The sequence below is a fragment of the Nyctereutes procyonoides genome, unplaced genomic scaffold (genome assembly GCF_905146905.1).
Source record: "Nyctereutes procyonoides isolate TBG_1078 unplaced genomic scaffold, NYPRO_anot_genome, whole genome shotgun sequence".
Classification (NCBI taxonomy): Eukaryota; Metazoa; Chordata; class Mammalia; order Carnivora; family Canidae; genus Nyctereutes; species Nyctereutes procyonoides.
In genome coordinates, this window is record NW_026575121.1 from 810,549 (window position 1) to 871,496 (window position 60,948).

Sequence of the window (60,948 nt, forward strand, 5' to 3'; positions counted from 1 at the left end):
TATGGACTTTTTATTTACGTGAACCTGACTATCGGAATCTAAGTGTTTACGAACTCCAACCAGGAGGGAAAAAAAATGCTGATAATTACGTGGCATTCTTCAAAATTCTGTATCCACACATTTGAGACGAAAATACACTAGAAACGTTCTGATGCTTGTCTTTATTATTATTATTATTATTATTATTATTATTATTATTATTTTGTCTGTGAGTGCCAATGTCAGTGTTTGGGAGGTTTCTTTCATTTTGCGGCTTATCCTAAACCCACGGCAGCCGGAAGCTCCACGGAAAAACAAACGTTTGGGGGATCCGCTGTATCACCTGCGATAGGGCACGGCCAGCCAACACGGCCGCGAACCTTCCTTTTCCCCAAATGTGGCCTCGCGTGGAAGCCCCGGAACGGAGGTTCTCCGCCGAGGGTCAGCTCAGGACACGGGCCTCCTCGCCTGCCTCTTCCCGGCCCTGACGTCATGTGGCGAAGACTCTGCGCGTGATCCGCTTGCACAGACAAGAAGAAGATAAACAGGACACAGAGGATGTTTGGAGTCTACGTTTTTTCTTTTCTTTTTTTTTTTTTTTTAAGCATTTATTGCTCATGAGACCTGAAACTGTGCTTGTCTCTCTGGCTTCACGTTTTGTGTATTTTTACCTTTAATGAGACTATACGCAGACCGGCCCCCAGAGCTCCACGACTGAGAAACGGGAGGCTGGCGCGTCTTGGGGATGCTCTTAGGGATTTGAAGCTGGTGATAAACCCCGGGGTCCAGGCTTTGTCTGGGGAATCCTGAGGTGGTGTCTACCGAGGTCTTGAGATCAATGAAGTTCGAGACAATAAAGTTCAGTTCAGCACAACGAGCTGTTGGACGGCTCCTTTTCCCCGGGAGTGACCCTTTAGGCGATGGTCCCGGAGGCCCCAGGGTAGCAGCTCCAGCTGCCCAGGATTGTCCTGGTTTTCGATTCAGGGACGTCTACCTGTTGCCACACAGGACGTCCAGATGCCCCTGCTTTCTGGCTCGGCCGCAGACGGCCATGGGCCCGGGGAGGGTGGGTGGGGGTGTGCACGCGGCAAAGGCCGAGGCCCTGCTGCCAGGCCAGGCCCCACGGCCTCCGGGTCCAGCGTCGGGACCGCCGTCGGGGGGCTGGAGGTGCGGGCAGGTGGGCTCCGCTGGAGGGAGGGGCGCCCCGGCCTCCCCAGCTCCCGGCACCTGGCGTCTGCCGCCCGTGTCCAGGGCCCCGTCCCCGCTGGGCGGCCCCGAGCATGTGCTCGCCCCAGCCCCCCGTCTGCAGGGCCCCCCCTGCCCCACGAGCCGCTCGCCGCCGGCGCCTCCAAGCAGGGCTGCACCTGCCTGCTGCCCACGTGGGCCCGACCATGCGGGCGTCTCCCAGCGTCTTCGGGCCCCACTGTGCCGCTGCCGAGGTCGCGAAGGTGCAGGGCTGTCGCGTCCGGCAGCCCCTCGACTCGGAGAGGCGACCCGATGACTCGGATCGCCGGGTAGGGGACCAGAGCTCTTCAGCCCCGTGGGATGCGGGAGGAGAGCGAGCCCGCGCGCACGTCCCTGCCGGCCCGGGGGATGTTCTGGTCAACCCACCTAGCGAGTCCTTAGTAAGCAACTGCTGTATACCGAGCCAATAACCCAAGGCACACTTTGCGCCCTTTGGTGGCTGGCGGCCCAACGAGGGGACACAGAACAAACGGGTGGGCTGGTGCTTCCTTGAGCACCTCGGGCTCGGCCACGGCAGGGAGCCCACCCGGGTCAGGGGTGCAGGGAGCGGGTGGCAGAGGTGCTCCCCGAGACGGCTTCCCACGCTGCTAGGGGGGCGCCGACAGCCGGAAGCTACTGAGAGGCCGTGGCGGGTCAGACGGACAGAAGGCAGGGCGCTCGGTCAGACAGGTCAAGGGCCAAGTGTCCTCCCCCTCGACGGAGAGTGAGCGGAGCCTCAGAAGACGTCCTCCGGCTGCGGGGCGGGGTGGGGGGGTGCCCCAGGGTCCCAGCAGCCCGAGCTCCCCGGACCTCAGCAAGGGAGTCTCTCAGGCCCCAGCGCTGCCCTCGGCCTCCCCGTGGGCCCGTGGCTCGCACGCGTCCTCGGGTGGCCTCCGCTTCCCCCGCGCAGCCGCCATCACTCCTGGGCTGCCCGCACGTCCAGGGCCTTGTCAGCGCGTGGTTGGGGCAGGTCTCCTGGGGGGCAGGAGGGCTGCGGGGCGAGGGGCAGGGGTGGGCAGACACACTCCGTAGGGAAACTGAGGTAGCCATCCCGGTCAGCCTCCCAGGCCCCAGGGTGTGCCGAGGCCCGCTGGCCAGGCTCCTGGGGACGCTGCCCGTGCTTGCGTGTGCACGCACTGGCCGTTTGACAGGTACTGAGCTCCGACTCCGTCCCAGTCTGTGTCTGGGGACGTCGCATGAACACGGGCTCTCACGGAGCTGTCAGTGGCAGGAGGCACGGGATGGAATCAAGGGGCCACAGCAGTAGACACGAGTCAGACTGTGGTCGAGGTCCGTGAGGGAGGCCCAGGGCAGCCCAGGGCCTGTAGTGGCATCAGAGCCGGCTGGGGCAGGGTGGCTGGGCCAGGGCGGCTGGGGCAGGGTGGCTGGGGCAGGGCGGCTGGGGCAGGGTGGCTGGGGCAGGGTGGCTGGGCCGGGGTGGCTGGGAAGGGGCAGCTGGGGCAGTGTGGCTGGGGCGGGTATCTGGGCTGGGGTGGCTGGGGTGGGGTAGCTGGGGCAGGGGGGCTGGACTGGGGTGGCTGGGCCAGGGCGGCTGGGGCAGGGTGGCTGGGGCAGGGTGGCTGGGGCAGGGTGGCTGGGGCGGGTATCTGGGCTGGGGTAGCTGGGGTGGGGTGGCTGGGGCAGGGTGGCTGGGCCGGGGTGGCTGGGCTGGGGTAGCTGGGCTGGGGTGGCTGGGGCAGGGTGGCTGGGCCGGGGTGGCTGGGGAGGGGTGGCTGGGGCGGCCCTCCGAGCTCCCACTTAGCTTCAGCGGCCACACTCAGAGGCTACCTCTGGGGAGAGGGCTTCTGGAGCACCCACCCCGTCTCAACCGTCACTGCCCCAGCTCTCCCGTGCATCGGCTGGTGCCCCACACCTACTGCGACCTAACGCACGACTGTACACGCACATATACACTCGCCCACACTCGCTCAGCCACATTCACTTGTGCACACTCGCCCCGTTAGCTGCTGAGCCCCACAGGGCCCAAGGTTGGTCTGTTCTGCTCACACCCTGCACCCTGGGTCAGGAGCGGTGCCTACGCCGACAACCGCCTGTTGACCGAATGCCAGGCTGCCAGGTTGCAGAAAGGAGTGCAGGGCCCGTGAGCTGAGATGTCCGGGGGAATCTGAGGCATCATGCGGAGGGCTGGGGGCTGCAGAGAGATCCAGGCTGAGGATCTGCGCCGGAGGGACCGCGGCCTTGGAAGGACTTGAAAGACATCACCGATGTATTCGGGAGGTACCACGGAGCAGCCGGGTGTGCTCAGAACTCTTCCAGGCCCTGAGAGAAGAACCGCGAGACCAGGTCCCTGACGTCGGAGCCCCCACCCTCGGTGGGGAGGGCTGTGCGGGCACTAGCGACCATTGACCACCCGCACATATATTCAAATGTAATAACGTGTCCGGTTGTGATAAAATCCGTGAAGTAAAACAGAGAGTGGGAAGGGCGGGAGGTGGGGTGTTTAGTCCGAGAAAGCCCTGCAGAGGTGGTGATCCTTGAACAGAGCCCTGAGTGGAAACGGGGTTAGGTGAGCCCGGGGGAAGGACTGGTCGGACCAAGGGTAGGGTGAAGGCCCCAGGCAGGAAGGCCCCAGGGGACCTTGAGGACGCAGAAGGGAAGGTACTGGGGGGTCCGTGCAGGGGTCTGAGCAGGAGAGTCGCACAATCTGATTTAATTTTTAAAAGATGATTGTGGCTGCAGGGGGTGGTTTTGCCAAAGGGCTCAAAGGCGCACCTGGGGCTCCAGCGGGGTCATTCGCTGTGGGCCAGACAAGAGGCACCACGGGCTGCCTGGCGGGGAGGAGCGGGCTGCTGCCAGACGGCGGGGCTGGGGGAGACTCTGAAGCAGGACTTGCAGGTGTTTCGGCTCCAGGAACGAGGCACAGAGACGTGGGCGTCTAGCTCGGGCGCTGGTGACCACACGTACCCTTTATTCAGCTGAGCAACAGAGGGCTGCTGAGCAGGGCCTTTGGGGGGGAGGGATTTTGGGAGGGAAGTCAAAAGTTCTATTTTATGTGTTACCCTACAGCTTTCTGTGGACTTCCAGGTGGGAACTGGAGCGTCTCCGTGCGGAGCTCAGGCGTGGCTGGATCTGGAAGTACAAGCCCAGGGGAGCTGCCACCACAGAGACAGAATCTGAAGTCGTGGAGAGATGCGGTCACTAGGACACCGCGTGGAGACCTGCAAGGGCAGGGAGGCAGAGAGGAGCAGGCCGGGGTGCCCCAGCATTGAGGGGCTCAGAAGAGGAGGAGCCCGTGTGGTGCGAGGAAGAGCATCTAATGAGCTGGAGGAAACGCTCCAGGTTTGGGGGGGACAGAGCGCAGAGAGCGGAGGGGGGCCGTGTGGGGTCAGCAGGGCACGCAGCAGAGCCACGTAAGAAAGACGGTCTTGACTTTGATTCAAGATGGTATCGTCGACGTCCAGAGAGCTCAAGGAGCCTACTCCCCAAACCCAGGCCCCGATTCCTTCTGGCTGTTTCTAAGACTGAGCGCTCCTGAGGGGCGTGGTGCGGAACAGACCCGGGCTGTAAGGGTCCCGCAGGCCGCGTGGCCAGGCTGCCCGTCCCGGGGTGGAGGTGGGGCTGGGTGGGGCAGGTGCTCACGCCTCCTCAGCCAACGAGCAACCACCTGCTCTCACCTGCCGGCCCCCTGCGGACCCTGCAGCCCCCGGGGTGTGGATGTGCCCTGGGCACTTAGGCTCCCTGGGCCTCATTTTTCTCAAACGTGAAGAGGGCCGCTCACCCTGTTCCTAACCTGCGGTGTCATGGTGAGGAATAAACGAGGGCCACCTGGTAAGGAGCCCGGCGGACAGTAGTTGTTGCCTGTGGCCATAATAAAGGGTGCTGACTTGCCATCACTCACAAGAGCCAAAAGTATCGCCACGCACCTTGAAAACAGCTGTAAACAGAGGCCCGGGAACGTTCCCGCCGTGATAAGAGGGAGCGCAGCCGCGTGGAGCAACTCTTTGGAAGAAGACGGCACCGAAGCAGCGTAAGGTAAAGGATGTGCTCGTCTCCGGTGTTGCTTGGCCTCTGCGCGTAATCAGTAGAGGCCAACTTGTCCTCACTTTGCAGTCCCTGGGCTGCCCCCCACCCCCCGCCACCGGAAATCAGAGCCCTGTATTGCGCCGAGGGGAACTGCCACACGGGGAAGATGAATGACATTTTTGCGATTAACCTAGACCTTGGGAACCAGTCCCAGAGGGAGGACTCACACCTGAGGCCAGTGCTTTGAGCTGCGCTCTTCCACGGGCCTGGACCTGCGGGCCGGCGGCTTCCCTTCCCGGAGCAGTGAACGCAGAGGCCGTTGGCATGAGGTCATTTGGCCACACGGTGGCACTTCACGTCTGATAATTCTGTTGGTCCTCTTCGTCCCCGAAGGCTCGAATTTCAAAAAGAGAGAAAGAAGCTCCCCTCTTAGAGTGACGTGGATATCATTGCCAGAAAGCACGAGGCTGCTGGGGAGGGTGGGAGTGAACTGGGTTCAACGAGGAACAGCTTCAGCTCTTGCTGACTTTTTCCCTCAGCTCTAAGGGGAAGGCTCTGCTCCGACATAGAAAAGGCCCAGAGTCCCACATTCAGAACCCAGTTTTCCAAGGTTTTTGTCACAACATTGCACCAACTCCAGGTCCAAAGTAAAATGTCGTCCACCAGTGTAGTGTGGCAGATGAAGGAAAGTGGGCCTCCATGGACCTGAGTCTGACTTTCTTGGAAAGGAGATTTTTCCAAAGATATCAGGCTTCAGCTTCTTGGAGAAAAAAGAAAGAGATAATTGCCCACCATTTTAATCTTTCTCTTCGAGGCTAGAGAGACCTGGGACTGAGTTTGAATACTAGCTCCTATACTAACTAATTTTAGAGCATAGGAACATTTAGAAAATACACCAAGACAAATGGAAATGGAAACACAGGGGATCCCTGGGTGGCGCAGCAGTTTGGCGCCTGCCTTTGGCCCAGGGCGCGATCCTGGAGACCCGGGATCGAATCCCACATCGGGCTTCCGGTGCATGGAGCCTGCTTCTCCCTCTGCCTGTGTCTCTGCCTCTCTCTCTCTCTCTGTGTGACTATCATAAATAAACTAAAAAGAAAAAAGAAAAAGAAATAGAAAAGTACTAAGAAATAGAAAATCTGAATAGACCAATTATTAGTAAGATTAAATCAGTAATAAGAGTTTAGAGTTTGACTACTAGCTCCTATACTAACTAATTTTAGAGTTAAGCTACTTCTCTGTACCTCAATATTGTCATCTTTGGAGGAAGTTAATGATAACAGGGCCTACTTTATAGGATTGTGGTAAGGATGAAATAACATTAGCTGGAACCAAATGAAATTGCTGGCATTCAAGTCTTTGGCTCAAAAGAACAGTTTCACGCAGTTCATTCTACAGTGCTTCGGGCCAGGCGCACAGTGAAACTCGGTTTCAAGTCGGTGGAAGTGAGCTATTATTATCACACCTAGCAGTAAGAGTACAACAAGCACTCACTGTGAACATTTAGAAAATACACCAAGACAAATGGAAATGGAAACACAGCATACACGTGCTTGTGGGACGCAGCAGAAGCAGTACTAAGAGGGAAGTTCATAGCAATAAACACCTACATCAGGTAGCAAGAAAGATCTCAGGTAAATAACATAATGCTATGCCATAAGGACTTAGAAAAAGAAGAACAAATTGAGCCTAAAAGTAGCAGAAAAAAGAGGAAACGACACAGATTAGGGAAGAAATAAATGAAACAGAGGATGGGAAACAAAAATAGAGAAGATTAACCAAACTATAAGTTGGTTTTTTTGAAAAGATAAACAAAATTGACAAAATCTTAGCTAGACCAACCAAGGGGAAAAAAAGAAAGGGCTCAAATCAGCAAAATCATAAATGAAAATAGAGACATTACAACTGATACTATAGAAAGCCAAAGAATCAAAAGAGGCTACATGAACAACTATATGCCAACAAGCTGGACAATGCAGAAGAAATGGAAAAATTCTTAGAAACATACAATTTAGGGTAGCCTCAGTGGCACAGTGGTTTGGTGCTGCCTGCAGCCCAGGGCATGATCCTGGAGTCCCGGGATCTAGTCCCACGTCGAGCTCCCTGCAGGGAACCTGCTTCTCCCTCTGCCTGTGCCTGTGCCTCTCTCTCTCTCTCTCTCTCTCTCTCTCTCTCTCTCTCTGTGTCTCTATGAATAAATAAATAAAATCTTTAAAAAAAAGAAATATGCAATTTATTAAGACCGAAGAAAGAACAGACTAGAATTAAAATAAAGGAAGAAATAGAAAATCTGAATAGACCAATTACTAGTAAGATTAAATCAGTAATAAAAATTCTCCTAATGGAGGAAAACCAGGCTTCACTGGTTGATGCTACCAAATATTTACAGAATTAACAACAATCATTTTCAAACTCCTCTAAAATATCAAAGAGGAAGGAACCCACTCAAACTCATTTTATGAGGCCAGCATCATTCTGATACCAGAACCCCAAGAGGACACCACTGGCAAACTGAATTCAGCGGCACATTAAGAGGATAATTCACCATGACCAAGTGGGATTGATCCCTGGACTGCAAGGATGGTTCAACACATGCAAATCAAGGAGTGTGATACATCACATCCACAGAAAGAGAAGAATCATATAATCATCTCAATGGACCTAGGAAAAGCATTGGACAGAATTCAACATCCATTCATGATAAACACTCTGAACAAATTAGGTGCAGAAGAAACATATCTCAGCACAATAAAGGCCACGTAGGAAAGCCAGCAACTCACGACATGCTCAATGGTAAAAAGCTGAACTCCTCCTTTAAAATCAGGAACAAGGGCAGCCCTGGTGGCCTAGCGGTTTAGCACCTGCCTTCAGCCCAGGGTGTGATCCTAGAGTCCCAGGATCGAGTCCCACATCGGGCTCCCTGCATGGAGCCTGCTTCTCCCTCTGCCTGTGTCTCTGCCTCTCTCTCTCTCTCTCTCTCTCTCTCTCTCTCTCTGCGTCTCTCATGAATAAATCAATAAAATCTTTAAAAAAAATAAAATAAAATCAGGAACAAGACAGGGATGCCCACTCTCACCACTCCTATTCAACATAGTACTGGAAGTCATAGCTAGAGCAATCAGGCAAGAACAAGAAATAACAGGTAAAAATAAGTAAATAAAGTAAGTGTTGGAAAAGCATTAAAAAGAAGAAATAAAAGATATTAGAACTGGAAAGGAAGAAGTAAAATCGTGTCTATTTGCAGATGATAGTTTATATGTAGAAAATTCTAAAGACTCAACCAAAAAAACCCACTAGATTTGATCAATGAATTCAGCAAAGTTGTAGGATACAAAACTAACGCACAAAAATCAGTAGCATTTCTATACGCTAACAATGAATTCTCTGAAAGGAAATGAATCGATTCCACTTAAAATAGCACCAAAAAATAATAGAATATATAGCAGTACATTTAAGGACTTGAAAGATCTCTACTCTGAAAAGTATAAGACACACACACATAAAAAAAAGAAAAGTATAAGACATTGATGAAAGAAATCTCAGAAGACATAAATAAATGGAAAGGTTTCCTGCGTTCAGGGACTGGAAGAATTAATATTGCTGAACTGTCAATACTACTGAAAGCCATCTACAGATTCAATGAACTCCTTCTCAAGATTCCAATGGCATTTTTGTGCAGAAAAGAAAAAAGACTCCTAAAATTTATATGGAGCCACCAAAGATGCCAAATAACCAAAGAAATCCTGAGAAAGAAGAACAAAACAGGAGGCATCACATTTCCTGACCCCGAGCTCTAAGGCTATAATCATCAAAACAGCATGGCATTGGCCTAAAAACAAACAGACCAATGAGAAAGAATCAAGAGCCCAGAAATTAACCCAAACATACGTAGTCAACTAGTATTTGACAAGAGAGCCAAGAGTATTTAATAGAGAAAACACAGTCTCTTCCATAAATGGTGCTGAGATAATTGGAGGTAAAGGAAGAAAACCAGACCCACATCTTTTACTACATATAAAGTTTACTCAAATGGATTAAACACTTAAGGGTAAGACCTGAAAACATGAAATTCCTAGAAGAAAACATAGGGATAAAGCTCCTTGACGTGGGTCTTGGTAACAACTTTTTTTTAGATATGACGCGTAAAGCACAAGCGACAAAATAAAAAATGAACAATAGAACTACATCAAGCTAAAGAGCTTCTACATAGCAGAAGAAGCCATCAGCCAAGGGAAAAAAGACAATTTATGGAATGGGGAAAAATATTCGCAAGTCATACATCTGATAAAGGGTTAAAATCCAAAATATATAGGGAATTCATACAACTCAATAGCGTAAATAATAACCGTCTTACACCCAAAAAACAATCCATAAATAAATAATAACCCCCCAAACCCAATTTGAAAATTGGTAAAGGATATGAATAGAGACATTTTGCCAAAGAAAGTATACAAGAGCCCAAGAGGTACACGAAGGGATGCAGAGCATCGCTAAGTGGCAGGAAATGCAAATTTAAAAAAAATTTTTAATTTGTATTTATTTATGATAGTCACAGAGAGAGAGAGAGAGAGAGAGGCAGAGACACAGGAGGAGGGAGAAGCAGGCTCCATGCACCGGAAGCCCGACGTGGGATTCGATCCCGCGTCTCCAGGATCGCGCCCTGGGCCGAAGGCAGGTGCTAAACCGCTGCGCCACCCAGGGATCCCTGGAAATGCAAATTAAAACCACAGTGAAGTTTCCCATCACTTCTGTTGGGACGGCCCCTACCGAAAAGACAAGAAGCGACGCCTGCGGGCGTGGACGGGGAGAGCGGGGCCCTTGCGATCGGGGAGGTCGTGAGTGGGAGCGGCCCCCGTGGAAGAGCAGCGAGGCTGGAGGAGCCACAGAGAATTAAGAGTAGAGCGTCCGAGCCGGCTGGCGGTTCTCCGTCTGGGAACATAACCGTCGGCCCTGGAAACCCGGACTGGAAACCGTAGCTGCCGCGCCGAGCTCACTCGGCATCCGACGCCCAGGCTGGAGACAACCTAAGTGTGCGCCGGTGGAGGACAGGAAGTTGTGGTGCACACACACGCGCACACGCACACGCACAGGGGGTAGTATCGAGGCCATCAGGGCGAGGAAAGCCTCCCCCCTGCAGGAGCCTGGAGGGCCCGGTGGGCATCCGCCTCGGGCGTTCCCTCAGTGAGGCGCGGCCCCGGGGGAAGTCGAGGCATGGGGAGAGCGGAGGGGGGCCTCTGGGTGCGCGCCCTGTGGGTTCCTCTCGGCTGCGTCCAGCCCCTCGTGCAGCCAGGTGACCACCAGCCGGCCTCGGTTTCCCCTGGCGCGCCGCCCAGGTAGACCCGCCGTCCTGGGAACACGTTCCCTGACACGCCGCCGTAAGCTTCGGGGGGTGTCGGGGTGGCCCTGAGCTTCCAGGATGTGCAGGACCATGGGCGGCCTCTGTCCTGTCCCGTGCCAGGCACTGAGCACCAGGCCCATGACACCCCTGACACAGGGCAGGGACCACAGGACACGGCGGCGTCCTCCCGGGCCCTCCCGGGCCGCCCATGGTGCATGCGAGCAGGCGTTCACGGGCCCACGGCCGCCTGATGCACGGAGCACAGCTTAAAAGTGAGGCCAGAAAAGGACGCAACGCGTGACCCTCTGTGACCTCGTGAAGGCCAAGGGCCTGTGGAGACGGGACCACAGTCGTTGGGGCAGCGGCGCCGGCCGGGGAGGCACACGCGAGCTTCCTGTGACCACGGGGAGGGTCGCTCTGCTTACCAGGGGGCGGGAGGGGGTCGGCTCTGAGCCCCGTGGGTGTGGACACTTGTGAAGCTCACACACCCGCGTGCGGAGCCCCAGGAGTGGCCCCGAGGACAGCGGTCACCGTCATGGGCGGGGGGGGGGGTGCCCCGGGTCCCTTGGTCCCGGGATAGGGAAGGGAGTCTCCACATGTGGAAAGTTCTTCGCTCCGCTGCCCATGCGCCTCGGAAACATGCAATTGTCGTCTGGTTTTCCAGACCACGTCCAGGTGGGGGACGGCCGGTGTCCTGCGGGGGTGGAGGGCAGGGGCCTGGAGGGCCTGTGGGTCCGGTTACCCAGGGAGCCTTGCCCGTGGGGTGGGGGGACCTTCTGCGCCGTTGGCAGCTCGGCCCCGTGTGTTAGGGGCGGGTGGCAGGGCCGAGGGTGCCGGTGCCTCGGGAGGGCAGGCGGTGCCGGCTCTCGGTCAGGGGAGGCCCCACCCCAGGCCCGCAGGTGGCCCAGGCCACGCGATCGGGGCGCCTCGGGGTCCCCGGCCCCGTGAGCCTCACTGCACTGACTTGTTTTGACAGCGGAGCCGGCCCGGCCCTGGGAGTTGCTGTGGGCGACGTGGCTCGGACGTGCCTGGTGACCGGTTGTCACCCCCGAGCCCCCCGTGGAGGGCGCAGAGCCTGGAGAGCGGAGCCTGAAGGCGGGGCGGGTGAGGCCGAGGCCCCGGGGCGCCCTGGGAGCGCAGGGTCGGGTTCCAGGCCCTCCTGGGGCACCTCCGAGGACGCTTAATTAGAAAAGAGCCCAAAGGATCTCTCTAGGGCAGCCTCAAAGCCAGGCAGCGCCGCAGCAGGTCCCCAGGGGCACCCGAGGGTGCGGCCCAGGCCCCCATGGCGCCGCGGGGCGCCCCCGGGTCACAGCGCAGGCCCAGCCCCCGGACTTTGCCGAGTGCTCCCCGGGGTGGGGGGCAGCGCTCAGGCGGCCACAGGGCTCCGTGAAGTCGGGGCTCAGGACTGGGTGCCACCTCCCGGGCAAAGCACGTCTCCGAAGGGCAGCAGGCCGGGAGCCAAGGCGGGCCCAGGGGTGGCGTGAGCCCATGAGCCGCCCCTGGGCTGGTGCCGGCGCCGTGTCCTGCTGGCCCTCGGGACGAGCTCAGACCCAGGCTGGGCCTCGAGCAATCATGCGAGGTGGAGGCGGTGGCGGGGTCCCCGCGGGCTGGGGGCGACTCTACTGTTTACTCCCCGGGCGACTGGGGACTCGACAGTTGGCTCCCGGCGGCAAGACCAGGCAGCTCCGGGTTCCCTGGGGACCCCCCGGTGCTACAAGGGTGGCCCTTGGGCGACGCTGGGGTGGCAGTGCTGACCGGGGGTGACTGCGCATCCGGAGCTTGGAGCCCTCCTGCCTCTGCAGCAACATGGTGAGGGCCCGGCCCCTCGGTCCTCCCCCCCGTCCCCTCCATCCCCTCCGTCCCCTCCATCCTCTCCTCCATCCCCTCTGTCCTCCCCTCCCACTGTCCCCTCTGCTGTCCCCTCTGCCATCCCTTCCATCCCCTCCTTCATCCTCCCCTCCATCCCCCCATTCCCCATTCCCCCCTCTGTCCTCCCCTCCATCCCCTCCAACCTCCCCTGCTGTCCTCTCTATCCTCCCCTCCGTCCCCTCCTGTCCTCCCCTCCGTCCAGCTTCTGCGGGGGATAGCGCCTCTTCCCAAATGCACATTATCTGAGGAAAATGCCCCCTCCCCAGCGTGGGCTACGCTCATGGTGGTTCCCACGGTGACATTCAGTCCTTAGCTCCGTGCTGCGCTGGTCTCACCACATCCTCCAGGCACAGCAGTCGAGGATGGACGGGCCTTGCTGAGGGTCCAGGTGGGGGGTGGGCGCCGAGGAACTAAGGACGATGTCGCCTGGGCCAGCCCGGGGGCTCGGGGCTCAGAGCTGAGGTCAGCGCAGGGTCAGAAGCCCAAAGGGCCAGGGACGGAGAGCGGCCGCCAGCGCATCCCCACCCCCCTGTGGCCCCCCTGTGCCTCCTGTGCCCCTCCCCTCCACATCCCCCAGCCCTCCACCCTTGCTCATCCTCCCGTACCCCCGTGCCCCCTATGCACCCCCCGCACCCCCCGCACCTCCCGTGTCCCCCCTGTGCCCCCTATGCACCCCCCGCACCCCCCGCACCTCCCGTATCCCCCCCTGTGCCCCCTATGCACCCCCCGCGGACCAGGGCTGTGCCTGGGGGAGAAGGCCCCCTGAGCCACAGTGGGGGGGCAGCATGCCAGCCCGACCCCATGGGGACCAGCCTGGGGCAGCCCTCACTGCCCTGCATGTCCGGGAAGCGCATCCACGGCCAGCCGGGCTCGGGGCCTCCCGCCGACCCTGAGCCCACACAGCTCCCGGGCTCGTGACCCCGCACCCCGCACCCCAGGGGGCCAGCAGGGCGCCGAGCAGCAGCTGCCCTCGGGTCACCTCTGGGCAGCTGCTCACAAGCCTCCAGGCTCCCTCACGTGTCCCTCCTTCCCATGAGCAGCTGCTCCGCTGCCCCGCGGGCTCACGTACAGATGAAGCTGAGCAATGGGGGGGGGCAGGTAAGCGGACAGACGGACGTGGGAGCGACGGGCTGGGAGCCGCTGGTGTCGGGGGCAGGCCGGCCAGGCCAGACCGGGGCGGGGAACAGGCCGGGGCGCAGGCTGTGCCCCCAGAAGGGGCGCTCAGGGCCCCCTCGCCTTGGCACCACCAGGCAGAGGCTGCAGGAGCCCTTGTTATTTAAAGAGAGATGAGGTGCCAAGGGGAGGCAGGAAGGGCAGGGGCGATCCTTGGGTCCCCTCCTTGACTCCCCCACTGCCACTCCTGCCTCGCCTCTCTGAGGAGGGCACCGCCGTCCTCTCCCCGCCTCTTGCCGTGACCGAGGTGCAGGGGCCCGCCTGGTCCCCTCTGCCCCCGCCGGGGCTGCAGCGCCTTGTTCTAACCCCTGGGCCCTGATGCCCGTTCGGGGACCTTGGTGAGGAGCCTCCTCCTCTAATTCTCGCCTGACCTCAAACCTCGCTCCTGGGTTTTCTCCGGGGACCGGGCTCTTCTCTAGGGCGGGAAAGAGCGGGACCAGCAAGCGGGTCAACCCACGGGGAACGGGGGAAAGTCTGATTCACTTCCCCCGGCGGCCGTCTTTGCGCTTGTCCCAGAAGGGGGGTTCGGGGTGGCATCTGGGGGTCTCACGCCTCGTCCCCCCCCCCCCGCCCCGTTCCAGTACGGCTTCATCAACACCTGCCTGCAGTCCCTGGTGACGGAGAAGTTTGGCGAAGAGACCTGGGAGAAACTGAAGTAAGTGTTGAAGGGCGCGGGGAGCTGGCTCGGGGGTCGTGGGATTGTAGTGGCCTCTCGGCTGGGCCGGCCGCGGTGAGGGACTTGGCTCTAAGATGCAGGGAAACACGAGGGCGCAGGGCTCCGTCCACGTGGACAAGCGTCCTCCCCTGGAGCTCACGGATGAACTTGTCTGCCCCCATCACGGAATCGACGGCGACCGCCCCGCTCCCATGGCACATCCGTGGGGCTGCCCAAACCTCACAGAACAGGGGGAGCCCCTCTGTGTTTCCCCGGAATCCTTTTTTGGGATTTTTTTTTCTTTGTTTTTGAGAGGCAGAGAGCGTGCAGGTGCGCGAGTGGGGGCCGGGCAGAGGGGCGGGGAGAGACTCCCAAGCAGGCCCCGCACCCAGCACGGAGGCCCGCGCGGGCTCCTCCGTCTCAGGAGCCTGAAATCATGAGCTTGACCCACGGAGCCACCCCGGCGCCCTCCGTGGGAATTCCTCGGTCACCCGCTCGGATTTTTCCTCCGCTTGCACCCAGCAACCGCGGGCGCTCTTACCTGCATCTCCGCGTGCTCAGCTGTCTGCTCCGTCGTGCTGTCCGTCCGCCTTCCCGGAGGCGCCCCAAGACGTTAGAAGGCTGCGCTGGTGGGTCCCCGAGATCGCCCCGTCCTGTGAAGAGGGGAGAGTAAAGAAAGATGTGGAGAAACGATTGGCGTCCTCGGTTGGCCAGCGGCACGCGGCCTGAAACCATTTGGCACCGTCTTGCCTGTGGAATCCACACGACGACGCTGAAGCGATGCTAACTAATGTGGCTGAGATGCGGCAAAATGGGTAACGGCCGAGGGCACCGGAAGCCACCGGACAACAGGTCCCGGGAGCTGCGAAGACGATGAAAGCGGGGATTTCGCTCTAGAGAGTTTATTCTTGAGACTCTAGTCCCTTAGAAACATGCACGTAAAAAAAAGAAGAAAAGAAAAGAAAAGAAAAAAAGCAAGAAACACGCACGCGCGAGGGGGCAGCGCGGCCTTATGTTTACACATAACGAAAGGAAAAAAGGCCTTTAGCGGTCAGAAATAGACCAGCATGCCACGGAGTGAGAAGATGCACCGGTACATGGGATGCTTACCAAGAGCATGAGGCAGCCTGCAAAAGTTCATGGCAGATTCACTCAAAAGGACAACAAGCAAAACAACAACAACGAAAAACGACACAGACTGACGTAGTGATTGGCTAAGCCGCGCAGATGAAGAGAAGAGAAAGACCAAACTTGTAATGACTCGTGATTGAACTATAAGGATCAAGTGCCGGGTGACCGGGTGACTTTTTCCCCCTAATATCAATTTCCCACATTTTCTATTTTTTTTCATGGCTTTTGGGATGTCAAAACGGCTTATAATGCTTAGTGCAAACGCGCCCTCGCTCCTTCCTATTCCCATTTTGCAGATAATTAGCCCCGAGAGAGCAGGGGACTTGCAAGCAGGGGGCTGAGGAGCAGGGGGGCAGGCCCTGGCCCCAGGCTCCGCTCCAGGCCTTGCTCACCCCTAATGGAAAGGCAGCCCCAGGCCATTTCCACAGCATCACTCCCGTAATTTTTTTTTAATTTTTATTTATTTATGATAGTCCCACAGAGAGAGAGAGAGAGGGGCAGAGACACAGGCAGAGGGAGAAGCAGGCTCCATGCACCGGGAGCCCGACGTGGGATTCGATCCCGGGTCTCCAGGATCGCGCCCTGGGCCAAAGGCAGGCGCCAAACCTCTGCGCCACCCAGGGATCCCGCTACCGTAATTTTCTTAAAGGCACCACAGCTTTGTGCGGGAACAAGTAGCTCTGGCCTCATGGAGGCAAAGAATACTCATTTCTAAATATTTCGAGGAGGAATGCTGAATAATTATGATTATTATGGGCTAGTGGCTGCTTGAGGGATCCTCTGGCCCCGATCTCCTCATTTTACAGATGGGAAAACTGCAACCCAGAACGGTTAGTGATTTGCTAAAAAGTGCAAGTAACAACAGGCCCAGGTGAGGTGTCAGTATCTTAAAGGCTTTTTTTTTTTTTTTAAGATTTTATTAATGAGAGACCCAGAGAGAGGCAGAGATCAGGCCGAGGGAGAAGCGAGGGAGAAGCAGGCTCCCTGCGGGGAGCCCGAGGCGGGACTCGATCCCGGGACCCCGGGGTCACACCCGAGGGCAGGCGCTCCACCGCTGAGCCCCCCGAGGCCCCAGATGTCAGCATCTTGGAATAGGCTCCCTTTTGCCGCCTCAGCTGCCCTGCGGGGAGGAGCCTTTGAAGCTGAGACTGTCCCTGCAGACTGCAGTCCTGTGGGAAAGGCTCAAGTCAGCCAGCGGGCAGCGAGGAGCGCGAATCTCAGGCACTGCTCTGGGGGGCCCTGCCCCAGGGACTCAGTAACCCCCGAGAACGTGGGAGCAGGTTACGGTCTCTGCAGAAGACACTGGGGGCTTCAATACCCGGGAGCCGCTTCCCCGGTGACCTAATCACCTACCGACACCCTACGGATATACCTGGGACACGGGATGAGGTGGCAAGCGCCGCCAGGTGGGCGCCTGGGATCCGAGCTGGGCCCCAACCAGAGAGCAGCAGGTGCACCTCCCGGAAAGCCGGTGGTGGGGCGGGGGTGGGCGGCCTCGGGAGGACTGGGGAACAGGGAAGGGGGGGCGGGGAGGGGGGAGCAGGGAGTGGGGAGGACGGGGGAGGAGGTGGGGGGAGGACCAGAGAGGGGGAGGAGGGGGAGGAGTGGGGAGGGGAGAGGAGCAGGTAAGAGAGGCCGCGAAGGGGAGGAGGGGGGAGGAGGGGGAGGAGTGGCCAGCAGGCTCAGGAGGTGGCAGGGATGCGCAGGCAGGGCTGGAAACCGCGGAGGAGCGGGAGTGGGACCATGGGAGGTGGCGGGGGTGGCTGCAAGGCCCCGGGAGGTGCAGGTGCTGCCCAGGGGCGCTGAGGCCCTCTGCCCCCAGGACCCGGGGTGGGGGGTGCTGACCCCGTGACCCGGGCCCAGCGTCAGTGAGGCCCAGGGCGGTGGTTGACGGCGCAGGGGTGAGGTGCGGGGCAGGAGGCTGCGGCCGAGCCGTCGGGGTGGCAGCCCGCGCGCGTGTTCTCACTGAGCGGGGTCAGCAGCCGGGACAGGCGAGTGGCGGAGGCCCCGGGACCGCTCTGGGGTCTGGCTCTGCCCAGAGCAGGTGCATCCTCTGACCCAGTGACGCCGGGCTCAGGGCTGCAGGTACCCAAGGAGCGCTGCTGCCCCTCGACCTGCCGTCGTGACCTGGGGCCACACTGACCCCCATGCACTGGGCAGCCCTGGCCGCGGCCTCACGGCCGTGCCTCCAACCTCAGGAGGCCCTGTCCCTCCCAGAGGGTCTCCCCGCCCACGGAGGACACCTGGCTTCCTGGCGTCAGCTGCACTGGCTGCCTGGCCCGCCTCTGCTCCTTGTTGTTCCCAGGGTGGGTCCCGAGTGAGGACCCCCAAAATACCAGCGTCGGCTCATTAGCCAGAATGACCGGTGCACCTTGTTAATTGGTGCTTTACCCACGATGATGTGCCGCCTGAACCCGGGTCACACCTCCCAGCTGTGGCTTTCCAGGAGGCCCAGGAGGCCCAGGGGGTCCAAGGGGGTCCAGGAGGCCCAGGGGGTCCAGGAGGCCCAGGAGGCCCAGGAGGTCCAGGAGGCCCAGGAGGCCCAGGGGGTCCAAGGGGGTCCAGGAGGCCCAGGGGTCCAGGAGGCCCAGGAGGCCCAGGGGGTCCAGGAGGCCCAGGAGGCCCAGGGGGTCCAGGAGGCCCAGGAGGCCCAGGGGGTCCAGGAGGCCCAGGGGGTCCAGGGGGTCCAAGGGTGCACTGTCCTAGCATCTGTACACCGCAGGCCGGGGCTGGAACCCTGGTGCCTTAGCACAGTTGCTGTTTCTTTGTGAGTCCAGGGGAAAAAATAGCTTTCCATGTGTAAGTGGGTGAAAGTGGTTTCTTCCTTGGGGCCGCCCAGGTGGCTCAGCGGTTGAGCATCTGCCTTCGGCCCAGGCCGTGACCCCGGAGTCCCGGGATCCAGTCCCGCGTCAGGCTCCCCGCAGGGAGCCTGCTTCTCCCTCTGCCTGTGTCTCTGCCTCTCTCTGTGTCTCTCAGGAATAAGTAAATAAAATCTTTAAAAAAACAAACAAACAAAAGAAAGGAAGTCGTTTCTTCCTTTTCGGCTCCTCGGTGAGCCCTCAAGCTCCAAGATGACGGGACAGCGGAAGGAAGGGTGCAGAAGGCGCAAGAGAATCAGGGAAATATGTCCCGGAACGGAGACCCCGGCGAGGCCACATCTGGAGTCTGTGTGGCGAGACTTTACATGTTTATATCGTGAAGCACCAGCCCTGAGCTTAATTGGGTCTCAAAGGATACGCCTGTGTATCCAGCACGGGACACCTATGTGACCACGTTGGAAGCGAGTCTGTAAACCACAAGCAGAGCCTCGCTCACCGGCTCAGCCAGCGATGGAAACTGCATCATTGTAGAACTCATTAAAAAAAAAAAAAACAAAACAAAACTGGACTGTAGTGCAGAAAATTCAGCTTATAAAATGCAAATTAAGGCGACATCATTTGCTGTGCAAAAGGATCTGCTTCAGGCTGCATTTAAATAACAAGTTCCCTGGTGCTTTTAAAATAGAATTTTAGCTGAAAAAGAAAAACCCATTAATCCCTACACAAATTTTAAGGAGGAATGATTAGGTAAAATGAAGTATGTCTCCAGACTTTATGACATAAATCTTATTTTATATGATATAATCAGCAACAGATGTTTCTCCTCCTTTGCCGGCGTTGTTTATTCCTCTCTCATAAAACCTGGATTTATAGCTTTCTAATTATGAACCGCTCTTTTACGACCTTCTGGCTAAAATCCTTATCAAGGCTTAACAGTGAGAAGCAGCTAATGGGTTGGGGAGAGCGGAGCCTCTGGAGTCGGATCAGCCTTTGCATTTTGCCGTATGGTTTACTGGCTGTTTGGGGGGAGCGAGCCCACGGACTCAACAAGCAGAACTGCTGGCCCCGGGAGCAGCCGTGAAGGGAGCAGACGCGGGCTCTGTGCCCTCGGGGCGCGTGCTCCAGCCAGGGGCAGGGGACAGGCCCTAAGCACGGGTCGGGCTACGTGCCGTAGCTGATGGTGACCAGGGTGGGGGATCACGGGGTCTCCGACGCGGTCAGGAAGGCCACGTCCACAAAGGTGATCCCTGAGCTAAAAGGCAGCAAGGAGCCACTTTGAGTCGGGAAGCATGGGTGTCCCAGGCAGAGAGGACAGCCAGCCCGGAGGTTCGGGGTGGGGAGTCCGTTTGGTCAATTCAAGACCCAAAAGAAAACCCAGTGTGAGTGGAAGATCATGACCAAGAGTCTGGAAGGAGCTGGAAGGGGAGACAGGGTTAAGGACCAGAAGACACCAGTGGATGAAGAAGGAAGGGGGTGTAAAAAAAAAAAATGTAAAAATTAAAAAATCAAAAATTTTAAAGAAATTAAAAAAAAAGAAGGAAGGGGGTGGGGATTTTATTCCGATTGCAGCGGGGACCCGAGGTCCATGAGGGTCACTCCTACACGGAGGTAATGATGGTCTCACCTCACCTACGTGTGAGGCTTGACCTGGGTGGAGAGCCTGGAACTTCCTGTAGGATCAACAATGAGTTCAGTCCCTGAGCTGAAGTTCACGGGAGTTAGGACTCTGGGGGAGTTAGGGGGGCCCGAGGGGGGTCAGTTCAACTGCAGGGAGCAGGGAGCGACCACTCAGGAGGCCGCGGAAGGCTGGGGCGCCCCTCGCCGTCCTTGTGCCTCTTTTCACGTTCACTCCATTTCCCCGGCTCTCTCTGCAAGTCTCTTAACTTCCGTTTCTCCCCAATTTTTCTCTATGCCCTTTCAGCTTACGAGGTCACGATCACCCGATAGACTGACTCAGTCAGTGTCTTGGCGTCTCAGTTCCAGACGCTTGAGCCGGAGGATCTGATGGGCTGACTGCGGTCGGGTGCCCACCCGACCATATCGAATATTCAAAGGCTGACAACATCAAAAAAACTACCTAGTATTATGACATCTGTATGCATATAAAACGGAAAGTTATTTTTCTGATAAACACCATTGAAAATAAGGCTTGAGAAATATCTTTTGTTTGGTGGGAATACATGGAAGGTAAATTTCGCAGGAATAGAAAGAGATAGTGTAAGGCCCGAAACTTCCGTAATTTGGACAGCGTCCTTCAAAAAAAACATAATAGAAAATGACAAATAAAACTTTAGCTCCAAAAGCAAGCACGTATTTAGAATGAGGGAAAGAAAAAGGAAAAGCTGACCGAAAACACTAACATCAGAGGCCCCAAAGGTAACATACATTTATTATGATCATCATCAACCATCGACCCACTTTTACGTTTTTCCCTGGCATCTTTGGCCGCTTTTGGCGCCCCTGTTCACATGACCATGATTTAATGAGATCATTTTCTATCCAGAGAATGGAATGAATGTTCCTCTAACGTGGTTGGCTGAAAATTGCTTTCATTGTGTTTTATTCTTGTTGATGGCTGAGATAGGTTTGTTGCTGTACATCTATGACTTTCGAGGCAGCCTCTTACTAGGAAGGTGTGCTTCGTCCCCGGTGGCGAGTTCTAGGAGGATGCCAGCCCCTAATCCACCTCTACGTGCCTCGCCCCCTGCCCCTACCTTTCTGCTGCTGTTTTAGGGCAGCTCCCTGCAACACGGGGTCCCCAGTCAGGGAGCTCTCTGCAGCTCTCCTTCCGATGCCTATTTTGGGGGTCACATTAAGATCTTGATGCTTTTGAGTCTACCAGGGGGAGCTCTGGGGGCTGGGGGGCCTGCAGTCCCTCCCAGGGGCACCCGGGACCATCACTGGGGCATACAGGTGGCCCTTCACCGCCCTCCCGGGCTGGGGGGAGAGGGAGAGGCAGGGAGCCCGATGCAGGACTCGATCCCAGGACCCTGAGCCGAAGGCCGACGCTCAACCGACTGCGCCACCCAGGCGCCCCTCACTCTGGGTTTCAATGAGAAGTTGTCAGTTTGGCCTTAGGGAGCCTTTTTCATCTTAAAAACGACCGCAGACCCAGAGAGCTTTTATCTATGGACGTGTGCTGCACTGGAAATCAAACCTGAGAGATTTTAATAGACGGTTATTTATTGATTGGCCGAAAATAGAAATTATAAGTCTATGATCCGTGAGCCAATGCTCATGAGAAATAACTATTAGCCAAATAAAACAACGCTGAGAAGAGAGACTTTGCTTTATATATATATATATATATACAGTTGGTTTTGGGGTTTTTTTTTGCAAATTGCTTCAACGTCTGACTTCGGAGGAGGTAGCTGGATTCTCTTTCCTGCCCGCTACCCGGTGATCTGCGGTTTTCACTGAAATTCCTGGGGGCGGTATGGAAGGAGGAGGCCGGTCCAGGCTCTTCTCGGGTCGTCGTGGCGGCTCGTCTCAAGCTCACGACAGCTCTGCCAGCGCCGCCTCTCACAGGTGCCTCACAGGTTGCGGGCACGTCCTTTGGCCCGGCTTGCACTTCGGGGCGTCTTGCCCCGCTCAGGCGCGCAGCCGGTGGCTCCCCAGGCCGCAGTGGCCACTAAGGCCGCGCTCGTCGGGCCTCTAGGGCCGGGACGCCGCGATCACGGGCCGGATATGAGTTTTCCAAAATTCCAGTGCTCGCTTGAGAGCTCGGCGCTGACCATGGGCAACAAGGTCCGGCGGTTGTTTTCCTTGCAGTGACGAGTCAACTTTGTTCTTTTCCTGCTGAACAAAATGCCTGTCGCACGTCCCTCCTGGACAGCTGCCGTCCGGCTGCCGGTGGTTCCTTCAGGTGGAAGCGGAGGTCCGGGACTAAAGCCGCTGACTCGACTCCCAGAGGCGGTGGGAAAGGTGCTCCCGGGGGCCGCCCGCCCTCCTCCTCCCGCTCCGCCACGCCGTGTCCAAGACACCTGACGCACCTGATGAGTCGCGTCGCCCCCATAGGACAGCCTGAGGCTTGGGGTGGAACCGGCTCTGCTCTTCCTCGCACGAGTGTGCGGCGGCGAGGAAAACGGTGCTGAGCGTGGCCCGGTGTCCCTGCCCCGATTCCCGCCGAGGCAGCAACACGTTTACCCATTAGAGCACATCTTAACCCGGAAAAACGGCAAATAACGTCTTGATTTTATGACAAAAGTAGTGTTGGCCCTTAAAAGGTTCCCAGGGTCCCCCCAGCCCCCACCGCCTAGGGGTTCCACGGGACACACCTTGAGCACTGCAGGTTTAGGTGCCGGAGTCATTCTCAGGGGACCACACGGGCCTTCGGCCGGGGAGCGGGGCGAGTGGGGAAGCGGAGGGCCCTGCGTCACATGCTGCGCGCAAACGTCGACCCAACCCAATCCCATCAGTGCAAACGTGAGCGGACGGGGCGCAGAGAGATTTGTTTCAAGTCGTCCAGCCTGACCGTGGTAGGGCCGGGGCTCATCCCCAGGTCCGCCGACCCATGTGCGGTGGATACGCAGCCTCTATCACCTTAGGTCTTGGGGCGCCCGGGGGGCTCCGTGGTGGAGCGTCTGCCTTGGGCTCAGGGCGTGACCCTGGGGCCCGGGATTGAGTCCCGCGTCGGGCTCCCTGCAGGGGCCCTGCGTGTCCCTCAGCCTGGTCTCTGCCTCCCTGTCTGGTGTCACGAATGAATAAATCTTAGATCTTTAGGTTAGGTCCCTCCCCTTCCTAAGCCAGGCTGACGCTGTGGGTGCAACGGCAGGGACTGAGGACAGGAGACCGAGCCATACCCGCTGCCCTTCGGGGCCTACGGTCCCGGCGGCCTGGGGCGGGAGCTCACGGGGGCAGCCGGCGCTCAGCCGGGCACGCGGTGGAGGCCCGAGCTCGCCGGAGGGCTGCCGGCTCCTCACTGCCCGGTTCACCTTCCAGAGCTTCTGCGGACGTGCAAGACGCCTTCATGACCTACACGGTCTACGACGACGTCGTCACCACCAGGCTCGTCCAGGAGGCCTGCAGACTTCTGGGTAAGCATGAGGGGCGCCTGTCCCGGCGGCTCAGCGCCGCTGCCACCAGGCCCGGTCCCCGGTCCCCGTCCCCGGTCCCCACAGTGCTTCTGTCCTCACGTCCCTGCGGACGCCGCGTTGCAGCACCGAGCCACGGCTCCGGGGGGTGTGCGCAGGCCCCGAGAGCCGCGGTCCCAACGGTTTCGTCAGCTGACCCGGGTAGAACCTCGTGCTCTTTCTGTTCAAAGACCCCTCCTGTCACACACGGTGTCACTAACGCTGGGCGCACGGCCAGTGGCCCCACGACTCAGGCCTGAGTGACGGCGTCGCGGCAGGCGCATGCTGGCGACCCTCACAGCGTGGGCCCTGTTGACAGCGGCCCCCTGGCCCATAAAGGGCCCAGTGCTCAGTGGGTGGCGACAGGGACACAACCTGCAGGACCGAGGAGCACTGCCTGCTGGGCCTCGGCCAGGAGCGGGTGGGCGTCCGCCTTGGGCCGCCCTGCGCCCTCCTCCCCAGCGACGCGGTCCGGGCTGCGAGCTCGGCCAACAGCGAGGATGCACGCGGCGCATCGGCTCCGACGGCTGACGCTCGGGCCCGGATGGCACCGGCACCGTCCGGCCTCCTCCCAGCTCACTGCCCCGGGCAGCCACCCTCGGCAGGTCCTCCTCGGCCCCCCACTCCGTCCCGCCATCCCTCCCTTCCCCATTCCCCTCCCAACCCCCCTCCTTCCCCCTCCCTCCCTCCCTCTCCCCCTTCCCCTTCCTTCCCTCTCAGTCCCCTCTCCTTCCCTCCCTCCCTCCCTCCCCCATCCTCCCTCCGCTCTGTCCCACCCTCCCTCCCCCTTCCCCTCCCTCTGCTCCTCCGTCCCCCTTCCCTTGCCCCTCCCTTCCTCCTCCCTCCCCCCTCTCTCCTCCCTTCCCCTCCCAACCCCCCTCTATCTCTGCTCCTTCCCCTCATCCCCCTCCTTCCTTTTCCCCCACCCCATTCCCTCCCTCCCTCCCCCTTCCCCTCTGTCCCTCCCTCCCCCCTGCTCCATCCCTGCCTTCCTCCCTTCCCCCTTGCCCTCCTCCCTCCCTCCCCCCTTCCCCTCCCCCACCCATCCCTCCCCCTCCTGCCTTCCTCTCTCCCATCCCCCTCCCTCTTCCCCCTCCCTCTTCCCCTCCCTCCGCCTCCCTCCCTCCTCCCCCTCTGTCCCTCCCTCTCCCACTCCATCCCTCCATCCGTCCTCCCCTTCCCCTCCCAACCCCCCTCCTTCCCCCCTCCTTCCCTCTCCCCCCTCCTCCTCTTCCCTTCCCCCTCCTCTCTAGGTCTCTATATTAATGAGGTCACACCTGGAGGTTCCGAGTGGAGAGCACTTGGGGGATCCTCCCAGCCAGTACATCGTCCCGTCCCCTTCCTTCCCAGGGCACAGAGCGCTCAGCGAGCTGGGGACAGGACGGGACGGAGAGGAAGGAGCCCCTAGGTCCCGGCTCCCGGGTGCTTGTGCAGGAAGTGCAGAGTCCAGGCCGCAGGGGCCGTGCTTCCCGGCTGTGTTTCAGGGGTCCCTGGGGGCCCAGCCTTCGGTGGCCAGGGCCTCCCCCAGGGCGGCGGGCGAGCAGCCCTGAGGGCACACGGGGCCGGGCACGAGCGCCGACCCGCGGCGACAGGCGGCCTCTCCGAGAGCCCGTGTGCGCGGGGCTGGAAGCGGCCGAGGCACCGGGTTTACTTCTCTTTCCTTGAAATATCGGACAAGTTCTCTGGTTAAAAAAAAAGAAACTGTGCCAGCCTTGGCCGCAGGCACACGGTAGCCCCTGGTCTTCGGGCGGCAATTTGACAGCTGCGTCTCCCCACGTGCCTGGGCGGCTCCTGAGGCAGAGCCCGTTCGGGGGTTCCCGTCGGGGAGGAGCCCCGGTGTCCACCGAGCTGGTGCGGGGGAGCCCCTGCGGCTCAGGGCGCTGAGCTCCGGGTCACTCACCAGCCTTGCGTCCCAGCGGAACCAGGGCGTCCCGGGCTCCCGGGCCCTTGGAGCTCGGCCTCGGGGCAGCACAGTCCCGGGCGCTCTGGGCCAGCAGGGGAGGCCGGCGGCCCGTGGCGTCTGGGGCGCTGTCTCGGCTGAGCACCCCCACCGCCGTCGAAGACGCTCCACAGAGAGTTTCTAGGGAAGGAGAGCGAGGGTGGATGCCGGGGAGCCCCCTGCAGCCTGGGAGACGCCGATAGAGTCGGGATTTCAGGAGGAGCCTGGCCCCGGGCGGACGGGGTGGCCCGCGAGCCTGGGGACCCGCCGTCCAGCTCCAGCCGCCCACAGGCCGCTCCCGGCCTCCTGGATGAGCGCACCTGCCGGGCTCCCCGCGTGCCTGATCTTCTCAAACATCGCTTTTCAGTATTTTAGAATATGTGATGATGGTACCGTGCGTGTTTCTGAGACCATGTGGTCAGACCCCCCAGACCCGCCCCCCCGCCCCTGGCCGCGCACCACGGGACAGGCCCTGACCCCGGGGAAGGGCCCAGGCAGGGGCCCGCCTCTCCAGCGGCCACCCTTCCCCCGCCGAGTAGGGGCAGGGGGTGACTCCAGACTTGGCCTGAGAAGCAGGAGGTTGACAGAGCCCTCAAAGGGCAGCAGCGCTCCAACGGGGCGCTGGGGCGACGTTCTCCCTCCGTCTTCTCACAATCTCCCTTCCGGGGTCCCAGCGGCAGGGGCCGTGCTGAGGCCGTGCTGGCGGCACCACGCCGGCTCCCCGGGGCCCCGAGCCCCCGCCGAGGGCGTCCTGTGCACCCTCCAGGAGGAGCGCCAGGGGTTGGGCACTGCTGTGTCGTGTGAGCCGTGTGACCCCGGGCAGTGCGGGGCCCGGGTGGGCGCTCAGCAAACGCACACTGGATCCGGGAGGGGCCGGGGCGTTTCTCTGTGTGTGTGTCTGGCCACTGTCCCTTGCGGTAGGGCTGCACTTTGCTGGTGGCCTCACACAGCTGTGGCACCGGGTCCCGGCTCTGAGCGGCCCGTGCGTGGATCCGGCTCCCTGCCCGTCTGTGTGAGTCGAGTCGTGTTGGAACCCAGACGAGGCCGTTCCCTTACGCGATGTCTCGGGCTGCTCCTGTGCCCTCCCGCAGGGGCGTCGTGTGTGGCCCGGAAACCTGGGCGCACCTGCTACTTCTCCTTTATGAAACCAGCTCGTCAACTACTGATACTCCGGAAAATGCACCTTCTTCGAGACTTTTTTTAAAAAATCCCTTTTTTACTTGAGAACCGTTAGGGACCAAATCATACGCGGCCCCCACGCGACCCCCAGGACGAAGGCCTGGCCCCCACGCGGTGGTATTTGGAGATGGGGCCTTTGGGAGACGGCTGGTTCGCACGAGGTCACGAAGGTGGAGCCTGGGAAGGGATGAGGGCCCCTCTGGGAAGGGGTCTCCGCTCTCTCTGCCGTGCCCAGCCCCACGGCGTGTGAGGACACGGGGAGAAGCCGGGAAGAGAGCTCTGCGGGAGCCCGACCACTGTCACCGCAGTCTCGTGCCCTGGCTTCCAGGTTCCGAATAAGTAAATTCCTGTTGCGAGGCCACCAGGTCACAGAGGTGATCACAGCAGCCCGAGGGGGGCACCAAGCCAACCACACATTCAGAAGCCGCGGCGATTTTATGGACTTTGGTAGATTTTATAGTGTGGGGGGCTTTCCACCCAGAGCGGAGGCCGTCGCTGTGGTTTCTCTCTAAGTTCGTCTGCTGATCCCAGGAGGCTCCCCTGGCGGGCGGCTGCGGGCACAGCGGGCGGCGAGTGCGTCCAATAAAGGTCGGGGGGCAAGATCGGGCGAGCGCACGCGTGCGGCCTGGGATCAGGGCGGCGCCGGGAAACGGGGCGCATGGTGTCTCGCTCTCCGTGCATACACACGCATGGACACACGCACGCACACGAACACACACAAGCATGCGCATGCACATAAACACACACGTACATAAATGCACACGAACGCACGCACATGAATACACACACGGACACATAGATACACACATGGACATAAGCGCACACACATGAACATTCACACACATGAATACACACATGCACATGAATACATGCAGGCACATAAACACACATATATGGATGCACACATGGACACACGAACACACACATGAACACACACATGCACAAAACACACGCACGTAAGCACACGCGCATGAACACACATGAACATCAACACACACACACGCACATGCAGATAAACACATGCGCACACATAATCACTCACATGAATACACACAAATACACACATTCATATAAACACACACATAAGTACACACTCGTGTAAACACACGCACATGAACATACACAAACACATGCACATAAACACACATGCATGTGAACATGTGCAAGTGCATGGACACACATGTACAGCACACACCCACATCAACACAGCACATGCATGAACACACACGCACATAGACACACATGAATACACACGCTCGTGTAAACACACATGCACACATGCACATCAACACATGCATGTGAACACATGCAAGTGCATGGACACACATGTACACCAACACACACGCACGTGAACACACGTACATAAACACACGAATACACGCACACACTCATGTAAACACACACATGAACACACACGCACACACACTCCACGAGTCCGAGGGAGCCCGGCCCCGCCGCAGGCTGGTCCATAGGAAGGACGTCAACCGTTCAACAAGCCCCCTGGCCCGTTGAGACCAGCTCTGCCCTCACACAAAGGAAACAGCGTCCCCGGTCACCGCGGGTCGAGGCTGAGCCTCCGGCTGACTCCCGAGGGCCGCCCCCCACTTAGGCGACAGTTGGGACGTTCCCAGGCCGCTCTGCCCCTTCTTAGGTCCGTGCTCTCCATCAGCAGGATTCGGGCTGGGACCAGAAGACCAGTGAGCCCGCGCGAGGGTCGTTCTGGGTGTGGACAAGCGCCTGCTTAGGGCCTACGTCGTTAGGGTCGTTAGTGATCGACGTGACGAACCGCGCAGCCAGCAGCAGCAGTCATCTGGCTCCGCTTGCTCGTGTGCTCAGCGGGTGGTGGCGGCGAGCCCTCGCCCCGTGCCAGCACACCCTTGGCACCTACCCCCCTGCGGTGACCCTCAGCCACGCAGACGTTACAAGTCCCCAAATCGGGCCGTGACCCCCGCGGCGGCCGAGCAGCCCGGGGAGGCAACCTGAGGCCGCGGCCTTGAACTGTGGCACGGACTTGCGGCTCCATCTGTGCCAGGGGCCGCCGACTGCTGGGCACCAGGTCTCTGGGGGACTCGAGGGTCACGCAGACTTGCTGAAGCCCCAGCTGCAGCGTCCCCTGCAGGGGGCTAGGGCGACCCGGGGCAAACTCCCGGTGGGGACACAGCCCGGGCGGCGCCCTCGGCCGGTCCCCCGGCCCCACGTGTGCTGGGAGGCAGGCAGCGGCTGCAAGCTGCCCCGTGCCCCTCCTGCCGCCTGGGCCCCGGGCCTCCCAGTGCAGGAGTCTAGCGGCTACCCCTGCGCCTGCAGCCCCCCCCCCCAGTCCCCCGTTTAAGGTCTGGTTCCTCCCTGCCACCTAGGATACTCACACGCGCAGCTGGGTCCTACTTTTCTTTTTTAAAGATTTTGCTTATTTGCGGGAGAGCGAGAGAGCGGGAGCGAGGGAGCACGCAAGCATGAGTGGGGAAGGGCAGAGGCAGAGGGAGAAGCAGGGAGCCCACGTGGGGCCTCGATCCGGGGACCCTGGGACCCCGGGATGTGCCCTGAGCCGGAGGCAGAAGGCCTCACTGACGGAGCCCCCAGGCGCCCCTCCTGCGTCTCTCAAGCTCCTACCTCCTACTCACAGAAGTTCTCTCCTACCTACTGCTCAGGCCTGGCTCAGGTGACATATTTGAGGAGGAGAATATTCTAGATGAATGGCTCTTTCCAGATAGCTGAAGCTTACTCCTTTGGATGCATAAGCCTGGGGGAAAAAATGACCCGTTTTCGATGGAAAACTTTCTAAAATGTCCAGCATGCACCCCCCTGCCCCGTGGAAGGAGGCACGCTCCTCTGGGCCTCTCAGGTGCGTCACTATGAGGAGTCCCTCTTGTTTCCTGTGCTCAGGTATCGGGCGGTGGGCGGTGGGCGGTGGGCGGTGGGCGGCGGGTGGGGGTCTTGGGACGTGCGCCCGGTGGCCCGAAGGCCCAGCGTGGCTGCGTGGCTCCTGTCGGCCCTCACTCAGGGCTCAGCAGGCATCCTGCCCCCCACCCCCACCCCAACCGCAGACAGACAGCCCCCCTCGGCTCCTGGCGGTCCCCTGAGCCGTCACCCAGGAAGAAGTAAGCCTTCCCTGCCGGTGCCAAAGGGCCAGAAGAGTTGAGCTTAGACTTCATTCCAATTGGAAAAGCAACTTAAAAGGCTCCGTATGTCTTCTGGGAAGCCAAGCGTCCGGAAAACGGACGCCTCCCGACAGGTAACCTCCTGCCAACAAAGCAGCCTTCTGTTCAGACAACCACCGTCTTATCAGAACGTCTCACAGAAACACGAGTGGGAAGGGTGTGTGCTCACGCCCTCGTGCCCTCACCCAGCCTCCGTGATGATGAATAGTTCACCAGTCTTGCTCCGTCTCTCTGGTCGTCCCTCCACCCTTTCTCTGGTTTTGTTTTCGCTGGAATGTCTTAAAGCAAATCTCAGGTTCCCCACAATCTCAGCCATAAATATTTCAGTACGAGTCCCTAACAAGATAAAGACATTTTAAAGCATGATCCTAATGCCTTGATTACACCTAACAAAATTCACGATATTACAGAGGCCGGAATCCAGCTGTATCTCGGCTGGCCACGGGTCGGTCAGGGTGGTCTTTGTGGTCGTTTTATACTGGATCTGCTAAGGTCTTTTCGGGACAATCAGCAAAAACTTCTACTCTGACATGATTTCAAACTCACAGGAGGTTTGCAAGAGTAGTGCAAAGAATTCCCATATACTTTTCCTCCCCGTTCCCCGAATGTCAACGTCTTACTCGATTGGCTCTGTCCTCGCCCCTGAACCGTCCTTTGAAAGCTGCAGGGAGGATGGCTCCTTAGCGCTCCGAGTGCCCTTCCGTGAGGACAGCAGGGCTGCTACGTAATCGACGGACGTTACTGGGATCTTTCCCATTGTCCCCGTGACATCCTCTAGGACAACAGAAAACCTTGCATCTTGGCAGCTGTCGCAGGTCTCCCATCCCCTGACTTCCGGGACGGTTCCGCCGTCTGTCTGTCTTTGTGTCTGAGAACGCTGGTGTCCCCGGCAAGGTCTGCTCAGCTACTTTGGAGAAAGCCCCGTCACTCGGGATGTCTCGTATTTCCTCTTGACCCCATTCAGGTTGTGCTCCCTTGGCAGGAAGACCAGAGAAGTGGGATTTAGTCCTTCCCAGCTCGTCGCAGCGGCGGGCGGAGGACGGGCCTTTGTCCCCTCGTCCCCCTATCGACGTGAAGCCCGGTGGAGGGGGAGCTCCAGGTCCCTCTACTCCGTGGTTCCTGTCTCCCCCTGAGAAGAGGCTTTACGACCATACAAGTATCTCGTTGCGTCCCAAACTCCTCCCTGCCCGGTTCTAGGACTCCGCGGTGACTTTTGCCCCGAAGCCATAATAGGGTGGTGGCCAGAGAGTACACTGCTCCTCTTAGGTTTATGAGTTGGATTTCTACGCTAAGGAGGGATTTCCCCTTTCCCGCTTATTTATGTCGATGTGAACTCTTGATTCTTACTGTTTTAAATAGGTGGTGACCCTCTGCTTCCATTATGTCTTTTGATGCTCAAATTCTCCAGGATGTAGCCAGTGGGGGTCCCCTTGGGCCGGCCCCTGCGTCCTTTAGACGCATCATTACGCTTTTCTTCTTTACTTTCTGGCATGACTAGATGTTATAGGCTCGTCTTATCCTTTCCCTGCCTGCCCAGCCCTGACATCTGCCATTTCTCCAAGGAGCCTACGTGCACACGCACACGCGCACACACATCCGTCCGTACCGTCCGGTCCATCCGTCCAACACCTCGATGGGCCTTGTGGTCTCACGATGGTAGGTTTCTACCCCCCCCCCCAGACTTCGATCTGTTCTTTCCATCACTCCAACCTCCTTCTCACACAGCAGGAACCTGTTCCCCACTATCCACAATAGATCTACTCACGTGCTTAATCCTCAGATGGTCAGAATGTGACTTCAGAACTGCTTACCAGCCCCACTGGGGGAAGGAGGCCTACTGACCACCGTCAAATATTTGTTTGAAGTTTTTGTTTGCTTGTTTCTGGGTTTAGTCTGAAGACAGAGCAGTGTAAAGACTATGCTCACATGTTGCTGGGTTATTTCTTCCCCTGGGTAATGAGATTATTCGGAACTGTTCTGTTCAAATAGTTCTCTTAACCTGTTTCTGTCTGTATTCTATCTCAGGACTTTCCCTGGCCTTGCTGACTGTATTTATTTTATTTTCAGCATATGAGTCATTAACACGATTCCCCAAACCAGACCTGTCCAAAAAGTTGTGCTCAGAGCAGTGTCAGTCCTCCTCCCTTCACAATATTTCTGACCTTTCTACCTCGTTCCCACTAATGCCCTGTAGGTGAGCAACCTCAAGCGTCCCTGGTTTAGCCTTCTGGTGTTTAATTCTGCACAAATAAGCAGATAAATGCATATTTCCTTATCCCCCTGATTTGTTGCACAAAAGATAAAATGCAAAGCTATTACAGATTCCCCTTTGCACTACCCAAAGGGATGGTAAGCCACCTGTGCTCTTTCTGTTTTCACACTTTCTTGCCATTTCCTATATATTCCCACCTCCCCGTGACTCAGAGAACTCAGGGAATCCTAAATTCACTGAGATGAAACTGTAACAACACAACACAGGCACTGGTGTTTAACAGTGACCTTTGGTCCTCTGCTGGACGAGCATTTTCAACCCAGAATCCGAGGAGCAGCCCCAAACCCAGCACGGTTGGGGGACGCCGCACCCAAGCCCGAGATCTGAGTTCAAGCAGCCGGTACTCTCTGAGCCCGCCGTCCTCTCCTACTAATGGAGCCGGGGCCCAGGAACCAAACACTGAGGGTCTGGAACAAGCATCTTCATGAATTTTTGTAGGTTTTCAGATTTAAGAGGAAGGCCCAGCAGACAGTCTCTCGGCATAAACGGCCACGGTCACCCTGCCTCACCTGCTTGGCTCGCAGGCAGCCCAGCCCTCTGGTGCGTGTTCCCGGGAGGAAGGGGCTTCCGGGATCTGGGCTTCCCTGGCCGGTAACAGGACGCGCCTGCTCGGAACTCCCGTCCGTGGGACACACGGCACAGCTGTTTTTTCTCAGCCTGAATGAGCTGGATTTAGCAGAAAAGGAGGTGGGTGGGGGGGAGGAAGCGATGATTGCACACCTGTCCGCGGAGGTTTCAGGAGCTCTCCTCCCAGGGACTCACGAGCAAGGGAGAGGACTTGAGTGGAATTTATGTCAGGTCCGTGGGGCCTGGCAGGTGGCTCTTGATGGCTCCTACAGACAAGCCTGCCTGCCTCGGGTTCGGGATGGCCCCGCAGGCAGGGACCCCAACAGAAGCAAGCAGCACAGGCCATTTCCACCCCGGCCTGCCGTCCCAAGCTTCGTCTACCTTCAAAAGACCTGGCTAATGTGTCTTTGGGACGTGTGTACGACGCACCCCTGATAAGGCCTGACTCCAACCGCTCAGGTTGCCAGACAGCGGTCTGCCCGAGGGTCTGGGCGCGGACACTGAGCCACGGGCATCCGCCGCTCAGGCGCGTGGGGAGCAGGCAGGCTGGGAGCGCTCCGACCTCCCCCGACCTCTCAGGTGGCTCAGCGGACCCGCAAGGCCCCTCGCCGTGCGCCCCGGACCCGGCCAGCGCATCGCAGGGCCCCTCACGGCCCCGGCCAAGGATGGGGACAGTGAATTCCGCGGGTCCTGGCGAGCCTGCGTGTTCCAGACCTGGTCTCGGCCCCCAAGACTGTGACCGTCAGCGCCGCACGGTAGCGAAGGGAAAGTCCGCCCAGCGGCGAGCGGGCCACCCCTGGAGCAGGGAGGGCCCTGCCTCCTGAGCCAGTGACCGCCCTCGGCAGCCCTCGCCCCGGCTGGGCCAGGCGGCTTCTTCGCTGCTGCGGGGCCCGCGGGATGTGGTACGGAAATGCCCGAATCTAGTCAGGGCCTCTGCCCCTGGCCTGGGTCAACCGACGACGACTCTCCGCCTCGGTGACAGCACGCGTCCCCTGCAGACCAGGAGGTGTGACGGAAGACTCGCGCTCACAAGGTTCTGGCAGGCGCGGAGCAAGACAACTGGTGACCTTGACTGGGGGACGTCTGAGGGTTACCGGGTACTTGAGGAGCGGGAGAGACGCCACCTCCATAGAGCGGACAGTCGCCTCCCAGCTACTGCAATGGCACAGCCCCCGCTAAGGCCACGCCTCTCCCCCCGGGTATTCAGCAAGCGCCTACTTGGTGTCTCGCACAGGAAATGTGTGCAATGAGGTCACTGCCCCCCCAGAATTACCACACGGTTGGGAAGACAATAAAAGGCGGCCCTCAGGAAGAGTACTCGGGGCGACGTGGGGTATCCAGAGGGGCCTCTGCGGAGGGTGCGAGGCGAAAGGTGCGCCCCGAAGGGAAACCGGGGTGTAGAGAGGATGAGGCAGGAAGGGGGCGTCCCCGCCAGCTCCGGCCTCCTCTCCCCGTCCGTCAGGACAAGCGTGTCGGTGTTGTTGCTGCCGTACTAGTTCTTTCTCCGACGTAGCTTATGTCACTTCCCGGCCGCCTACCTCCAGGCGTCTAAGGCGGTAGGGGGCCGGCACCCGCGGCCGGCACAGGGACACCCGGCCTCCCGTCCCCTCGGGGCCCTCCAGGGACTCACCCGGTGGCGACCGCAGGAGACTGGGGTGGGGGTTCGGGGACACTCGCGTCCAGTGAGCACCTTCCAGGTGCCCGGGCTGCCCTGGGTCCTCCCGGTGGCCCGATGACACAGGTGCCAGCGTTGCCATTTTACGTCGAGGAAGCGCAAGCTGTGGGAGCCGCCCCTTCGCGCATCACACGGGAGGGACTTGGACCCTTTGGAAATCGAAGACGGCCACCCGGGAGCCAACACCCGGCAGGGGCCTTTATTCGGGGTTTGCTTTGGGCTCGGCAGGGGTCTCCACGGAAGCCATCCTGAAACTCTTCGGGGAACACTTCTTCAAGTTCTGTAAGATGTCCGGCTACGATCGGATGTTGCGGACCCTGGGAGGAGACCTCCCCGAGTTCATCGAGAACCTGGACGCCCTCCACAGCTACCTCGCGCTCTCGTACCAGGTAAGGCCTCCGGAGTCGGGTCTCGGCGGCTCTCGGGGGCGGCCAGTGCCCCCAGTGCCCATGGCGGGGCGGCCACTCCCGCCTCCCCAGGAGCAGCGGGCGCAGGGCTCAGAATCCTGGGGTCCGGAGTTCTCTGAGGGAAGGACCGGGTGACGGGTGCGCGTTGGCCGCTTCCAGAACCCGGCTGGCGACCGTCGGGGGGGGGGGGGCAAGCTGAGGAGGTCGCTTTGTGGCGCAGGGGACAGGGAGGCGCGGTGTGGCTCTGGCATGAAACCCGGATGGCGGGCCCCTCCCGGTGGGAGCAAAGGCTGAGAGGCAAGGTCAGGGGTGTGCGAAATCCGCCCTCAGGTGTCCTGGCCTGGGTGGAGCTGAGAAACAGCCCCCGCAGCCACACTCACTCCTGCATCACGCGAAGCCCCTGGCAGGGCCACGAGCCAGCCAGAAGCCATTAGCCCGCGGCGACCGCCGGAGGGGTGGAGGAAGCCCCCTATGGGCCTGTATGCTCCCGGAGCTCACGCCGCGGTTTTCTCGCTTGTAGACATGGTTGGCAATCCAAGCACCTGGGCTGCCTTTCCTTTTTTTGGAAAAGAAAATGCTTTATTAAACAGGCAAAATGGCATTTACCCATTTTTTGATAATAGTTTTATGTAAGATTATTTATATTTATTTTTAGGACCCTGTATAGTTTACCAAGCTCTTTCTCCACTATTCTTAATTTCTGAAAATATTTTATTTATTTATTCATGGGAGACACACAGAGAGAGGCAGAGACACAGGCAGAGGGAGAAGCAGGCTCCGTGCGGGGAGCCCAGTGCGGGACTCGATCCCGGGACACTGGGTCACGGCCTGAGCCCAAGGTAGACGCTAAACCGCTGAGCCGTCGAGGTTGCCTTTCTTCACTATTTTGTATTTCATGCTCGTAGCCTCCCTTGAGGGGTTGTTGCCAGGAGCATAAAATGGGAATGCATGTGCGAAAGTGCCTCCTCAACCGTGAGGCCCCCTTACGCACGCTCGCCGGGAAGACGGTTACTTTTTCCTGTTTCTCACATAAAGAGTAAGAAACTTGCAAACCTCAACGGACTTCAAGTAGGATGAGTACGTGGGTCCGTCCTACTGTTACCCTGTGAACTGCTCGAGGACAGAGGCTAGAAAAGAGCCCTGGCTATGGGGTCGGACGGGCCGACCACGCTGTCTGAGCAGCTTACTAGCTGTGCGATGCCCTCTCTGGACCTCGAGGTCTTCACTTATTCGTTTACTAAGCATGTTTTGAGTGTCTACTCTGTGCCAAGCCCTTTTATTTTTAGGCATTGGGCGAACAGAGATGCAAAGGGATAAAGGGGAGGAAAAAAAATCCTATCTCCCATTATTGTGTGAATTAAAAGAGATCACATGTGCAAGCCCCCAGAACCATGAGCAGGCTAGAAAAGGAGTTTCATGAATAATAATAATTTCCTTCTTTTCCCTTTCCTCTCTATTCAATATGGCCAGTTTAAAAATTACAATAATTCATATGGCAACTCCCTTTAAGATTTCTTAGCTAAAGCACCACAATTAGGATACAAAGGAATACACTTGGCTCCTTCAATCATCTCCCATGAGGTTTTTTAATATAACCTCTTTCATCTGAAAATTTGGCCAATACTTCAAGTCACGGTTGTGAGGAATGTTAATGTTCTCCCATTCACTCACTAAACCAAAAAATATTATGGAGTATCCTTTATGCTCCAGATACTGCACTCACCATATAACTGCCACTCTAAGGAAAAAGGGTGAATGGTGTTGAGGGTCTGACGTTCCTGCCCACGGTCCGTACACCATTCCTACTACCTCTCCTCTGGGGTACTCACGCGTCATTCCTTCACGGGCCAAAACGAATGGTAATGAGTAGAACTTCCCAGGAGAGCCTGGGTGGTCAGACGGTTTAAGCGTCCAACTCTTGGCTTCAGCTCAGGTCATGGTCTCCGGGTCGTGAGACTGAGCCCTGCATCAGGCTCTGCGCTCAGCGGGGAGTCTGCTTGAGAGTCTCTCTCCCTCTGCCTCGCCCTCTCCCTCAAAAATAAATAAATAAAATCTTAAGAAAAAGAATAGAACTTCTTAGGGTGTGAGACTTTTTTGTGCACGATGAGATGAATAAAATATGTACCTGTTACGGTTTTCACGCTGTAATCAAATACACGCAGTGATACCTGATAGCCGCACAGGGCAAAACATCATAGGTTGTCTCTCTAGGCGAAAGTAAAATAAGATAATGCTGACTTTCCTTTAGGGCTTCTTCTAGTAATGTATCAGTGCCTTAAGGTATATGTTTCTGATTATAGCTGTGCCTTTAATCTTTTTTTTTTTTTTTACCTAATTTTCATTGGGTGCGAATTATGAGGCAGGTGTTGGACTAAGTAACATACAAACATTGAATTATCCTCCTTATGCCCCTAAGATTAGGTACTCTTATTTTTTTTTTCTCATGATATAGATGAGAGATCAGGTCCAGGAAGGTCAAATAATTGCCCCGAGTTGCCAGGTTGTGGTGGCTGAGCCAGGGGACACCACCCCACCTGTGCCTCTTTCCCAAAGACCATGCTCTGGTCTGCTTCCCATTAATTCCCCTTTGCCCTGATTCTCCACTTTCATAAAACCCTGTTTTAATCAAGAAATAAAAGTAAATCTTACTATATAGAGAGCTGGATAGGGTGACCAGAGGAATTAAAAGCACAAACCTTGAGAAGTGTCTCTGGGAGGTGGCTTAGGCTGGGGGTGAGGAGTGAGGGTGGAGGTCAGAGCAAGAGCGGGTGACTTTTCATTTTAGCCCTCTGGGTTCTGTTATTTTTTTTTTCACCATGTAGGGTTTGGATATAATTTTCTTTAAATAACTTTTCATTTCCTGTTTTATTATATGCTTTTTTACATGTGCTGCCTCAAATCCTCTTAAGATTTAACCAAGATGTAAACATGCATATATACAAACATACGCTTTCCCTGTGTATATGCTTTGGAAAGATAAAATATTTTTTTTTTTTAAAAAGAAACTCATTTTAACTAGAAATCCTCCCACCATAGAAGAAAGCAAAGATCTTGGTAGGAACCCACCTTCTTAATCTCTTCTGTCACCCAGACCACAAGCTGTAGGCCCGGGTGCTGAGGGGCCTACTAACCAAGTGGTGGGGACAGTACTTGCCCCGGGGACTCCCCCAGGCAAAGTCTTCATCCTTATTTTATTTTCTGACGCACATCTACCACGAGGTGGTGCATACTTGAATGCCAGCATTTGTTCCCAGAGAAAGACGATCTCTTCTGATGTATCTTGATTTTCCTAATGTGCAACTTTACGCTGCGGAAGACACGTACTTCCAGAATGAGAGATGGACTCTCCTCCAAGTTGCTCTGAGCTCCTGATCTTTCTGAGGGTGAAGCCGCCGCCCCTGGTCCCTTGGTCACAGGCCGGGCACAGCAGCTGGCCCCACCTTGGAGTGTGGGTAGAAGGAGCCTGCGTGGCTGGGAGGCTCACCGGGGTCCAAATATTATTCCACCCTTACTCTAGTCTTGACTCCACTGAGCCTGTTTCTTCCTCTTTAAAAGGGAAGAACACTTACCATATAGAGTAGGTTAAGGAATTAGGGACAGTATCAAATTCTTGACATATAGGGGCCAAAATCATGGTGGATTTCATGTGATTGGAGAGAGGCTGGAGCTGGAGCTGTGTGTGCTGTAATGGATACGTACTGTGGTTTCAGAAAGCCTCAAAAGCATACACACCACTGTGTTCACTGGGAGAAACACGTCCTGTCTTTTGATTAGGAGATGAACGCACCATCATTCCGCGTGGAGAGAGGAGCAGACGGGAGAATGCTTCTCCATTACTACTCGGATAGGAGTGGTCTGTGCCACATCGTACCGGGTAGGAGAACAGCTTAACCAGTACCACGGTTATGAGGCCTCTGCGGTAAGGATGGTCTCTCCATAAATCCCGCAGGATGGCTCATAGCCAGCTCAGCTCTTCTATCATCTGATTCTATTGCCATCTTAACCATCACTCGCAAAGTCTCTGGGCCATCAGGATAAGTTCCCAAACTTCCAAAAGAAGGAATACTTCCCATTTTTTACTTTCGCATTTTAAACTATGCGAGCAATTACACACTCGGGATATTTATTATTTCATACCAGGCTTTCTTTGTGTATTCAGCTTCATGGAGAAAGCATCCTGCCATGTTTTCATATGGTCTTTGAAGCCCATTTTCAACGGCTGAGTGACATTCCGCATTGTAATTAGCTAGTCCCCTGTTGTTGGATCTGTAGCTGATACCACCCTTTGCTGTTGAAAGCGGTGCTGTGGTGAACATCTTTACGCACGCTTTTCCCATGCTTATGTCATAACCCTGGGGGAGATTTCCAGCGCACTTCTTTTTAAAACATGATCCTTCCTTCATGCTTTTACAACTGGATTCTGTTCACATTATTTCTAGAGTTCGTTTCGTGAGTTAAATACCTTCCTGAAATAAAGATGATGTTCACGTGTAATTTTTCGGCCAGCCCCGTCTTGGGATGTGTGAAAATCCTTGCTGCCTTTGGCAGAGACACATCAGGATCAATTTGATAATAGATGCTGAACTAGAAATTAGAGTGGCAGGGACATATACGGTATCCAGACGTGTATAGCTTAAACCTCTACCTGGAAGGTATTTTATTTTTAATTTTATCCATCTATCCTGTGCTCCCTATCTTGACACAGGGCCTGGGCTTCGTAGTATCTGGAATATTCACCTGCAGTCGTATAACTTGATTATTTTATGACTTTTGCTGACAAAACCGCCTCTTGCCATCCCTCACCATGAGGTGTCCCTCTGCTGTAGGTATCATCGAGGCTGTGGCCAAAGACTTCTTTGACATTGAGGTGACCATGGATATCGTCCACATGAATAGGGAAGAGGAGAGGACAGGCAAGAAGGAGCATGTTGTGTTCCTTGTTGGGCAGAAGTCTCACAGACACATGAGAACGGCAAAACCAAACAGGTTACAAGACAGCCAGGACTTCCGGAGAGACCAAGAGGTACTGGGTTTGCTCTGTCTTCAGAGCGCACAGATGCTCCCAGGGGAGCTCCAAGTCTCAGAACCACCTATGCAAGGAACAGAACCAAATGGACCCTCGGTTAGTGGATTTAAGGCAGGGTTTCTCCATCTCAACACTACTGATATTTTGGGCCAGACGTTTGTCATTATGGGCGTCTTGTGCATATTTAGCAGCATTCCTAGTCTACCCACCAAGCGCAAGTAGCACCCTGCTCCCCAGCTCCTTAATTGTGGCGATCGGGAAATGTCTCCAGGGATCACCAGGTGTCTCCAGGGAAGGGGGAGGGACAAAATCATCCCTGGTTGAGAAAACTTGGATAAACATCTGGAAGTTTTCTAGGGATGAACGTTAGCTGGGAACCATTTCCACCTCTGAAAACATGAATACGAAGGCCAAAAATTTGGATTTGGTGGCTTATTCTGCAACCTTTCTAAAATAAATTGACCCCTGAAGTCCTAAGTGCCCACTTCTACAGCTGGGGCCAGTTAGGAGTCTGGAGTCAGTTCACGGTCCTGTGGTCGGCTGCCTCAAGGCTGCCTCAGTGGCAACTTGCGGAGTGAGCGGCATCATTTAGGCACTACGTGTACTAGGTACACAGCTCTCTGGGCCCACACACCTTACAAAGACATCCAGATAATTCTGATTCCTGGAGCACACGGTGTTTACATCTTAGCGCATTCAAAGCCCACCTCAGAGTCTGTTTGCTACAGAATCTTCAACCCCAGGAAGAGAAGATGTTCACGTGTAATTTTTCTGCCAGCCCCATGTTGAGATATGTAAAAATCCTTGCTGCCTTTGGCAGAGAGACATCAGGATTAATTCAATAAAAAACTAAAATCTTGGGGATAACGAAGTCTTGCTAAAATTGACCTTGCAAGGCCTTGCCATTCCTCTGGTCCCAGTTACAGCAAATTGGGCTTGTGCATGTCCGGGTGTGTGACTTGTGCCAGTCACATGACCAGACCCCCGTGCTTGTCTCTCTGCCATCTGCAGGCTCTGGAGGCAGCTTTCCTTAGGATGAAAGAGAAGTATGTGAGTGTCTCTGCCTGTCCTGTGAAGAAATCCAAGAAATCCCCCTGGGAGGTTGTGAGGAGCATAGTCATGTTTGGAAAAGGTGAGTGTGCCCTTCTCCCGACCTCGGCTCTCAGAGCGGAGTAAGTGCTTGGTGTGCACAGATGGGCAAAGGCCTCCAGGATTGTGATGTCCCCAGTTTCTGCAGAGCTCCGATCGGGCAGGCGTGGTTTTTAACTGTAGAACATCAGGCCCTAAGTCGCCTTCCTGTGGCCCTTTTATTTGTGCCGTGCCCCTTGCAGAGCTGGGGCAGAGACACAGGCTCCCCCCGCTCGCTTGTCAGGGAAGGCCACTGGAGACAGGATGGGAACTGGTCCCAGTTGGCTGCTGTGCTGGCAGGAAGGAGGACGAGGACTGACATATTCTCAAGCACAAGGCCTTCTGGACTGGGATGCACTTCTGGCCTGGAAGTCTGCAGTTAATAACCACGGTGTCCAGTAGCGCAAAGGACACTGGACCCGGAGCCAGGAAAGCAGATTTCTGGCCCTGCCTCCGAGGGGCCGTATGGCCCAGAACCAGGACCTCCTCTCCCATGTGACAAATGAAGGCGTTAGGCTCTCAAGGTGCCCTTGTTGACGCCAAGCCTGTCCCGTGATGAGCACCCCCGATGCAGCCAGAATGAGGGCCCGCGCTCCCATCAGCCCCGTGGTCGTGGTCGTGGTCGGACCGCATCTGGGAGGAGGTGTGCAGAGCTCAAAGGCTGCATTTTGAGTCCCTCGAGCAGTGGCAAGGGAGTCAAACACACAATTGACGCCCTTTGTCTGCGAGATTTTCATATCAAAAAGGCTCCATTTCGAATCTCTACCCCCTGCCAAATAGGGCCGTGGTTAAATTTTCATGTGCCACCCAAACTGTCAGTCTAGAGAGCCCCATGGCAAACGTCCCTGACGCTGGGCCGGGCGCACACGCTCTGCTCGGCTGGCCCATTGTCTGGCTGTCACCACCTCAATGCAGGCTCTGTTTTCCTGGCGAGACATACTCAATTGGCCCAGAAGCTTCGGCGGCGGGCAGACACTTGGCAGGGGCGGGGGGCTGCTCAGCCCGGCAGCAAGTGTTCTGTGCATTTGGAAGAGCGGCCGCGGCCACCTGGAGCCTGCGGCCCGGCCCTGGGCCGGCCCCTCGGGCCGCTGTGAGCCGGCCGCAGCCTCCGTCCGTGACAGGCCTCTCCTCTTCCACGTCCAGGGCAGCCCGCCAACACCGTTGTGCCAGTTTATCCCGAGCGGCTCTGGATTGAACCGAAGACATTCTGCAAGGCTTTTCCTTTCCACATTGTGTTTGACGAATCAGTAAGAGGCCCTTCCCCTCTGTACTCGGCTTAGGGATAAGGTGGGGAGGGACTAGGTTGCACGGTCTTTCCCGGCTGGTGGTGACCTTCAAGTCCCTGTGGGGCCCCCAGGGCTTGGGAGGCGAGGGTGTAGCCCGGCGGGACCGTTGACTTCTTTCTCAGTGTGGCATCCTCCAGAAACCAGAACGCGTGATCTTCTCCGTACATGCGGGTGGGGAGCAGGGCCAGGGGGTCTGGACTCATGAGCCCAGGGGCAGGTTTGAAGCGACACCGAAGTTTGCAACACTGAGATGAAAGAACAGTGATGATGGTGAAACCTTAGATGTGGCTCCTTGCCGTCCTCGTGGCCGCTGTGGATGTCCCAGTCTCGCCAGGCTTCTCTTCCTGCATCGTGAAGGCAGGGGAAAGGTCTGTGCCAACTCCTGCCACGGTTTTGTGGGACGTGTGAGGATGAGCATTAATGGAAAATGTTTGGTTATCATTTCCTTGGATGACATATATGTCACTGGAATCGATTATGAGCTCATTTTTTAAAAAGATTTATTTATTCATGAGAGAGAGAGAGAGAGAGGCAGAGACACAGGAGGAGGGAGAAGCAGGCTCCATGCAGGGAGCCTGATGCGGGACTTGATCCTGGGACTCCAGGATCGCGCCCTGGGCCAAAGGCAGGCACCAAACCGCTGAGCCACCCAGGGATCCCCTGAGCTCATTTTTTAAAGGATTTCATTTATTTGGGAGAGAAAGAATGAGGGAGAGCGCACGAGCAGGGAGAGTGGTGGGCAGAGGGAGAGGGAGAGGCAGGGTCCCCGCAGAGCAGGGAGCCCAACACAGGACTCAATCCCGGGACCCCAGGGTCATGACCTGAGCCAAGGGCAGACGCTCAACCGCTGAGCCACCCAGGTGCTCAATTATGAATTCATTTAAAGGGCAATTAGGCAAAATGAATTTGGTCAAAAATATTTAAAAAGATGGCTTCAGAAAAAAAAATGGCTTCAGGTAATTGCAATGTTCTGTGATGCTTATTTGAAAGCAGAGACGGTTTGATTCATCGCCTGCTAGTTAGTTGACCGCTACGGATGCTGATTCTATGAAATTTACTCTTTGGAGGGTCACGTCTGCTCGCAGAGAATTGATCTAGCTGAGGCAAAGACTCCTGTAAGAAATGACTGGGGAATGATGAAGCGGTGTCCCGGGCATTTCCCCAGGGCCATGAGGATGCTAGGGTGACTACTATTAATGTCTTAGATTCTGGTGCATCTTAAAACTCCTTTTTCTTTTTCACACTTTGGGCATAGAATAACAGAAAGTCTCCTGATAGTTTATAATGCGGGGTCGATGTCTGTAGCCTGACAGCCAGCCCACGGTTAGTGACGTGAAGTTCTGGGTCAGCTTCTGCAGGCAGTGGACAGCTTGTGTCCAGGATTCTCGTCTGGCCTCTTCCCTCCGTGTGTTCCCTGGACACAGGACACAGCAGTGGAGGGCTCCTCACCTCCATCCGAGCCTGGGCGTCAGGTCTAAGCTACAGAATTTGCTAGTTTCTTTATTAGCGCATCCTAAAGAGAGGAAACGGGAGAGTCCGAGAGAGAGAGAGAGAGAGACAGGAAGGGACAGAGAAATCCCACAGAGTTAGGGAAGAACTGTCAGCCCAACTGAGAGCTTTACACCCTGCTTCCTGTTGGTGGGAGCTCTGCTTCTGAGCACCCCATTCGATCCTTTCCTCTGAGAGGCTAGCTGCAGATCCACTTTATAAAATAGTAGTTATTCCTTCTTCGAGGTCTACTCCACTAGCGGCCCTTTCCCTCCGTGAGTCACAAGGTGCGTGGGATGATGATACTGTCGAGGGCCCGTGTGTGGTGTAGGTTGCTCTCTGTTCCCCGGGCTCACATCTGTCCTCTGTGGATAGCTGAGGGTCAAGCAGGCTGGAGTGAACATTCAGAAGTATGTCCCCGGACTCCAAACCCAGAAGATTCCATTAGATGAGTATTTCTCCATCGTTCACCCTCAAGTGGCCTTCAACATTTGCAGCATCTGCAAATTCATCAATAGTCAATTCGTCCTGAAGGCACGAAGAGAAAAGATGCCTGAGGCATGGAAAAGTCAGCCTGCCCTCAAACTCCGAGGTAAGGAGCTCCCCCTCCCTCCCCCACGGCTCTCTGGCCTTGGGGAGATTGCTCAGAAAGGGACCCAACAGAGTTGTCCAGTTTTCTCAAAAAAGATGGATGGAACATGGCAGGCTGCCACCGGACACTTGGCGAGAGGCTTTAGTGGTGGTGGTGGCGGCGCTGGCGGGGTGGGGGTCACGGAGGAACAGGTTCAGGAGATAACCACGGCGGAAGCTGGGGGTTGGATGTAGGGGCTGCAGAAGACAGAGAATGCTGAGGACAATGATTGGGTAACTGGGTGCTGAAGGTGTGGTTATAGCTGAGGAAGGACGAGACGGGAGGTCCTTGGGGGCAGCGGCTGGGCCAGTGAGTCACTGCTGTCTCCTCAGTGCCTGGGATGCTGTGCCCGGCCCAAAGCAGGGACTGGGTACACATGCGAGGAAATAAGCACCTGCAGACAACCACGTGCAGATATTGATGAGTAATTAAAAAAAATCACTGCTGAGGTGAAGGTAAACTGTCACAATCATTTTTGAGGACATTTTAGCAATATGCATCAAAAACATTAAAAATGAGCATATTCTTTTGTCTCAATAACTCCATTCCTAAGATTATACCTTTTTTTCTATGATTACATACATTTAGAATTTTGAGTTTTGGGAAACATGGATATTCGATCTGGGATGGGAATTTTCAAGATTTCATTTATTTATTCATGAGAGACAGAGGGAGAGAGGCAGAGACACAGGCAGAGGGAGAAGCAGGCTCCATGCAGGGAGCCCAATGGGGGACTCGATCCCGGGACCCCAGGGTCATGCCCTGAGCCAAGGGCAGACGCTCAACCCCTGGGCCACCCCGGGTGGCCCTCTAAGATTATATCGTTAACAAAATAGCCACAACTGTGCACAGTGGCCTTAAGCTTGGTCGCTGCCACGTTGTTTATGGGCTGACAGAAAGGGACATGATATCATCAATGCTAGCGAGTTGCTTAAATAAAATATGGTATAATCAATGTACCCAGCAAAAAGTATGATGCACGTCTATGATTTTGCTATCAAAAGATATATCCATTATAAATCTTAAATGAAAAATACATATTACAAAAAGAAGACGGCAGAAATTTTAGTAATTATCTGAGAGGTGTAATTATAGGTGATAGTTCTTCATCTTTCTTCATTTTCTGCAACGCATGCACACTGCTTTTATAATAAACATATTTTTAAGGAAATAGGCACCTCGAGTCCAGGAGGTAGCGTTTCTCTGGAAATTCAGATTCACTGTCAGCATGATGTGGGACGCCGTGGTGTATTCCCATGACAACACCCAGACAGGACCCTGGGGAATACCAGCAGGGAAGCCACGAGCAAAAAAAAACCTAAAAGAAACATTGAAGGAAGTCAGGGGGACCTCAGAGAGAAGGCAGGGTCAGGGAAGTCCCTGGAAGTGAGGTCTGTGGCGGGACGGGGGGGGGGGGTCTGCATAAGACCCTCCAACAGCGGGAGGGCTCAGGAAGGGGGAGACAGGCCACGCCGCAGAGGGTGGTTCGGAAGCCCCGGACGGGCGCCTCCTTAAGAGGAAGGTGCCTGGGACGGAGCTGAGCGAGGCGGGACCTAGAGACCAGCCTTCACCAAAAGTGGCCGAAAGGGAGGGAGGAGAACGTGCGGTGGGGTGATGGGGTGGCGAGCCGTGTCACCGGCCGGTGACGCGCGGTACTGTGGCGTTTCTCTCCGTGACGGAAAGGCCAGATGATCTGGATGGAGTCCGTGCGGTGCATGGCCTACGTGTGCTCCCCGAAGCTCCGCAGCCTGCAAGAGCTGGAGCAGCGCAGAATGCACCTGTCTGACATCGCGCCGCACGACACCACCAGGGATCTCATCCTCCTGAACCAGCAGCGCCTGGCTGAGATCGAGCTGTCCAACCAGCTGGAGAGGAAGAAGGAGGAGCTGCGGGTCCTGTCCAGGCACCTGGCCATTGAGAAGAAGAAAACCGAGACCCTGCTGTACGCCATGCTGCCGGAACACGTGGCCAACCAGCTGAAGGACGGCAAAAAAGTGGCTGCAGGTAGAGCATTCCCTTCCCGTCACGGGGCCCCCTGAGCAAGGGGCCGTGTCCTCAGTGGGCGCAGGCTCAGAAGGCAGGCGGATCGAGGTTCGAATGCTGGCTCCGTCCCGCGGTGGCGACGTGACCTGGGGCCGGCTCCTTGAGCTGCGCGTCCTTGGTTGTCTTCTCCCAACAATAACGACAATAAACAGAATACGCAAGCGAAATACGGAGCAGAGAAAAACGCCTGCCAACGACGCCCAGCTATGCTACCTCCCCTACGACCCGAAAGCTGCGGCCTGTCACAAACAGAGCTCCTCCTCCTAACTGGAAACAACAGGGCCACTCCTGACCCCAGTCACGGGGCTCCTCCCGGGGCCACTCTGGGAGAGCAAGCCCAGTATGGGGGGAGAAGGCCGTGCGTGATCTGAGCTCACTTTCCATCTGCCGCGGGTGTGTGTTCACCTCCAGACGTAGGCGGGGAAGCTGCTCGAGCCAGGGGGCTGGCAGGCCTCAAGGACCCAGGGGGGCTCACGGTCTTGTGGGCCTGACAGATGCAGGATATGTGCACGGGGGTTGGGGAGGCCAAAGGAAGGGACGCTCACGTCCCTTGAGGGGCGATGGTTGTGCCAGGACCCGTACGAGACGTTTTTACACATGCCATTTCATTTAATTTTCTGCACATTTCTACGAAGGAGGGGCTCTTATCCAACAGAGCTACGTAAATTTACAGTCCCTCCCATTTATGAGTAAGACAATCTGAAAAATCAATTAGAAGTCCCAACTAACTCCGCAATTCATAGGTTTTCCATCACAAAGGTGTGGAGACACAGCTGCCAGGGAAGTGAAAATAAAAGGGTTGTCGGAGAGAAAGATAGGAGGGCAGGGGCTGTGAGGCTTTGTATAAGGTGCACGGCACTGGAGTTAAGCCTCGAGACCTCATCTTAGCAAAAAAAGAAGGGAAAGGCATTTCAGGAGAACGGGATCGCAGGAGTGAAGGTGAGGCAACGCGAACATAAGCCCTGCACGGTGCGACCCCTAGAACGCGCCCGGCGAGGCTGGGCACCTAGGGTGGGGCTCAGGTGAGGACTCCCTGAGGCTTCTGTTGCTTATTAGGAAGGTTTCACGATCAGTGTGATGAATATGAACCTGCCTGCAGTGCAGTGAGTGCACGAGAGGGAGGCAGAGAAGGCCGTGAGCGATGCGTGGCGTGCGGCGAGCATGGCAAGGGCCTGGACTGAGACCCCGCCAGGAGCAATCGGCAGGACCCTCATTACCGAGAGGACGGGGCAGGGAAGAGAGGGGAGTCCGTGCTGAGTGCGGAGTTTCTGGCGCAGAAACACGTGGCCCCTTATTCTATGTGGAGCCGGAGAGAAGGGCAGGTTGGGGGGAGGACGGGAGGTCAGTTCTAGAGCCTCTGAGTGAAATGCCCACGGGACACCCCGTGGAGCAGAACCACAGGTAGCAGGGACTGCGGGCAGAGCTCAGTGGCGACGTCTCGGGTGCACCAGGGGTCTAGGAAGTAGTGCAGCGGGCATGGCGGCTAATCACAGAGCCCACGGATGACAAGTAAGGTCGAGGGGCTGGGAGGTGGGAGCGGAAGGGGGCTCGGCACGGAAGCCCAGGGGACACCTGTTACTTCAGGAGGAAGAAAAGCCAGTGCAATACGTAAAACGAGACCCGAAGGGTAGGGAGGGTAGGAAGAGAGAAGGGAAGGCCGGACGCCGAAGGGAGGAGAAGGGCACGCGAACGAGAGGCTCTTAGAGGCACCGTGACACGGAGGGCCCCGTGCTGCATTCGAGTCGTCGCACCCTCGCTCCTCCAACAGCCACTCCCTGGGCGCCTGCTGTGAGCCAGGCCCTGCTCCGGGTGCTGGGGATGCAGCAGCGGCCCAGTCCGCCTCTCCTCCCCCGGAGCCTACGGTCCAGTGGGGAAGACAGCCAGTAAGGTACACACCCCACGCCACACATGCACATACGGCTTGTGGGTTGGGGCCGCAACAAGGCTAAAAGGGTAGGGCCTGGGGGCTGCTGCACTGACAGAGGGGTACCGGGGGTCTCACTGAGGTGCTCACACTGGAGACGTGAGACGAAGCCTCTTCAATGTTTGAGAAAAGAGGGGTTGGGAGAGGACACAGCAGGTGCAAAGGCCCTGCGCAGGAGGCACTGGGAACCCCACGGAGGCTGGGGTGGGTGGGGTGGAGTAAGCCAGAGCCGTGGAGACGGGAGGTCGGGGACGTGCCGGGACAGAGGGGGCCCCTTCCCGGCCACGGTGAGGACCTTCTGCTCCAGGCTCGGCGTGATGGAGCCACGCACTTGGGGCAGACGAGTGGACACACCGACCCAGACAGGCCCCCTGGCCGCGCGGTGGAAGAAGGTAGCGGGCCTGGACGCCCAGTGCCTGAGGACGATGTGCCGGACCCGGTCCCCCAGGACACCGGACGCTGGAGTCTGCAGAACGATTATTCCATATCCTGGGCCAACACGACACCCGGTTTCTGTTGCAGGAGAATTTAAAACTTGCACGATTCTTTTCAGCGACGTGGTGACGTTCACCAACATCTGTGCGGCCTGCCAGCCCATCCAAATCGTGACGATGCTGAATTCAATGTACTCCAAGTTTGACAGGCTAACCAGCGTCCACGAGGTCTACAAGGTGGGTGTCCGCGGCCTGCGGGGTGGGCGCCCGGGCGGGCAGGAGCTCAGCTCTGCGCCTCCCTCCCGCCCCCTCTGTGCTCAGGGCTTGGTGCAGAGCAGCAGGGCGAGCCCGTAAGGCTAGAAGGCAGTTGGAGCTGTTTTAGGGATTTCTGTTTGTTTGTGGGGATCCTTTTGGAATACGCGCTGCTGAGACGCCTCCGAGGGGCACACTCTTCTCTGACAACAATTCTATCCCGGGAACTCAGCAGAAGTCTGACGTAATAACGTAGGCCCAGTACAGGGCGTCGTGCGCTAAGCCAGGGGCTCCGTCCTCTCGGGGGCCTGTTCCTGCCGGCAGCACAGAGGCCCGCGGGCGCTCTCCGGGGGTCTGCGGGCTCAGTTTTCTCCCCACCGCTTGCCGGATGCTCTTCATACTCCTGGCAAGTCACCCGTAGCTTCCATATGGTCCTTTTGTCAACACACAGATAACGACAGAAATTCTTAGGGACAGGTTTAATGCCTTAAGGCAACCCCCTGAAGGCCCCCTCCCCCCTCACAGGTGGAGACCATAGGAGATGCTTACATGGTGGTGGGGGGCGTCCCGGTGCCCGTTGGAAGCCACGCCCAGAGAGTGGCTAACTTCGCCTTGGGGATGAGAATTGCTGCAGCAGAAGTGAAGAATCCGGTTACCGGAGAACCCATCCAGGTAGGGAGAAACCGGGTCCTCGGCTTCCTACCAACCGTCTCACACACAGAAGAGTAGCCTCTGCTTCTGTTCAGGTGGCTCCTGGGCACGTCGCAGTACTCAAAACGGGTGCTTTCTCCCAACTCTTGCCTTCTCCCGCACATGTTCTACGTAACTGAGTTATTAGGATATCATCCCAACCTTTCGTGACCTTCAGAGAAGGCTCTGGAGCCTGGGACTTCCGTGACATTCACTGCAAGCTTGTCTACAGGGCTGAGCAGGTCTCCCCATTCACTCCCCGGGGTTCAATCCATCTTGAGAGCTGGCTTTTTTTTTTTTTTTTTTTTAATAATTCTGGTTTTTCGATTTGGGCATTCAGTTCAACAAGTGGTTCAGGTTTGCCGAATAGCCAACCCCTTCCCATCCCAAGGAAAACTGTGTGTTCAACGTGCCTTCTCGCAGGTTCACGAGTTCTCAACCTGCGGGGGGAAACTGCCCCCAGCAGTAGGCCAGGCACCGGGAGCCGTGAGATACTTAGAACAGACTTCCTCCCACCACGTGGCCCTTGCTGAGACGTCTGCTCGCCTCCCACACAGGAGCCTGCTCTTCCAAGCACGGAGACCTGTTTGCTCTGAGAGACGGAGAGGACAAGTCGGCGTCCTCTTCTGTGTGCTCAGCAGATCCTCCCCGTCCTGACATTTCTGTGGTTTAAGTTTTAAAGTTTAAGCCACAGTACTCGGCCGTCGCAAGCACACAGACCCATCTGTTGACTAAAACCCCCAGTAAAAAAAAAAAAAAAAAAAAAAAATCAAGATGGGAGGGAATGAGGGAAGGAGATGAGAGCGCCAGAGAAGAGATAACGTGTTTCGGTTAAAAAGTCAGATAAGAAAAAAAAAACTGAAAATGTACCGTTGTGTAAAGGGAGCGTGTGTATCGGGTGCGCGTGAGCGGCCTCGCCACGGAGACGACAGTAACGCTCCGCCAAGAACGAGATCAAACCGTGAATTCCTGGAGCTCTCACGGTGGGTTTACCAAGACGAGAACAGGAAGAGATTATCAAGTTTAAGAATAGGGCCGTAGTCAGGAGCATCAGTCACTGTCCCCCAGAAACAACAAGCCGTGCGGCTTATTTGAGGGAGCGGGGACGAGGATGCGAAACCCTTCTCTCTCGCGACACTCACGCCACCGTCTCAGCAGATTCTAAATCTGTGCTCTGAGATCTCCGATCATTTCTCTCCGCCCGCGGTGTACACGGAGGTCCCACAACCGCCAGGCAGCCTGGCTCCCCTTCCCGTGGGAACAGGCAAATTAGTCTTTGGCGAAGGAAATGAAGGAAGTGGATCCCCCTGCAGAGAGGGACGAAACTTCATGGGAAAAGGGCACAAGGGAATTTTGGGAGGCAACGACCGTAGGCGTGTGGCTACAGGGGTACGTGCTCTTGTCCAAGCTCACGGAGCTGAATACTTCAGATCTTTCCGTTTCACGTATATTATGCCTCAAACTTCAAAACAAAAGTGGTGGTATTCAAGGGTCCCTTTTCAGCGAGGTTCTCTCCGCGCAGATCAGAGTGGGGATCCACACGGGACCGGTCCTGGCAGGTGTGGTGGGGGACAAGATGCCACGGTACTGCTTGTTTGGGGACACGGTGAACACAGCTTCCAGGATGGAAAGTCACGGGCTTCCCAACCAAGTGCACCTCAGCCCCACGGCCTACAGGTAACCGTCCGTGTCTTCATGCCTTCGTGTGCCTTCCCCTACTTCCAGGATGTGCGGGTGCCCAGCAGAGGTGGAGGGGGGCGCGAAGGGGCCCCGTGGCGCTCCTCCCATGCCTCCCTGGCGGACAGGAGGCATGACGCCGGGCGATAGACATACCGAGCCACTACTCTGGGACAGCTTTGCTCCCGAGGAGCGTAGGGGGTGACGCAGGGACGCAGGGACTGGCAAAGCACGGCCACAGGCCGCACCCAGCCTTCTGCCTGTTTTTGTAAGTAGTTCTCCCGGAACAGAGCCTGCTTCTCTATTTGCTCGTCATGCGTGGTTCCTGCACGGGCCACCGCAGCGCTGAGGGGCGGTGGCGGAGGCTGCACGGCCTGCAACGCTGAGCAGATGTACTATGTGGCCTTGCACCAGGAGAGGGAGCTGACCCTTGGTCTAGTAGAAAAAGAGAAACGCTCAACGAGTGATTATTTTGAGAGCACGATAAGCACGACGACAAAGATAAGCATGAAATACGGTTTTCGAGAACTTGTCAGATGCCAGCCAGAGTCGAAGCTCTCTGACTTCTGTGCGTCATGTGCTCTTGCAACAGCTCCCTGAGAGCCCAGGGCCCGCGGGGGGTTCAGGGCGGAGAAGCGCCCAGATGCAGCCCGGGGCTCGGGCTCTGGGTCCTGCTCGGGCCGAACCCTTGTGTCTCGGGTAAGGTGAGCGGGTCCTGGAGCCTGGGTGAGGGCGCACAGCCCGGGGGAGGAGCCCTTCGTGGGGGAGCGATTCCTGGGCGGAGTCTCCGACGCCGACACCTACACTGACGCCGACACCGAGACCGAGGTCAGGGTAGGGTTTAGCCAAAGCTGAGGGTCTGGGGAGAGAAACCCGAGCAGTCCCAGCGCAGAGGCGGAGTCGAGTCGGACGCGGGGCCTGACAGCTCGCGAGCGCGAAGCACCAGGGAGCCCCGGGGGCGGGGGCCGGGCACGGGGCAGCGGAGGCGGAGGCGAAACGGGCTGCACCGGGCACCTGCTAGGGTCGGAGCACGGCAGGGGGGCAGGGTCTGGGGGGCTCCCGGCCGCCCTCGCTGGGGGACGGGCGGGGTCTGCGTGGGCCGCGAGGGGAGCTCAGGCTGGGACGGGCTGCACGTCGGGGGGGGGGGGCGGGGCGGCGGCCTGGGGTGCCCGGGGCTCGAGGACGGGCCCTTGTCCTGCCGGGGCGCGGCGGCCGGCGGTGGGGACACACGGGGCTCGGGGTGCAGACTCCGGGGACGGCCGTCCAGGGTCAAGGCGGGAGGGACGCGGGCGGGCGGGCGGGGCGGGGGGCGGCACCCCAGCTCCGAGCCGGGGCCAGCGGGGCACACGCCGCGGGGTCGCCTGTACCGGGGACGGCGCCTGGACGGTCGCCCCCACGCCCGGGCGGCGGGGTGGGGAGGACGGAAGGGCGGCGCTCGCCTCCGGGGGGCCTCCCGCTCGGGGCCGCAAAGCCGGGGAGACCCGCCCCGCCCCCACCCCCCCCACCCCGCTCCGCCAGCCGCCTTCCCCCCCCCCGCAGGGCTCTGCAGAACCGCGGCTTCGACATGGCCGAGAGGGGCGAGATCGAGGTGAAGGGCAAGGGCCGCATGACCACCTACTTCCTGCTGCGGAACCTGCGCGCCTCGGACGACGAGATCCTGGGCCACCCTCGGGGCCCGCGCGGCGGCGGTGAGCACGGGCGGGCGGCGCTGGTGCCCCCGACGGCCCGGGACGGCCTGGGACGCGGGGGGCGACGCGGGCGGGGGCGGGCGGGGCGGGGGGGCGGGCGGGGGGCGGGGGGGGGGGGGGCCGGGCAGGGCGCTCCCGGCCTCACTCTCCGGCCCCGCAGGCTCGTCCGCAGACGCCGGCGCTCGGGGAGGACCGGACGGCAGGGCCGTGGCCGTCATGCGCTACGAGGACAGCGAGTCGCCGCCGCCCGCGGGCCTCGGGGCAGACGGTGAGGAGCCCACTGCTCCGGGCGGGCGTCGTCGCGGGCTGGGGCTGCGGGCGGGGGGGGGGGGAGGGCGGGGGCGGAGGCTCAGGGAAGCCCGCGGCGACCTCGGGGCGGGGCCTCTCCTCGCGCGCGGGCCCTGATGCCCCGACGCCTCGACGCCCCGACGCCCTGACGGAGGGAGGTCGGGAGGCTCCTGGGCCGCCTTCTCTCTCCCGCCTGACCCCGAGGGCTCCCGGAACACGCGAGGAGGAGGAGGAGGGGGGGAGGGGGAGGGGAGGAGGAGGAGGGGGAGGAGGGGGAGGAGGAGGAGGAGGGGGAGGAGGAGGAGGGGGAGGAGGAGGGGAGGGGGAGGGGAGGGGGAGGGGAGGGGGAGGGGGGAGGGGGAGGAGGGGAGGGGAGGAGGGGGAGGAGGAGGGGGGGGCGTTGGCCCAGCCCCCGAGGCCGTGGCGGCCCAGCCCGCAGCCCGCCGCGCCTTCCCCGGCTCCCCGCGGACCCCAGGTGCCGGCCGCGGGGAACAGGCCTTGGGGCCGTCGCCGCGGGGGCCTGCGGGGTCCGCCCCGCGCCCGGGGCCTTCCCTCCAGCTCAACCCCGAGTCGGAGTCTGAGGCGGAGCCGCGGCGACCGGTGCCTCTGTCGGGTCCTGCCAGGGCGCAGGCTGCGGCGCCGCCCGCTCCGCCCAGGGCCGTGGGGCACCCGGGGCTTCTGCGGCGCACGAAGGTCCCCGCGGACCCGCTCACTGCCCAGGGGCGCTGCGCCGCCGCCCACGTCCTGGCTTCCCACCGTCCTGGGGTTAGCCCGGCGGCGCCTCGCGGTGCGGCCCGCGACGCTCCCGTCACGTGGGGGCAGGTCGCTCCGGTCACGTGCGGGGGAGGGGGGCGTGGGATGCGCCCGTCGCGTGTAGGGGACGCTCCCGTCACGTGTGTGGGGGTCGGACGCTCCCGTCACGTGTGTGGGGTCGGACGGAGGCTCCCGTCACGTGTGTGGGGGTCGGTCGCTCCCGTCACGTGTGTGGGGTCGGACGTTCCCGTCACGTGTGTGTGTGTGGGTGTGGGTGGGACGCTCCGGTCACGTGCGGGCCGTGGCGGCCCTGGGTTCGTCCGACGGCGCGTCCGCGAAGCTGCTGCGGCTGCGGGGAGACAGGGGAGGCCGGGCCCCAGGTCAGGCCCCGGCGGCGCTCGCTGAGGGCGCGGCGCGTGGCCTCACACGGCCTGAGCGCGGAGCGGAGCCGGGCGCGGGGGCTAGTCCAAGGCGGGCGGGGGGGGGCGGGGGGCGGGCGAGGAGCCGAGGGGCGTGGCGAGGGCGTCGTCGGGCGCCGCCGCGAAGGGCCGCCCCCCGGGAAGGCCAACGCGAGGCGGGGAGGGCCGGCGGGACTCCGGGCCTGCGGGTTGGCGGAGCGGGAGGCCGGTGGTCGGGCCGCGGAGGGGTGCCCCGAGGCGGCCGAGCGTGCGCTGGAGCGGGTGCGCCGCAGGCTCCTCCCGCGGGCGGCGGGCACGGGCCACCCCGGCTTCGCGGAGCCCCGACGGCTCAGGCGCTTTCCCGGGAGCTGGGCCCGCCCGCCCCCCGCCCCGCCCCCGCCCGCCCCCGCCGTCCTGGCGCCTCGGAGCGTGGCGTCGAGTGTTGGCGGCCCTGCTGCTCGGGGCCGGCGGACGGCAGAGGCGGCTGCTTTGCTGTGGCGGGAAGCCGGGCCTTGGCGCGACGCACCGGCTAACCCTGGGGCAGGGACGACGGGGACGGGTCGTCCCTCCGCTGGCTCCGCTGGCTCCGCTGGCTCCGCCGGCTCCGCTGGGCTCCCCGCGGCGGGCGCAGCTGCCACCCCAGGGCCGCCGCAGCTCGGCCTCGGGCTTCCTGGAGGTTGAGCCGTTACCCGCGCGGTGTCCTGCGGGAGGCGGGTGCTGGGCCGCAGGAGCCCCCGACGGCGAGGGGTTTCCTGAAGGAAGGGGCGTCGGTGGTAGGGCGCGGCCCTGAGGCCCCTTGTCATCGGCTCGGGAGCGGCGGGCGCGGGCCGGCAGCGCGGGTAACCGTGACCCCGACGGCTGGACCCCGCGGAGGGGCCCGGCTCAGAGCGGCCTCCCCGGTGTGTCCCCCAACGTCTGCGAGGGTCGCGCCGGTGAACCGCCAGGCCGGGGGCCGCCCTCCCGGCGCAGCGAGGGTCCGCTGGACACCCGCATCCCCGGGCAGGTCCTCTCGGCTTCGCTTCCTCCGCCTGAAGGCCTCGCCTCGCGCCTGCTCTACCGCGACGCTCGCAGGAACGTTCGAGGCGCTGGTGTGGTCTGCGAACCAGGAGGTGCTGACGCCTGTCCCGTCCGCCGACTGCTTGCTCAGGGGCCCCGTTGGGACCTCGCCGGTGCGACGGCGGTGCGAGGACCGTGTGACGGCCGTGTGACGGCGGTGCGAGGACCGTGTGACGGGGGTGCGAGGACCGTGTGACGGCGGTGCGAGGACCGTGTGATGGCCGTGTGACGGCGGTGCGAGGACCGTGTGACGGCGTGTGACGGCCGTGTGACGGCGGTGTGACGGCGGTGCGAGGACCGTGTGACGGCGGTGTGACGGCGGTGCGAGGACCGTGTGACGGCGTGTGACGGCCGTGTGACGGCGGTGTGACGGCGGTGCGAGGACCGTGTGACGGCGTGTGACGGCGGTGCGAGGACCGTGTGACGGCGGTGCAAGGACCGTGTGACGGCGGTGCGACGGCCGTGCGACGGCGGTGCGAGGACCGTGTGACGGCGTGTGACGGCGTGTGACGGCGGTGTGACGGCGGTGTGACGGCGGTGCGAGGACCGTGTGACGGCGTGTGACGGCGGTGCGAGGACCGTGTGACGGCCGTGTGACGGCGGTGCGAGGACCGTGTGACGGCCGTGTGACGGCGGTGTGACGGCGGTGTGACGGCGGTGTGACGGCGGTGCAAGGACCGTGTGACGGCGGTGCAAGGACTGTGTGACGGCGGTGTGACGGCGGTGCGACGGGGGTGCGAGGACCGTGTGACGGCGGTGCAAGGACCGTGTGACGGGGGTGCGAGGACCGTGTGACGGGGGTGCGAGGACCGTGTGACGGCGGTGCAAGGACCGTGTGACGGGGGTGCGAGGACCGTGTGACGGCGGTGTGACGGCCGTGTGGGAGGGTCAGGCCTGGCGCCTCCGCTCTGATCTCCGGGGCATGCAGGGGCCTCTGGGAGCTGGACGTCTGGCTCTTCCAGGTCTTGGCCTCTTTGCCCATCGGCAGAAACAGGAGACAAGGGAGAGGGTGACTGTGGAACGGCCACCACCCCTAGGAAACCTGGAGCCCCCGCTGGATCATTTTCAAAGCCAGCATAAAAATCTGTCGCTGGTGGAATTTTGCCCAAAAAGATCTCTTGTAGAATTCAAGGCCCCGTTCTCTGTTGGGGCTACGCACGGGGTGGTGGGGCCCGCCCGAGCTTCCCCGAGAGCAGGGGGGTCACTGCACGGTAAACCTCGACGGGCGGGTAGGGGGGCGCGAAGTGCTTCTGCAGGGGCGGGGACCAGAGCGAAGGGCAGGCCGGGCGCGGCGTGGGAGGGACCCCCAACGGCAGGCCCCGCGGGGAGCACCCGCCCGGTGAAGCCTTGAGGACGACTGAGACGACGCGAGGGCCCTGCCCCCGTCGTGGGAAACGGGTTCGGAAGCCAAGACGCGGCTCCCACATCTTCTTCTACCCGAGGTGAGGCGCAGGCGAGGAATCCTTGCCGTGGCTCACGTAGGAATCTCTTCTCACAACCCCACGTCGTGCCCTTCGTGACCCCTCGAGTCCCGGCTGTCGTGATCGCCAGTGACCCAGAGTCCGCGTGGGTTTCCCAAGGCAGCAGCATTTCCCCAAACGCCTCTTTGCTCTCACTGCTGCGCTACAGCGACCCCCAATTTTACACTTGACCACCCTCTACCAGCAGCAGTTTTCCAAACGGGCAGAGGTCTTGTACAGCCGCTTAATTCACTCAACAGATTCTGAAGCGGGTTTCTGTGCTGCTTTTGATTCTTCCCTGGACTGTTTGTTCATTTATGTTACAGGAGGAATATGAATTATTATCATTATTTTAAAACCATAAAGTGCAGATGAAGTCTAAAGAAAGCAAAAGCCCCGTAATTCCATCAGAGAGACCACTACCGAGTTTTGGGTGCTTATCTGCCAAACTTAGGTACGTGAGGGTCCGTGTGCGTGTGTACACGTGCGTTTCTCCTTACAAAATTGGGATTCTCATGCATACGCCGTTTTATACCCTGGTCAGTTTCTTTCCTTGGACTGTTTAAGTGCGTTTCAAAACAGGAGAGGAAAATTTTTAAAAAGCCACAACATGCCTGACCTGGTAACTTGTATCCCCCATGACTTGTGTTGTGTGTCGTGCACCAGAAGTCACCTTTTACAAATTGCAATTTTTTTGAGAGATTTAATTTATTTATTCATGAGAGAGAGGCAGAGACAGAGGGAGAAGCAGGCTCCATGCAGGGAGCCCGATGTGGGACTCCTTCCGGGATCCCGGGGTCATGACCTGAGCGAAGGCAGACGCTCAGCCGCTGAGCCACCCAGGCGTCTCAGAACCTGCAATTATTTTGCGCTTTTGCAAACCTGTAATACGTCTGTGATGTCCTGATGTTCTGGGAGCCCTACAGTTGCCTCTGAGTTTCCCAAGACTAGCCAAGTTGAACCTCAGTTTTGGTGTGTGATGCCCTCAGGTGTCCAGGTATCACTGATCCCTGGAAGACGTGCGTTGGAATCCTCAGAAAACCTAAGCGACCTAGATGCTGCATTTTCCAACTCGGCACAGTAATGAGCACTCACTGCTGCAAAATGATGGTACTAACAGGCAGCCCCTGGGGGCTGGGAGCAATGGCCTTCTAGGAGCAAAAGAAGAGTGCAAATTCATCTCAAGCAAACAAGGAAATTATTCCTCCATCTGGAGCGTGGAGTTGGATTGGAGTAAGATGTCAAACATACATGTGCAAAATTCCAGGAGAGTCTCCGCTCCAGGCCGATCAAGTCCTGTTTGCATCATCGGGCAGCACTGGCTCAAACTGCCGGGGCCCGCGTTTGGCCCGTTAGCTCCAGTCGTGGCTGTCTCAGTTCTCCCAACGTGGTGCTCGCTGGCCAGTATTTTCTCCTTGTCCATCAGGGACTTTTTCCTCAAGGACAGAAAAGGGAAAGAGGAAGAAGAGTTTAATAAAAGTGCAAGAAAGATGTGGGTAGAAACGGAGGAGAAAGAGGACCGCAGTTAAGAAGACATAAGCCGGAAAAGTAAAAAAAAAAAAAAAAAAAAAAAAAAAAGATCCTAGTTAGAAGAGAGAAAAACCTGCTGTGGGAGCGAGAGACACGAAGCAGGGGCGGGGGAGGGTGGGCGAGGAAAGTAAATGGAAAACTTTTTGAGAAGAGAAACTGGAAGAAAAACATGAGAAGGTGTTGAATAACGGGGAGGCTAAAGGGTCTGAGAGATGCTCTTTCCCGGTGTTGAGTTTACTCCCAAAACTCTCTGTGAGAGGTAAAGCCAGAAAATAGAGGAGTTGTCTTCGCTGCAAAGAAATTCCGGTGCTTTCTGGAAGCGGGGGCACCTCACCCCAGAGCCTGCCTGTGGACAGCTAACGGAAAGGGCTTCCTTTGTCGGAGTCCCCTCTTGTTCAGCTTGTGTTCTGTCAGGCCGGCCCCGCTGTGGGTACCCCTCCAAAGGCACGAAACACACCTTGGCGTGCACGGCTCTGTCTCGCGGAGGGTTTTCTCTTACCGGGTCTCAGAACACCCCTGTGGGCTGAGGGGGACGTAGATGTATCGTGTAGCAAGCCTCTTACATCTGGAGAAACTGAGGCACCGTGGGACGCTGGATGAGGAGAGGTCAGTTGCCCCTTTAGTGCTGACGGTGCTGAGGGGCAGTGACAGGCGCCTCCGGGGTGGGGCGGGGGGAGTCCTGTCTTCTCAACAGAGATCCCTGCGTTTCTGTCTGTAGTCAGCCCCTCCCCTCCGTGTGCCGTGATCTCACCACAAAACCGATCTCGGACTTTTCAAACATGTCCTTATCACTGATCTTGCAGATTTTTCTGTTTTGGAAAAGTTCAGTTCCTGTAAGAGTGGTTCCAGTGCTTATATTTCAAGGAGAAGCTATACCGCAGTAGCCTCTGTGATCCAGAGCGAAGGGTGAGAGGGTATTTGGATGACGAAACCTGTAGAGGGTTAGCCAAACACACAACCCACAACAGCCGTATCCGAATAATTGTTTCTAAAAGGCATAAAAGAGTGCTGAGCGTGATTCCGTATTTTGCAAGGCAGGGTGGGAGGGGGGAGGATGTACCCTCGAGCTGGGATGACCGAGTAGCTCACATCTGCACCTCTGTCGCTCCCTACTAAATGGGGATACCCTTTAAAATGCCACGTTTGAGGGTCTTCCGAGCCTGATTCCTTGCCAGACTAGCCCCAGCTTACACGTGGACTGAATGCTCCGCGTGAGTCGTCACCCGGAGCTACCAGTGGCCCCACCATCTCCTCCCTTGTGTGCTCCAGGGTCTCTTCCCAAATCCTCACCTCATCCTGGGCCAGAGACGAGGAGAGCCTGGGGCAGGCCCCGTAGCCCCAGTTTTTGCACACGTGTATCCCCACTTATTCCCTACCCACCAGCACATTAGCAGATGGTCTCAGGATCCGAGAACAGGGTTAGTCACTGATCCAGGTTCGGGAAGGAGGCTGAAGCGCGAACGGAAGGCTGAAGGTAGAAGCCGCCCTGCGTTTCCTGATTTCTAGAAGCCTAGACCCACAACCCCAGTATGTGAACCTCTCTGAGCTCTAATGTGTCAGGAACAATGATTAGTGTAAAGACAAAGGAAAAGGAACCGGGATGATACAGGAGTTGAGAACCTTAGATGCGAACCTTTCCTAGTGAAGCCGCAGGGAGTGCGGGATGAGGGGGAGACCGGGCCTTCCGTCAGCCTTCTGGTTTCCGTTGGCTCCGGGTCCTGGGTGGCTGCTTCCCCCCCCCCCCCCGCCTGGTCTCTGGGCTCCCTTCCACACTTAGACTAAGAACCCGCATCTCGAGTGTTACCGTTGTATCAATCCCTTCATATAAACCATCTCATTGACTCGTTACAAGAAGCCGAGGAGGCAGGTGTAGTCCTCGTGTCCTCACTTGCCAGACGAGGACAGACGAGGCCCCGAGGGGCCGATGGTGAGCTGTGGCCGTCCTGGGTGTGACCCTGGGCCTGTGTGGTACCGATGTGCCGACCCGTAGACAGTCCCAGGGCCAGCACAGTCGGGAGGCTCGAGCTGTGCTGTGGGTCACGTCCAGGTAGAGACCTGACCTGGCAGGTGACCCAAAGGGTGACACCACGGGGGGACAGGAAATACAAGAGTGACGAGGCCGAGGTCTGGACGGGCAGTTCAGCCTCGGCGAGGAACACGCTCCTGCCGGGAGGTGGGACAGGAGGCCCAGAGCGCCCGTGCTGAGCCTTTGGGCCTGGGGCCGGGCTCAGGTGACGAGGCCTGAGTGCAGAGGCCGCGGTGAAGCTTGGCTCACCTGCCCGCCTCCTCGTCTCATTCCAGCTGCTGGTGAGCGCAGCCCTGACGGCAGCTCGGTGGCGATGGCGGTGGCGGGCGGGGACTCTGCGGAGGCAGGCGACCAGCGCACGGTGACACCTGATGGGCCCGGGGCCAGGCCGTCTGGTTTCTGTGCGGTGCTGTGACACGGGGGCACCCGCCCTGGGCTTCGCTGTCCCCGAACTCGGTGTTCCGGGCACAAGGTCCTGTCTCAGCTGCAGATTTCCTAGGCTGGGTGTCTTCCCCGTTGTCCCTTTGAGAATAAAAGTCTAGAAACAAACACAATCCTGACAAGTCTGGAAAATGTGCTTTTACTTCTCGGTTCAACGCCAGCCCCCCGCCCCGCCCCGAGGCCGAGATCGGTTTGTTCCCACGGGTGATCGGTGGGCCGTGGGGCCTCTGTTTCCCCCCGACAGGGGTAAAGGGCGCTCAAGCTCTCACGCTGCGGTTCCCGGGTGGGCGA

General features: G+C 58.3%; 1 protein-coding gene across 1 annotated transcript; it reads left to right on the forward strand.

Moving 5' to 3' along the window:
* Positions 1 to 23,126: 23,126 nt before the first annotated feature.
* On the forward strand, positions 23,127 to 60,709 carry LOC129516578 (guanylate cyclase soluble subunit beta-2-like). Its single transcript, XM_055336062.1, has 14 exons — positions 23,127 to 23,208; positions 34,260 to 34,420; positions 38,213 to 38,312; positions 39,265 to 39,461; positions 40,476 to 40,596; positions 41,736 to 41,839; positions 43,742 to 43,958; positions 45,681 to 46,001; positions 48,487 to 48,635; positions 49,176 to 49,322; positions 50,863 to 51,017; positions 52,557 to 52,705; positions 52,866 to 52,973; positions 60,492 to 60,709. Exons 1-14 carry the CDS (start codon positions 23,142 to 23,144, stop codon positions 60,629 to 60,631), a joined length of 2,136 nt encoding a protein of 711 aa, XP_055192037.1. The 5' UTR covers positions 23,127 to 23,141; the 3' UTR covers positions 60,632 to 60,709.
* The last annotated feature ends 239 nt before the right edge of the window (positions 60,710 to 60,948 follow it).

Coding starts and splice junctions, on each gene's coding strand:
- LOC129516578 (XM_055336062.1), top strand. CDS start 23,142: ATGACCTACACGGTCTACGACGACGTCGTCACCACCAGGCTCGTCCAG. Junction 40,597..41,735: donor CATAGTCATGTTTGGAAAAG/GTGAGTGTGCCC, acceptor TTCCACGTCCAG/GGCAGCCCGCCAACACCGTT. Junction 46,002..48,486: donor CGGCAAAAAAGTGGCTGCAG/GTAGAGCATTCC, acceptor TTTCTGTTGCAG/GAGAATTTAAAACTTGCACG.